This window comes from Toxotes jaculatrix, chromosome 20 (genome assembly GCF_017976425.1).
Source record: "Toxotes jaculatrix isolate fToxJac2 chromosome 20, fToxJac2.pri, whole genome shotgun sequence".
Classification (NCBI taxonomy): Eukaryota; Metazoa; Chordata; class Actinopteri; family Toxotidae; genus Toxotes; species Toxotes jaculatrix.
Window position 1 is genome coordinate 15,931,634 of NC_054413.1, and position 72,089 is coordinate 16,003,722.

General features: G+C 39.8%; 1 protein-coding gene across 3 annotated transcripts; it reads right to left on the reverse strand.

Annotated features, from left to right (window-relative positions):
• Positions 1 to 13,434: 13,434 nt before the first annotated feature.
• Positions 13,435 to 30,440, reverse strand: LOC121200258 (polypyrimidine tract-binding protein 2-like). 3 transcript variants are annotated; one of them, XM_041065426.1, is made up of 14 exons: positions 30,359 to 30,440; positions 29,031 to 29,058; positions 26,678 to 26,738; positions 23,339 to 23,511; positions 22,428 to 22,568; positions 21,750 to 21,905; positions 21,539 to 21,649; positions 21,204 to 21,414; positions 20,848 to 20,963; positions 18,687 to 18,720; positions 17,990 to 18,082; positions 17,383 to 17,599; positions 16,648 to 16,725; positions 13,435 to 16,541 (listed from the first exon to the last, which is right to left on the reverse strand). In XM_041065426.1, exons 1-14 carry the CDS (start codon positions 30,364 to 30,366, stop codon positions 16,412 to 16,414), a joined length of 1,557 nt encoding a protein of 518 aa, XP_040921360.1. In that variant the 5' UTR covers positions 30,367 to 30,440; the 3' UTR covers positions 13,435 to 16,411. The 3 variants fall into 3 exon arrangements, with proteins under 3 accessions (XP_040921360.1, XP_040921362.1, XP_040921361.1); XM_041065428.1 differs by having other exon boundaries at positions 26,720 to 26,738; positions 30,359 to 30,424; XM_041065427.1 differs by having other exon boundaries at positions 21,216 to 21,414; positions 30,359 to 30,414.
• Positions 30,441 to 72,089: the final 41,649 nt, after the last annotated feature.

Consider the following 72,089-nt stretch of genomic DNA (forward strand, 5'->3'; position numbering starts at 1 on the left):
TTTTCTGCCTACCTGGTGAGTGTGAGTGGGTGAGGAGGAGTAGAGGTGGGGGTGTGGGAGGAAGCGAGGGATGGGTAGGGGGGATGGAGATATCACACAGGAAAAGGTTCCCCATTCGTTTTGCTGCCTCGCCTTTAATTAATAGATTATGTACACATGCACACTCCTGTCAGTCTCTCTCTGAGCTTCCCATTACCACTGCGACCTCTCTTCCCGCTGCCCGGCAACCTCTAACACACACACACACACACACACACACACACACACACACACACACATATATCAGACACAAGCATGTGGGGGTTGATGAATGGGTGGGTGAACAGGGGATTGGAAAGTAAATGTGGTGGACAGGAAAAACCAATGAGCCTTGATGAGAAAACGTGAGTGCTGAGTCTAAAACACTTAATTCAAAATATCATAAGTTCTCAAATAAAAGATGGTATTCAAATAATGGCCCAGCCTCAAACCAGCACTAACGAAATACAGTCCAGCCTCTAAAGCTGTGGAATTACTTGGAGTATAAAAGCCCACATGATAAATTCAGTGTAATGTTCAATTCCACAGCATTAATCCCGTCAGTACAACAGAGTCACGTCATACTCACAACACTTTACTGCTATTAGGTTCCCTTTTAAACAGAAATACAATTTTCATTAACTAATTACTCTCACATGACTCTACTTTGCCATTTTTTTGGTTGCTATTGACCTCCCATCTGTGAAATTCCACACTTCCTGCAAATGTTGGGGAAAACATTTTACTGGCTCTTAAAACACAATCCCTCTCTTTCCTTGAAGCCCTTTAATGAAACATCTGTGAAGGAAGTGTTGATTATCCTTAACAGTAGAGCAGCAATCATGAATTTGGCAAAATAGAATTACTTTGTGAATGAAAACTTTTTTTGTTCTTTTCTTTAAGTGAAGAGAAAATGTCTCTAGCAGAGAGGATGGAATGGATGAAATTAGTACTGTGAAAAAGTAGATTATACTGAATTTATCAAAACAACAGATATATACAAAGGAAATGTTGGATTTGTACAAACAGCAGCATCAACAGTAAATTCTAATAAGAGAGGATTAGTAAACAAATATTCTTTAAAGAAGGGGAAATTAGAAATAAAGGCCTGGTTCTAACATAAAGGCACCAGGAACTATTTGAGAATTGCCAGCGCAAGAATGCAGTCAGAATTCAGATTGGGGTTTTTCTGGTTGCTAGGGGGTCGGATTGTGCTCAATCAGAGCTACTGCATTAGAAACCAAAAGTGTTTATACAGCCACACTCGAAGGTGGAGTGAAAAGCCAGTCATCCTAAAGAGGGTGGAGACGGCGGTTTCAAAGTTGTTCAACAGTCCAACAAGCAGTTCTGACAGAGCATACTGGCAGTTTAAGGGTCCCAACACACCAAGCCGACCAGCGATGGGCAGGGTCGGGCCTTGAACAACACTGTAATAAAATTTCATTTTGTTTAGAATGTTTTTCCAGGGAGCCACTTAGTACGTGGCTAACATTAGAGTTTTATATATTGCTTTATACATTAGAGTTTTATTATAGTGTTTCTGCAAGACAGATTATGCAGAAAATACAGAGTCAGTATATCTGCTAATCTGTTTGCATTTTACACATGAATGAAATCCCACAGAACCCATCAGGCATCAAGGGTAAAATTTTGGATAATGTGTGTGCACAAATGACTTAACCACAGAATAACAGGTGCACATGAATTAGTATGTAGTTCTGTGGAATTAATAATTTCTGCCCAATAATAACTGAATCAATAACTTGGAGTTCCCACGTGCCTCCTGAACACTCACACAGTTTGTGTCCAGCAGTTAAACTTTTGAAATAAAAAAATAAGGAAAGGCATTGATGTAATTTTAAGATATTTTAACTAAATTTTAAAGCTAAAGGAACTTAAATTACAAACAGAAATTGTTATTCAAAGCAGAGTAATAATATATCTTACAAAGTGTTTTTCTTTGAAACACATTTTTTAAAAATGTTTAATAGTTAAAAGTTTAATAATTATAACCTCTACAAGGAAATCCCTCACCACTGACATGAGATCTGTTATCAGCTTTAATAACACATTATCAGACTGGGTCAAAACCTAGTATATGTCCAGACCATGTATGGTAAATGTATGAAATTGAGGACATAGTTGAAAACCACTATAAACAACTGCTTTCAATGGAATGTAGCTAAAGCCTACTGAAAACGTCACTGAATGTCTTTACACTTATTAGCATATTATGATGTCAGTGCGTTGTATTTTCATTCTGCCTGGTGTCAGCTGGTTTCAGCCCTTTATATGTTTGCTTCTCTCTTCCTCTCTGTGTTCACATATAAAGTATTTTAATACAGCCAATAATTTTTTTGTCATTTACATGTTTTTACTGTTTCTGTTAGTCAGACAATGGAACAAGTATGAAATAATGACTGAAATGCAGTCCATTAAGACAACTGCTCTGCTCTGCTAAAACCCTGATTTTGTAACCAACCTCTGACAACATCACCACACACGTTAAAGTTAGATAAAGACGACAGCCGACTTATGTGAAGTGATTTTGGCTATATGTAAAATTATCACTCAGAGAGAAAGTTAGGAGTTTATGCATGAGCCTTACCTATTTATTATATAATCAAGAGCTAACTGCCAAAAGATCAGCAGCAAGGAGCCTCCTACACAGAACACAAAATCTTATCAGTGACGAGGAGGACAGAGAAAGGAAGGTGCAGCAGCTCCTTAGGGCACTCACACTGCTAACCACCAAAGGCATCCCAGTGGGACTCGCTCACATGGCTGAGCTGTCAGAACATCTTCACCTCACAAGGAATCAGCAGTTATCACAAAGCATTAAGCACATTAAGATTTCTGCTGGTGCACCCTGAAGACAGGACCTCCGCTGAGAGGTAGAACAAGACGGGAGTGGTGTGTAACATTAACATGACATCACATGTGACAGCTGTGACATCAGTGACACAGTGAGGACCCTGGACAAGAGACTGACACCGTCTGCTGTCGGTGCACAATGGACTAAAACCACTCATAACATCCAGTGGGACGAGGTCGTCGACCAGGAGTAAGTGGATGACCACAGAAATATGAAGGAGGACATACACATCTGATGCCAGTGACCATCTTAGAGCATTTGCAGCTTCTGCATAAAAAAACCCTTAGTTGAAACTCCAGGAAGGCAAAAGTTACATTAAATTACATTACATCTGGTGGTCATGTGAGATAGCTTCAGTCTTTTCAGGAAATGGCCAAAATTACATTTACCCTCAGATGACAAAAAAAACCTCTACTGGCCCTAACTGTGATGATCCTGCCACCCTAGAGGAAAAGCTCATACCAGATGTTGTGTACGAACGGCTTATATGGTCGTTTAGCATGGAGAACTTGTTGAACAAAAATGTCATATTTTGGTATTTTTCTTTCCACATTGTTTTCCATCATTTGAGCTCTGACTGGGACTCGTTCTGTCCTCTTCCTCTGAAATGGTTTCACGGCAGCGACTGGCTAATTAGCTCCCCCAGCTGTTTATCTCCGTTGAATCCATGAGAGCATGGAAACATCTTTCATCAATTTTCTGTCAATTCTGTTAAAATTAGCATTAAATCCAGATGAAAACTTGTATTATGATGAAAAATTAAATAGGTTTGCAACAATCCTTAAGAAAATACAAGTTCTGGGGGTTGAAGAATGATATTTCCTTTCTCTGCATGACTTCTGACTGCTGTCCTTCTTTATCAGAGTTTTTCAGTGTGGAGCAGTTGGAATCAGACAGAGGAAGAGATGTGAATCAGATGTCTTTCTATCCATGTCCTGTGGCAGTAGGGGGAGGTGAAAATGTCCGGGCGATAATGTACTCCGCGCGATAATGGTGGTACACCTTGATGATCAATGTAAGTCATAAAAGGCACTGTGACATAAAGAAGTGATAAATCTCCCAGGTCCTCAGTGAAGCAAGACACATAAAAGCAGGCGGCTGTGGGTTTCCATGGCTATTGCCGGATTTCTCTCCTCACCTCGGGGGCGAAAAATGCAAATAAAATACAGATTATAATAAAGGATAATGTGTGGGCTTTGGAAGATGAGGAATGAAAATATCAGCGGGCCTCTTTTTGATTTGTATGTCCAGAGGCGACACTTGAGATGAACGAACCATGTCTTAAATTACCATGTAATAAAATTTTTACCTCAGAAGGTGAGGCCTCTCACACAAAAAATAGCATTGGCAGTTTAATGGTGCCAGAATGTGTGAAAAAAGACCATTATATTTTCCCATCTGTGACAAATCCTATTAGTAATGTGGCATGTAAAGATGGAAGTGCGCTGATGTTATGTCTAGTGGACATCTTATTCTGTTGATTTGATAATGTAGATCGATGGGAACATAAAAGAGAGCAATCAGCATTAGGTTTGGCTCGTTCCTTTGCTGCGAGTGTGGTGGGCTGACTTAATCACTGCGCTGGCCTCTGTGCTGGCAGATATTCTATTTGTCAAGCGACAGAAACACAACCGCCTCTAATAAATGCAAATTCTCTTTCATTTTATGCTCGTTGATCTCTTGATGTGATAAAATCATGTGTTTATATGCAGTTTACAGGTCATCTAAATCTATAAAGTCTCTGCTTTTTATCTGTATTGGTGTAAAAATGATGTTTTGGACATTGAGTAATTTCCAGTCAGCAGAGCCCAGAGCAGAAAATCCATGTAGTATTTGAGGTGCGTGGCAGCATGTCAGTGTAATGTCAGTGATAGGACCAGGATTAATAAACTAATTATAAAAAGGTGGTTCTGTAAATGGCAAAAAATCTGATTCATTCATATTTGAGGAAAAACCCAGATGGACGGTTCACATCCTTCAGGGTGATGAGCACCCATCCAGGGTGTACTTAGGAGGCTTAAAGGTCCTTAGAATTTTCTGTTAAAATGTCATGTTGATCCACAGAACAGCTTCTGTGTGCCCATGCAGAATGGCATGAAGTGCCTATTTTAGTTCATTCTGGAGTTGTGATTTTATAGTCTTAGGTCGAGGAATCTTTGGGTTTGATTAGTTGTTTGAGCAAAGACTTTGGATGTGTGAGCCCAGTTAGAAAATCATGAAAGACTGGATCACAGTTGGGTCCTTTCATAAGCATCCACATTCCACTTTTTCTTGCTTCAAATCAGCGAGTGAGGCCAGTTTTTAAGATAACATTACATTTAACAGAGAAAGTCTCCAAATGCTTTCACTGGGTTTTCATGCCAGAGGTTAACCCTAGTTTGTGCTTCTCCTATATTAGCAAACATTCAGGTCACACAGTCAACCATCAGCTTCTCTAAAATACTGACAGACATATAAACACCTGATAAAAACTATCTCTGTGGAACTACCACAGAGGTGGTTTTGTAGGTACAGAAGGTGTCTACAGGACCACATGCAGTTGCACTATTGTGATGTATTTAGGGGAACATGTCACCCCTGGTAACAAAACCAGTGACACAAGGTTCTTAACATTATACCATTCAATATAAAAATTACCAACTTCCTAGGAGTCATGTAAGAAATTTATGGAATATGATTTTGTTTATTTATTTCAATCTCTTTTAGCTCAAGGCTAATCTCCCAAGATGCCATATAAAAAGCACAATAAAGATATTTTCAAGATGCACATCCATACAGATCATATTTAAGCACGGTTATAATATGACAGACCTAAGCTTAATATAATTTAATATAGCGTTGCCTCAATTAGCTTAGCTGTAACGATCATAATGAACATCATACCTGGTGGCTTTGCTACAGTTCTCATAATGGTGGACAGCAACCAGCCATTATGATCAGTTAAGGCTGAGTGCACCTAATAAGGGACTGTTGTATAAAGTCTTACACAACAGGTTGCGTAAGATATGACCGCTTTGCAATAAATTTTCCCTTCATAAATCTTCAGTTTTTGTTGAAACTGTTGGAGTTGATTCAGTAGTTAGAGGTGTTTCTAATATTTTGTCTTCCAATATTTTGTATTTTGTACCAGATCCTTTAATCTAGAAAAAAAAATGTTGCTCAGTTGTTGCAGTCTGATACACATACTGTGTCCTTTCCCCCTTCTACAGACCACATGTGGTGACAGCCACCAGTGAAAGTGGTGGCCGACTGGCGCCAGTCCTACGAGGAGAGGGTTCAAACACAGACAGAAAGACAGAAAAAGAGAAGAGAACACAGTCATAATGACACTGAATCAGATGTTATACAGCCTCCAGGTTATAGATGGGATTTGCCATATCTGAACATTAACAGCTGTGGAAGTAAACTCATATGAGTCGTTAGTTTTATCATTTTGCCTCTGATCATTTTGCTTATATGCCTGTTGGGATTCATGTAGGTGAAGAATGTGAAGGTGTCATATTAAGTGTAACCAGATGTTCTGTGTTTTTATATCAAGAAGGCCTCTATCCTGGATTTCCTGTGCATGCACTTGGTATATGATAGCATGTGAACAGCTCGTAACTTTTTGCCATTTGGTTGTACTGGTATCGAGAAACGATTCTTGCAGGGCAGAGAGCTACACATTTCTCTTCTTTGTTCTTGGAAACACTATAAAAGTAAATTTATTTTTCTTTGGGAGAAACTTTTCCTTCTGGTTTTTAGCAGTAAAGTTTGTCTCGTATGTTGTATATAATATACTCTCACTTTCAAGCTGTCAGTGTTTTGTGTGATTATTTTTTGTGTGCTGAGTGTTCCACCACAGAGCGCTGTGTGATGGATACAGTATTATGTCTCTGTGCGTAGAGGAAGCAGTGGAACTGTTAATGTCAACACTAGCGACTAACTACCACATTGTAACTAGTTAGTTTTACACTGAACTCACCACTTGTTCAGTCACACCATTTCAAGACTTGTAACTAAGATATATCTAGGTTGATTACAGTCAACTAGGTTACAAATAAAGTGACAGTAATCAAAGGTCAAAGAAAGTGACGCTTCATTGTGTGCAGCATTCAGGTAAAATGGGAAAGAAAGCCATTTCTAACTAGTGATGAAAACTTAGCCATCTAGTGCTGTGGTGGTGAAACCTGATGTTTTTAAATTTAAACCTTCAAACCCCCTTGACCAAAACGTACAGATACTGTAAGTATCTACAGTGAGATGGTTGTAAACCCCTTGAGTAAATCCAGCTTAACAAAGTGGTGTTTGGTGTTCTCCTCCTCCTTCAAGTGAATGCAGCATAAAATTAAATGTGCTCTTGTGTATGTTAGGTAACAGCACCATGGCATCATCCATCGGATGATGGTGCACAGATGCTACTTTTTCACTCATGCTCTTTTCCAATCACTTCAGTACGCTCACTTTTTAATAATACAGTTACTACTAATACATAACACCAAACCTTCAGCCACTTGTCTCTTTGGGTCTCCCCTTTTTTCTTATTAAATATCTCATGTTTAAATTAACTAGTGCAATTATTTTTAACAAATGACGGCAAGCTATTTGATCAAAGTAAAAGAATTAAATTGGTATGAGCTTACATTTCTACCCTTATATATACCCATATATTTAATATGAGTAGAAAAAAAAAGAAAACATCAGCTGCCTTCACCACCTAGTTCTGCCTCAAGGAGCTTCTTGCTTGCTGTATGACTGGGGAGCAGAGAGAAAGGTACACAAACCCTGAAAATGAAATCTCTACATGTTTAACACAGAGCACTTTCAAAAGAGGAAAAATTTGCTGCATTTTCAGTGTTGCTTTTCATATTTCAGGATGTCAGACACTGACAGCAAACTGTTGGCTGATTTGATTCCTTCTCTGAGGGAAGCACAGCAGACGTTTTCCTTTTATGTGAACAGAAATAAAGAGACAGTGAAAGCAAAGTAACATCGCTTCAACATACCGTAGCATGAAGCCCATGAGGCCAAATGTACTGACTGCATTTAGACGTGTTAACATTTGGAGGAATGTGAGAGAATTTTGCATCTACTTTGAGAAATGCCTTGAGGGAGCACAGACACATCCTGAAGAACACAGTTGAGATGACAGTGTTCGTTTGTTTATCATCCACTCCCATCATTTTCGTTCCTGTTTGCTTTGACTGCTCACAATTCACTTTGCTGTCCCTTTACTTAAGTTTTTAAAATGGATCCAATGCACCAGCCTTGTTGTCTGCTACCTATGCAGGATGAAGATTTTAAGGAATGCATCCTATAATTTCACACCTGCCTGCCTTGCTGTGGAGCTGACAGTAGGCCTGCACATCATCTGCCTTTGGAAATTCTAATTTAGTCTTGCAGCAACTTCACTGTCTGTCAGCTGCTGCAGTTGTTGTCAATTACTTCAGAAATTATTATTATTATTATTATTATTATTGTTGTTGTTGTTGTTGTTGCTGTTGTTGTTGTTGTTGTTGTTATTATTATTATTATTGTTGTTATTATTATTATTTTTTTTATGTGACTTTGTAGTTGGGTACAGGATTGTCCTGTACTATGAGCTATACATTACTCTATATATGAAATTACCAGCAACTGGTTAACCTAGCTTACCATAAATACTGGAAAAAGGGAAACAGCTAGCTTGGCTCTGTCCAAAGCTAACAAAATTTACATAAAACCACTTTTAAAGCTCACTAAGTTTTTTTAATTACATAAAGGATCTGAATACTTCTTCCTCCATTGGATAAAGAAGTATTCAGATTCAGGTTTTAGTAAAAGTACCAATACAACAATATAAAAGTGGAGGGTGTAAGTGACTACATATACGATCTGCACAGCTGATGCATTCTGAGCAGATATGAAAAGCATCCATATTTTTTTCAGTATTACTCAGAGCCCACCACCACCCGCGCCACCCTCTCCAAATCTGTCTCCTGATTTACCATGAACGTGACACATATCAAAACACACCAACATCACACAAACCTTGCTATAATCGTCAGAATCCAATCTTGTGTCATCTCTCATGTCCATCAAGGACAGATGTCCATAAATCTGTTTATAATTAACATAAAAAATGATTTAACTGATTTAAGTTCACATCTTGGCTCATAATCATCACATTCATACTATTTCAGAGTAGTATCAGAGTAATTCAGGTGGTTGTTCCAGTGTGAACTGGAACTGCAAGGCTATAGAAACACAGAGATTTATTCAGGTTCAAGTTCAACATTCAGACATTCAGTGATGCTCATCCTCAATAGTTTTTACCAGATCAGTTGTGCAGTGCGGAGGAGTAGAAAGGACACTGAGGAGTTTAAGTTAGGGGCCGTCTCAAAAGTGCATGGCACTGATTAATAATACTGATCAAGGTAGAGCTAGGTTTTCCACTTCATATTATGTTGGGTAGTGATGTCCAGTGGTATCCATCCTGTGAGCCATGAGATGATAAATGGGGACGGGGGAAAAAAACAATGTTGTGTTGTACAGGCTTTTATCTTTTTCTGTTTGCTTTGTAAAATATCTCTTTGGGCCTTGGACAGTTATTCAAATGAAAGCATGTGACAGGGTTTAAAATAAGTTGTTACTTCACCCCTCTGGATGCCAGTAACACCAGTATCAAGGTGGCTGATCTGCCCACGTGGAATGACAACTGACAGCACTTGACCAGCTGAGTGGGAGGAGAATGGGACAATCCACACTGGTGACTCATAGCACCAACACAAAGGGGGACACACTGTCCTGGGTCATCTGGCAGAGCAGGTTGGAAAGGTTTGGGATTCTTTAAAAAGTGAGCTTTTAGTTGAAGTATAGAAATGAACTATACATACAGTAGATAGACACCAACTGACACAGGCAGACCACTCACTAGAATACCACATTCATGTGCCACGTGATTGGATATAAGGAGATGAATGGCTTATTTGTGCTGTCATGCAGAAAATAAACATGGTACTTAATAAGAAACTGGAGACGTCCACCAGATCCAAATGCAAAGACAAGTGATTCATCACTTAGAAAGCTAGTAAGAGCCAAACGTTTTAATAGTGAGGACGCCAGTGAGAACCCATAAGGGAGTTAGACATTGGAGAGAGACGCTTTTATCCCATCGTCTATAAGCAGAGTGATGGAGAGCAGGACCACAGTGTCCAGCCTTGGTGATGCATTGGCCAGACTAGCTATTGATTGGCTCTGCCCTTCTGCCTTGATACATCATCTCATCTTTGTTTAGAAAGCGGTATCCAGGACGCAGGCACTTCCATTGAAAGCTTACAAAAATAAAAGCCCCTTGCGTTGGTAGTAAGGAACAGTGTGTCTCTGTGATGATGGATCAGGTCATCTGCCTGGTCCCAGGGCCTCACTGTGGAGCGTCATCTTCATCAGACAATGCCTGACAGGACGTCCATCATCACAAAGTCATGCCGATGGGCCCGGTCCCTGATGGAGCAATGCCTGCTTACATCAACACATCAGCAGCAACTTTATCATTTTCAGTCAGAGCGCGACACAAATTGAACCTCAGTGGTTGACTCTAATCATCAGTGGTTCAGGCCTACGGGGTCTAACTGTTGTTTAGATATGAGTTTATAGTTGTCCTTTTCTAACTCTCAGACACCGCATGCTGAGAATCATACATTATGCAATTAAATTTCGTATAGACTGGAAATGAAGACAACTGACTGCTCGCAAATGACGCAAACCTTTGTTGTTCGTGTACAGTGACACAAACAGTAAAAGTCTAAATCTGTTCTGTTTCAAACAAAACAACTCTTGACACTAGAGGAAAGGCAACAAGGTCATTGAAACCTGTAGGTTTCATCCTCTGAAGAGCAGGAATGTGTTCAGCAAATCACATGACAATCAGATTAGATACATTAGATCTAAGAACAAATATCTTGGAGGTTTTTGTCTACTGCAGCAAGGGCCAGAGTCAAGGTGTCATCTAAAGCACTAGGATTCATCTTCTGGGGATCATTATGCTTGTATTCAGAGTAGTCACTACCCCAGTATACTGTAAAAACAATGACACTGACTGTAGGCTATAGCTTTGAGGTCACGTTTTGAGAATTTCTCACTTATTTCTCTGACATTTTTGGTTGGTACAACATAAGATTAAAAATCTACTATTTCACAAGAAATAAATGTATCTGGCATATTAATGTACAAGCCAGTTTATTTATTTATACTTTTTTTTTTTAACTTACTATGTGAAAGAGCTATAGCTATTAAGGTGAAAAGGTCATTTTTCATTACACTGTGATTCAATTTGTATTAATTATTTATTGATTAATTTACATTAGTGCTGCAAGGCCTGCCACAATAACTAAAAGTGTCAACATCACACGGTTGAATGATTAGCTTAATTTCACGGAAACACTTTCACTGGCTACAGTCCTGTGCAATTAATGATTGACATTATATTCACTCATCTGACTGATGTATAATTTATCATTATTATCTTTAACAGAGATTGAAACCACTCTGGACTACCATTGTTGTGCTCAGTGTTCAAGATCCAGCTGCCATACTTACTTTCATATTTACTGATTAGAATCCAGATTACTGACATTTGCATTGTATCCTATAGTGGGGGTTTTCTTTAGCTTTTAAAAATGTGGTGGGGAATCCTCCCCTACTCTAGGTGGAGCTGCTGAGTGCAGCCTTGAGCCAGTCCCTCCTAACTCCTCCTAATCAGGAACAAGTTATATAAGACACCTGTGATTTTTTATGTTTCTCTTTGCCTCATGCTCTGTTCCTGTTGGGGCTGTCCAGGTGCTGCATTGCTTGTGAAGGGTTTGATAATAGTTTTTAACATCCTGTGGTTCACCTGCACTATTGCTGTTTTGCCCCCTTCGTTTGCCCCTTAGTCATCTTTAGTTGACCTTTAGTTTGCCCCTCAGTCGCTTCTTAGTTTGCTCTTGTTCTGTTCTGCTTTGTCCCTAGTTTGCCCCTTAGTTCACCCCTTAGTTTGCCCTTAGTTTGCCTTTGTTGGACCTTAGTTTAACCTTTGTCTACTTGTTTAGATTTATCTTTTACATTTAGTTTTGGCTGGTAGATTTAGTTTGACCTTTTGTTTTTGACTTTTGCCTTGAGTTTAAGCTTCTGTTCTTTTAGTTATTTTCTTAGTGATTTCTTTTGTTTGAATTTGCTCCTGGCCAACTGGGTTACTTTGTATTTTTGCTTGGCTGATTATTGTTTATCGGGTTATATTTGCTTTACCATTATTGTTCACTTGCTTGCGATTAAATTTTGTTTTGAGATTCTTTTCCTTCTAGGTGGAGTGCTACTGTGGGGAGGCTAGGCACCTGTGGTGAGGGCCCTTCACTGAATTGCATGTGCGTTAATACACAGGGGCACTGTAGACTGCATCATTTGCTGTGAGGTTGCCGTGAGTTTGATTTGCTGCACTAAGGGTGAGTAGTGGTAACACTCCTGGCACTCCTTTTTGTGTAGTCTGCCTCTCTGCATGTGGCTTCTGCCTAGTGTTTTAACTTGAATTTTAAAATCTTAAATATTTTGTTCTTTTAACTCGATTGTTGAGGCCTTCCTCCTTTTTAGTATATAAAATATAATAAAATACATTTAAACTATTTCATTCAGTTGCCGGTATTCTTTTCACCTTTCCTTCTTTCTTTTTCAGCAGTTCTCATCAGTTCCAGTCTTTCTTTGTTTTTTTTGTGATTATTAAATACATTTATAAATCTTTTAACTCACATCTCTGCCTCAGTAACGTGCCTGTGTCTTGTACATTTACTAAGAAGTTTATGCTAGGAATTTCCTGGGGTGCGAGTCCCCAGGTGGCGTTGTCGGTGATTTCAATCCTCCCCTTAGTGCCCCTCGCCACAAAAAGTCTTACAAATACAGTGAGTTTTCATTTGTTACGCTTGCATCATCTAAAGTAAACAGTGCTGTAGCTTATAGTGATCATTCCTTCTTGCAGAAGTCTGCATTAGCTGAAAGTTGATGATTCACTTCATGGTCACATATGACTGAGATAAACACAGATTTTCTGTATTTTGCAGCAACGATCTCCCAACTCAAAATGACCATCGTGAAGTAGAGGTGGATCCGTTGATGGATCCGCTGCCCTGTGTTCAGTCCGTGCACCACGCTTTCACACCTTTAAAAAATATTTCAGTGGGCTGAGTACTGGCAGAAAGTGTAGGATGTGCATAATTTAAATCCTAGAGGAAGCCAAGATCTGGCTGGAGACATGCAATGATTTTATTTATATTTGTTCCTGCTCTACTTTTATGGCTACTGTTGATGCAAGTCTTGTTATAAAATCAAAAAATTAGTGACGACAGGGCCATAGCCAGGATTTAAGAACGAGTCTAAATACACTTCAAGAAGTTTTAAACATAAATTATCTAAAATAGTTTACTGTTAATTTGTAAATTATTTAATTTTTAATACCATCATTTGATTAACTCTTCATTTATATTGTCTTTATTTCATTTTTTCTAACATGAGGATCTAATGCAGTTTTAAAACCTCCACATGCCAGGAAAAAATCTTGATGAGAAAGCATGTGACTGATTGCTGCTCCACCTGGAGACGCAAACGGTTTTATATAACTTTCTTCCAATGTGCAGTAGTACTCCCCAATACAGGGGAACACACTTTATGTTAAATCTTTGAAGTTCCCCTTTAATTGATTTTTTTTTGGCCATTTTGGACCACTGCAACCAGCTGTAAACAAAGTATTGACATATTATCACAAAGCTGACATGGCTAACATATCAGCAAATAGGTCTATTTACACATGACACAGACCAACATTTGCATTTGCATTTTGCATTTGTGGTTATGTTTGTCCTCCTGATGAATGTAAATCCAATATTCATTCTTTTATTTCTAGTTTAGTCTCTGCCATCTTCTGAGAAAACATATCTGTAAAGCTGAGGTGAACTGCCACATTTTTGATAACTTTCCGTGGGTTACAACAACTGGACTTACAATAATTCACAACTATGGAAAATTTTGAGTCTTCAGACTGTGGGAGGAAACTGGAGCTCCCAGGGGAAATCCACACAGGGAAAAACTTGCAAACCCCACCCAGAAAGGCCCTAGCTGCCCTGCAGGTTCAAAGCTGTGACGTGACAGTGCCACCACCACACCACCCAAAACTCAAACATATTGAACCTGGAGTCATAATATATAACGCATCCACCAAGTGTTGGTTTTTAATTGTCCTCCTTTTAATAGTCCTCAATTGTAACTAAGAGCCCAGGGTGGGAGGGGGCATATTTAAATGACACCTAGCAATACATCTCTGTCCTTTAAAAGGATTTTTGGAAACCAATGGGAGTGTATGTACTTGGAGTTCTGTCAAACTGCAACTACAACATAGCATAAGCTTCGGGCTGTAGCAAGTGCATTAATTACAGTACCGATTCATCATAAAAAAAATAAGGTTGTAAATGGGAGCAAAGATAAGTTGGTATTATCCTTTGAGTCAAATAAAGACATCTGTTCTTCCTCCACAGCAGCTGCTGTGTGTTAAGAAGTGTTAAGATTTTTTAAGGACTGGCTAACGGTTAAGGTCAGTCATTTACTTTCTTACAGACCAAAGCTGTGACCAGAACAACTGAGATCCAGAAAAGCATCCCATCCTGGTGCTCTGTTGCATTCTCCAGAATTTCATTGGCTTAACACATCACATTATCTATGCCTGTGCCTGTAGCAGTGTTACTCAAAGATGCTCCAAAACTGGCATTAGCATAACATGCAGAAAGCTTGGAAAAATGACAACTGAGGCCATTTATGTAATTGATAAAGGTGTGAGAGCAAGTAGATAGATCAGACAGATTGTCAGGAGAGCAGAAACCCTTAGAGACTGATTAGAAAATAGGCACCTACCAGAGGAGAGAAAAGCAAGACATCAGAGGGATAGACTGTGTCAGTTGGCAGGGTGGGAAACGCATCAAGAAAATGTACTTCTTGTCCTGTGAATTAGCACCATCAGAGGGCTCAATCTGGCTTATTAGAGCTTGTGTTCAAGTGGCTCCAAAATGGATTTTGGCTTTCTTCCCACCCTGGGACTGAGATGGTTTCAGAAGCGAGTGGAACGGACAGATCAGAGAAGAAGAGAGACAGAGGAGGTGAATGCAGAGCTACAGAAGAGTTTTATTAGGCATGCTACAGAGGTAATGCAGAATACACGAGAGACCATGAGAGGGAAAACTCAAAAAGCAGGAAACCAAGTCGCACCTCCCCTTGTTAGAAAATAATTCATCCTTTAATTGTGCCTCTTCAGAACTATACCAAATCGTTACATTTTGAGCTGTATAAAACCAGACTTAGAGGAAAAAATATACATAACTATTATTTCTGAGCAAACACCTCACAAGAGGTCTTATTGTATCAAAAAAAAAAAAAAAACGAGGGAATTTACTCGACACTTGGGCATTGGGCATTTTCGTGTTTTCTAATGCTTTTTTCTTTGTGTTAAAAGGAATTAAAGGAACACTAAAGGCACAGAAACTTTGGTCCAACTGAGTAGCCCTCTCAAGTAAAACTGTCACATGACAATGAAATCACAGTGGGAACTCATCTTCTATCTGCTTCCACAGCATGCAACACTTTCTGATGTGAGATCCTATTGTCACTATACATGCTCAGAAAACCATTGTCACTGACAATTACACCTCACTGATATGGAAAAAGCATGGAAGGCTTCAAAAACACAGATAAAGAAATACTTTGCCATGAGCCACGTTATGATAGTTTATCTTAGCATGAATTGTGATGCCCAAACTGGGGGGAGAACAATCATACACTGAACATACTTGTGGAATAATGGAATTCAAGTTAAACTGCCTGTCACAGTCTGCTGTAAAAACTCTAAAAATGTTGCCTCAGGAATATTCCTCTCTCCTGCTGCTAAACTAAAAAGGAAAATGTTATGAATCTAAAACTCTGGAACAAAACAAAAAAAGCTACGCCTGGTTGGTGGCAGAGCTTCAAAAACTGTGATGTCTAGAGGATGACAAAACAGCTTGCATTCTCTCCAACCCCCCAAAAATTATCCAATACCAATGTGCCTCAAAAGCATAGAAGGGTATTAATGAAAATGTCCGTCTGTATAAACAGCTGATAATGTCAAGTAAGGCACATAAGTACTGTATCTTTTCTGCTAAATCAAGAAATAAACACTGATCTACATCAAACTATCATAGAGGGACAATCAATCATGTCAATATTTTGACATAAAAATACAGAGGTACAGTTAAGAATAGCTGGGAGGATCCAGTATCTGCAACATACTCAAGTGTTGTCTTTCAAAAAAAAAAAAAAGAAAAGAAAAAAAAGAAGGATACAAGTCAAAGATTTCAGTGTCTCTCACGGAATGACAGGATCAACAAAACCCCAACGACAAAAACTGATTGAATCACTGTGGTCCCCCCCAGTGTCCAGACACAGTCTGAAAGGTTGCGGACTGGCTCCAAAACAGTAAACGCTGGTACTGTTAGGAGTTTGTGGGTCACATTCTCAAATTGTGGACTTGGAGAAGGAGACTCTCAGGTGCTGGTTGCCTCCCATGTTGTAGTTGTGAAGGTCAATCAAGGCCTGTATAGCTTCCTCCACTGTTGACATCTGGATCAAAGCCATTTTGCGATCCCTGGAAAACGTGACACAGTGGTTGAGTACCACAGGAAACAAACTCTGCTGGGGTACGACACCAAAAAATGTGAGGTATTTTATGCAACTTTATAAGGTCTACGTACTGGAAAAACTTGAATGCTTTCACAGTGCCTCCAGCGTTGGAGAAGAGAAGCCGCAGGTCATCCTCCGTCACATCTTGTCTGTAGAAAGAATTTCAGGTATATCATGACACACTCACAGATTTCACTGTCAACAGTTTTCATAGGACTCCTTAGGATCCCTTAGCATTTAGCAGTTTTAATGAAAACTGTGGACAGTAAGATCTTTGGATCTTTGGATTTGCACTGGGAGAAATCCCAGAGGGTAGCCACATTGGTGGGCAGGGTATGCTGGTTTTGTGGTGCACGTGACAGAGCGCAGCTCCTGCACAAAAAAAAAAAAACAACTTTCTATTACCTGACTTCCTAAAGCCTCTCTGGTGGAAAGATTTCGCCAATTAAAAATACAGTCCTTGTCAAAAGAAAGACATGACAGGAATGTTATATAATTTGCTAACACACAATATAAGTACCTTGTGTTTAGAGTGCATAGAGAAATCAACAGGAAGAAAACATGAATGCATTCAGTCCTATTCAGACTGGACTAGTGGTGCACTCCAGCATCTTTTCTACTGTGAAAAAGGTCTATTCAGTGTGGTACTCAAACTGCGATGAGGCTGATGTTATACTTTGAAATTAAAAACTACTGTGCTTCTGTAGTGGACCTGCATTAACAGCCTTAGGTGTTAAAAGGGATATTTGGAACACAGCCTACTCCAGCATCTGACAACAGAACTGACTGAATAGACAAGTACTTACGGGATATTGGAGAGGTGGAGGGTGGCAGAGGGCGGAAAGATGTTCTGGAAGTTTTTGGATCCAGGTTTCTTGAAGCGATGCAGCGGGGAATTGGCATAGTCCTTGGTCAGGCCCTGGTCATCCAGGCCGTCACGAGGCAGTGCCACCGTCTGGTGCTTAGACAGCGTCACCCGGATGATCTTGCCGTACATCTTTTGGCCATTCAGGTGGCTCATTGCTTTGGTCGTGGCAAAGAAAAGGACGGTTAGTGATGCAGCCCCTATACAGCTGAAAGCTCTTTATAAAGTAATGCTTCGTGTTTATGATCTGTTTATGACTCCAGACAGTAGCTATCAAGTCGCCACGTGGTGACTGTGACTGTTTAGGATGGACAAAAGAGAAGTAGATTATGCTACAGGAGTTGGCTAGTGTAGTTTCTCACTGTATATTCTGTATATGCAGTAACGTGTTATGGCCCAACCCTAGCTTAATTATGAGTTACAAATTTTGGTAGTGGAACACCTGTTTAGAACAAGGCCCATATATGTGTCCTGAATACCAAGCTACTTGCAACAAAGACTATATAGACCTAAATGACTAGAATTGGTTGGGTAAGATGTCTCCTTACCTAGCTGGGCCTGGTTGGCATCTGACATCTGAATGAGAGCGCTGTCCTTCTTATTGTAAAGAATTTTCACCCTCTGGACATCCCCATATACTCCTGCATTAAAGTTGCAGGTGGGAGGAGAAGAGGTGAGGTAGAGAGAAACCAGACAGTTAGACAATTAAAAAGTTAGCATTGGAGACAAGGATATTTTAAGACAAGAAGCTAAGAAGAGAAGAATAGAGTACACACAAGAAATTTACGGTAGACTTCAGAGTGAGAGGTGTGTAGAAAGAACAGGTAAAGAGAGAAGAGACACCCTCTAAACAGATAAGTCATCAAGGTGTGTCAGACGGCTATAAATAAAAACAGCATGCAAAAATAATTTTTAAACTTAACCGTGCATTAACAGATTATTACCTAGTGAATTTTTGGGCAAAGTAATAAACATTAACCCAAACCAATAAACAGGGGGCAAAAATGTAGTATAATTTAAAAAACAAGCAACTGTGCGCAAATAAATCTACATAAGATTGTAATCATAGTAATAATAATAATAATAATAATAACAATGACAAATGTGTCAAAGATAGAATGGAAATAGAACAAAATAAGGTGGTAGAAGAGAGAGAGAGAGAGAGAAAGAGAGGAGAGGAGAGGAGAGAGAGAGAGAGAGAGAGAGAGAGAGAGAGAGAGAGAGAGAGAGCTAACGATAACATACCGAAGAGGGTAAACAGACTTTGGGGCGTAACCATCTTTAGAGGGAGAGAAGAGCAACAAGCAGCGTGAGACAGGTAGAGAGGTAGAAGAGTCGGAGCGGAGCGGAGGTAGAGATGGACAGATCGATCCAGAACGGAGGTAGGTAGGAGGAATGGTGGTTTTTGTTTTCCCCCCGGAGAGTGATGGAGGTGGTGGGTCATGGAGGAGGGGAGCAGGCGGCAGAAGAGGAGTCATGGTGGGGGTTTTGTTGGGGGACGGGTGTGGTTAATATAGGAAGAGGAGGAGGAGGTGGAAGAGGAAGGGGTGATTTGAGGGGTTAAAAATTACCCACCAGCACATGGGGGGACAGGGAGGCAGGATGAATGGAGGGGAGAAGGAGGGGTGGGAGTAGAGAGAGAGAGAGGGGGCAGATGAATAGGGAGGCAAATGCAAATTGGGGGAAAAATAAAAAAAATAAAAGTGAGGAGGGGGGAGGGACAAAAAATAAAATATAGGTCAGTACACTGGAATAATGCAGGTAGTTTGGTCAGAGATAATGGCTTGGATCAATGTTTTCTTTAGTCAAAATACAGCAAATAACTTGCGCCAAAATGTATTTCACCCTGGACAAGCATGGGGTAAAGGTACATTCTAGTCAAAATCATAATAAAATCAGCAATATAAAGTCATAACCATGGGATAAAAACAACATGCAGAAGGTCAGAAATCTGAAGATCTACAATCTTTCAGCAGGGGAGAATGGTACTAGAACAATATGAGAAGCTGAGGGGGGAAAATTAGTTAAGAGACCATGCAGTTAAAATGTTGTTTAGCAGTACAATTTGGCATGCAAGAGTTGATGTGAAGGCCACTTTACAGTAAAAGGTGGCGTTCACACAAGTCCAAGAAGCTAAAAAATAAAAAAAGTAAAGGAAAAGCTTAAGCACAGTATCTTCACATCACATGTTCAGTTTGAATGATACTGTCAAAGGTTCCGGGATGACACATTCATTCACAGCCAGAGAGAACAGACTGATGAGGAAAGAGACAGAGACATTAGGTGGGACAAATTAGATGCTATTTAAGTCACAGTTTAAAAAAAAAGGCAGAGGAACAGGGAGAAAAGACAGCAAGTGAGCATTTCAGAGAGGCAGGTATTTGTTCCCAGAACTGAGACACAGGTTAGGAGACCACAGAATGATTTCATATGAGCTTTCATATGAGCTGAGGAGAGGTGAGGAGAACTTAGAGAGAAAAAACAGAAGAAAGACAGTTAGCCGAGTTAGATACAGTTTGATAAGAGAAGGGAAGGGCAGAACATCGGAGGAGGAAAGAGGGGAGGGCTTTGGCGTGGTGACAGAAACAACAAATCCCCCTCTCTCTTACGGGGACATAATGAGTCCTGACCAAAAAGGACAAAAAAGCAACAGCAAGGCCCTGGGCATGTAAAGGACACTAGAAAATACAGCAAAGAAAAGGTTAGACAAAAATTCTTGCTTCATATTAAAACTAATTGGAATAATAAAAGGTCCAGTCAATCTCTTTTAAAAAGGTTTGGATTCCAAAAGTGGAACATTAGTGGTGCCCTAGGACAGTTCAGTGATCATGATTATGACTCTCAGAGCAGACACCATAAATAAAACTGCACACAAACTCACAGATCCTCAGAGGTTCAAAATGTTACCTCGTAAATGACAGAACACAGGAGGATTTTCTCGGGACATGGACTAGATATTATCAGCCTCACTATAAAGAGAAATTTTGTAGAATAAAAGGCTGAAATAATTCTAATTCCAGCACAAAACCACCCTCTCAGTCTCACAGAATCTCACAGAAGAGTTGTCACTCTCTGCTTTCTAATTCTGTAAATTTCTAATATTTAACTTACTACTTAAAACTGAACTTTAAAATGGAACTGTCCAAGGTCACATGTAAATGTGCAAAATTAAGTGGTTTAGTTTAGCTGATTCCCACCATGGACCTTCTTAATGTATCCTGAATGGAAGACACAAGACAATGAAAATGGAAATGGTAGCACGAGGAGGACAACTGGCCATAACCAGAAAAAAAAACAAAAAAACAAAGAAAAAAGGAACAGAGGGATGAAGGTGGTGGGTAAGAGTGGTGGAGTTCAAGCCTTAGATGGTCCATCTGACTGGTGTGTTTGGATGTGTGTTACTGACCTCCTCGTTGAGGTTGCTGACCAGCAGGACCCCACTGGACCCTGTCTGTCCAGCGAGGGCCACCCTCCCTGCTGCAGCGGCAGCCGCTGCTGCCGCGCTTAGAGGGTTCAGGGCTCCTGACAGGAAGCAGACAAAGCAATCATGGAATGGAGTGCAGCAGTTCTACTAAACCACTGTATTACAACACTGTCTAGAATCTGATCAAAATGTCCAAACAGAATGGACTCATATGAAATCTAATCACATGGACATGTAATCCAGAACAATTTGGTCATGACCACTTGTTAAAGCATTTAGCTGGTGGGTAACAATAACAAATACAAAATAAAAAAGGAGGAAATAGAAAAGTGATCTACCTGGGATCTTACCGAGGAGGGAGTTGGAGTCTTTGCTAAAGGCAGCGGCCACCGTGGGGTCGAGGCTGGGCTGGCCGTCACCAGCAGGAAGCTCGGGTCGCGTGTAGTCACGACTCTTATCGTTGTTGTACTTGACATTTAGGTTAACCAGCTTGGAAAAGTCAATACGCAGCGTGCAACAGGAGTTGTAGATGTTCTGGCCATCAAGTGCCTGGCAAAGGAAAAAACATCATCATCATCCCCCATGTTCAATTATTACATTAGTGCAAAGCACTAATAAACAGTTAACTGAAAGAAAAGTGACTAGCAGGGGCTGCAGGTAAATGACTTCTCACCAGTTTGGCCTGCTGTGCATTGACAGGATCACTGAACTGCAGAAGGGCCTGGAACTGATTGTTCTTGGTAAATGTGATTATCTTCATGACCGTGCCAAACTTGGAGAAAATCTGCCAACAAAACAAAAAAAAAACTTTTACACTGAATATTCTGTAAAATGCCAACTGAACCATTTCTTCTTGTGTGCAGTGAAAAAAAAAAGTTTCTTACCTGTTGCAGTACATCCAGCGTTACAGGGTAGAACATGTTGTCGATGATGATCCGCAGCACAGGACTGGAGGCTGCAGCGAGAGCTTCCTGAACATCTGAGCTTGGTGACCCACCAGACTGGACTGCTGACACGGCCTGAAGAACTGCCTGGGTCCGCTATGACCAAACACAAGCTGTCAACCACTGCTTTCAAACCATGGAGCACACCAGACAAGAGGATAACCTATTTTGATAACTATTAATGCATAGAAAACATAGCAAGTGTTATCATCTATGTCCAACCTTGCAGCCTCTAAGGTTGTTGGTTATCAGACATAGAGAAAAATCATCATCATTTGAGTTACAACAACACTGCAATGTATTAAGACAGCCTTTTGGTGACTTAAAGTTTTAATTTACAAACAGCTGTAGTGTTTGGTTGACATGAAAACTTGCAAACCTGTAGTCAAACTTTACTAATTTGACCGTGGAGCTGCAACAAAAAGCCAGAAAAGTATAACATTATAGTAAACTGAATTATTGAGTATCCTTTATTGTGTTTTGACTGCTATTTTGCTGTTTGAAAACACCACCATGTTCATTTTCCACTGTCTAAGACTAAGACAAACTAATTGATTTTTTGGGAAAATAAACAGCATAGGAATAAATAACGAAAATAATCAAGAGTTGCAGCCCTACCTGATTGCCAGCATCAGTTTTGAGTTCTTTGTGATTGGAGTACTGAATAAAGACAGGAATATTGCGGATGTGAGGAGTTACTGTAGTGTAGTAGTTAACCATAGTGATGGCTGCCTCCTCTGTCCCCATCTCTAAGAATGCCTGGAAGTAGAGAAAAAAAACAAAACTCTGATAAAGTCACTCACACTGTTACCACTCAAGAGGTAATAATCTCATATCTGATTTATAAAACCCTCCACCCTTTTTATTGAAATTTGTTAAGTAACATGAGATATCCTGATAAGTAACAGAGAAGTAAAGAGGCTTAACCTCTATTACGTCTGTGCCAGAGGTCAATACTTAAAGTGTTCACTGAGTGAATTGTAATTCATCACTGTGGTGGCAACAGAAATGTTATCAGACCAACACAAACAAAGTTGTCTGAACATTGAGATGAGGCAGCTGTCAATCGATCAAGACCAGCAGACACACCGACACTGGTACTGTGAGGAGAACAAAGCAGCCATACTTGACAGGAATCTGGGGGACAAATGCCAAGTATGTCCTACAGCCCTCCTCAGCAGACAGACAATAGGCTTTTGGCCAGCTTTTGTATGGAGCTGTGGGCATGTTTCAGATGCAGCTCAAGATAGCAAGACCAATTGTGTCCAAAGTACTCATGTGGTGCAGCAAGATGTCAGCTGACACTTGGTTCTTGACAGGTCAAGATGAGAAAAATATGACCACTGTCCTCCTGGCAAAAAGGATTACTCTCAATGACAATTTTTTTTAAACAATTTAAACATCTTACACCACCCCACCCTTTCATGGCTCAGCCGGTATAGATTTATCTGTGATGTCAAACTGATGCTCAACAACTGTTTAGAGGGAAAATCTTCAACTACACCTTGTTATCCACTTCTTCCACTCACCTGGTTCTTTCCCTTTAGCGTGAGGATATTGGTGACTTTGCCAAAAGGCAAGCCGAGGGCGATGACTTCAGTCTCTGAGGCCTCGTTGGGCAGCTTCCTGATGTGGAGAACACGAGATGGAGGGGCCTCCTCCACCCTGAGCTTTTTACTGTCACTGCCATTGGAAGCCCCATCTAAAATTTTAGCATACGCACTAATTAACTACACTAATCAACAGAACGATAGCCGGCCTCATTTAAAGGATGAGGCTGGCAATATTATAGATCCAGACTATCTCCAGAGTTATTCTATATTCTGCCCAAAGGACAAAACCAACAGACTGTTTTAGTCTGTCTCTCAATCCTCTGAGCTTCTTAGCCTGTTTGTGGCTCTCGGCTCCAAGTCTGTTGGTTCCTACTGAAGGCATAATCCTTTAATACTGAGTTACAGTTCTATACTTTATTTTTTTTTCAAAAAGGCTAAATAACTTCCTGAGACAGCTAGTTTTTAGCACAAATGACTCAAACAAGAGGAAACAGTGCACTTGTTGGGGACTCTTTTCAGTGGAGGACTAACAACATTTAGCCTTCCAGGTAATATTTATGGGAACAGGATGTACATTTGTGATCAAGTCTAAATAAACTACAATGTATGTGTTCCTGGTGATGAAGGAACATGTCATGGAGACCAACAGTGTGGCTCCCTGGTGTGTTTTAATAGCTTTTGGGCAACAATGGAGCTCTATGGCATAAAGGAACAAGATATATCAGACACCAGATGCACACACAACACTTGTTAGTAGGACAAATTCATTGTCGGTTTGGCTCTCCACACATGGCATTTGCTGACAAAATGAAAAATATATAATCTCACCAGACTTATTCTTTACCCAACAGCTCCTGCAAACCTCAGAATTTCCTCCCAGGCCATAGTAATGTTAATCAAACTCAACTCTGAATGTGTTGTTGGATGCTGTAACAATATTATCAGGGGACATATATTTACATATTCAGCATTTTTATGTTTGCATGTTAACTACTATAAAAGGAATACAAGTTTTGCGAGACTGTTCTCTGGATTAACATATGGTGGTTGTATTACATCTTTCAACCTTTATCTGGATTACTGGCAATGGTATTATACCATTGATAGATTCTCTTTATACAGTGTAGATTTTTGTTTACTCTTTAAGCAGGACCAAATTTACTCTGTTCACATTTGTAAAGATAAAGCTTTTATTCTGAAGGATTCTGCCCTGAAATCTTGTTGTGACTAGTAGATCGCAGAGGCAACCCTCCAGACTGTGACCATTTTGAACGCACACGTGGCAAAACAATTGCAGCTACAGTAAAAACATCGGGTTGGTCGCACACCTTGAAGTAATTCAAGGGATGCACAACATAACGGTGGACAATATATCATTGGTGGATTAGTATGAAAATTAAATTATTGTTCTTGTTCCGTTAACAGAATTTCAGCCGACGATTATTGCCAATAACACAGCACATGCTGTGGAGAAGGAATGCCACAAAACTTTCACTCTCAGTGGTGATTTCTGCCTCTCTCTCTCTCTCTCTTATCAAAGGCTCTGTGACGGTTTCTGTTTGCACTATTTGCCAGGCTGAGCTCCTCACACACAATACAGCCAACAGCAGAGCAGAGGCCACAGCGAAACAATGACACAGATCTAAGGTTGTATTTTACCCAAGTTGATGACAACAATGCTTGTTTACCTTAAGTGCAAAAAACCAGATCAGTAGGGAAGACCAATTTATCAAACACCTCTAGAACAAGCAGAACACAAACCTTCAAAAATTGTGGACATCTGCCCACTGTCAACTTGCTGTATTCCTTGATCCACAACACTGATTTGTTTTAAACAGACATACAGCGCTTGTGGTACTAAGAGCGTATGAATGAGCTGAAAACAAATGCTGACTGTATGTCACAGTTAAGTTAAATTAGCCAGGCAGCTTTAGTTTATTAGGGGATTAGGGGGAGTCTTCATATGTCTATATCTTTAAGTTTTCAAAACTGACAATCTGACTATCACACGCACTCTGTGTTGTGATTGGTCACCTGTGTGGAGGCGAGAGAGGAGCCAGGCATTGTACGAGCTCTTTTTTTTTTTTTTTTTATTTGTTACACAACTATTTTGTGGCACTTTCCAGGATAACAACTAAGTGCTACACCATGAAAATCTCCCAGGAGGGACAGTCTGACAATGTGCGCTGTTATTCCCATTTTTAAACTATATCACCTCTCCCCTCTCTAAATGACGACTGGCTTTTCATTCTGCCTTTAGGTGCGGCCTTTCAAATCAACCATAAACACATTTCTGATGTGGCTGGTTATGAGAGACTGTATCCAGCCCTTAGCCAGTTCATTCTAAATTATGATTGTTCCAAAAAAATGTATGGCCACTGTGCGGCAGTGACAGTGTCCCAGTCTTACATTTTGTAAAGCTCAAAATAAATTCATCTGAAGCTTTGTTTTCTTGAGAACAGAAATAATAAAGGCGCACAGGTGATTCTGCTAATAAAATAATCGCAGAATGCTGACAATGCATTCAGTTGTCTTTGCTGGTCCAACTGCCCAAAGGTGATTAATAATTTGGTTTTGTAACACAACACCTGACCCGCCCATGTTTAATGTCAGAGGCCATCTGTCGGACAAATTGTCCGTTTTCTTTTTTTTTAAGCTTTCATATCAGGACTGGAAAGTCCTGCATTTAATGAACCATCTGCCATCCATCACTGCAAGACTGGTTATTCAAGATCACCAATGGTAGATGCTACCACACACACACACAAGGCGGCCTGGGATTCTTTATCTCACTTTATTAGACAGTTCCCTGGGGCGACATTAGCTTGGACGTGGGCAGTGTGTAGCAATGGTAGACTGGGACTTTGATTAAAGACAGAATCTCCCAGAACCCTTGTGTATTACTTTACCATTGTTCTTATTTTGTACGCTGTGTTTAATAGTCTAACTTTGTACTTCTTCTCTTTGTAGCGGTGTGAGCAGCTCCCTCAGTCATCCTTAATTCTGCAGTTTTCTTTGAGATGCGTCTGATATCATCTAAACAGTGAGGAGGCATTAAAATGCAGTGGTATCCACTATGTCTGTTCTAGTCGCATGCTGTGGTGTGTGGGTGCCCACCTACTGAGGAGCGTGATGTTATTCAGACACTAAAAAGCTCCCATGAGAGAACAGTTCAACTCACGCAGCCTGTTTCACTTTTCAAACACCTATTAATCCTCTGATTCCTCTTAATGCCGTCTGTCACTACCGATCAAATGGTTTCATGCAAATTCTGTCAATCCCCTCCCTATTCAGGGGTGGTCGGAACAAACTCACCACTGATACTGCTCATGCCAGAGTTGGGACTGTTGTACATACTCAGCTCGTCTGATCCTCTCTGTGGGAAAAAAATAAAATCACAAAGGCAGACAGAGTTATGAAGTGATGGGGAAAACTATTAACATTTTCCAGGCAGGTCCTTAAAGACAACAATAAAACAGAGCTTTCTGAAGACAGTTTAAAGGAACAAAAGGAGGGTAGAAGAGTAGGTGGAAAGGGACATTAAACAGCAGAAGAGTGGTCTGGCTCCTCCTCTGCTGGTGTGGGTTTAATCTTGCTGAATTTAAGATGTCAAGATGTGTCATTTCATCCTGAGCTATACTAGGTCCCAGAAGGCTTGCTAGAGCTGACGGGCTCCCTGTGCTCTTAAACCTGACTGATGGGATGACGAGGAACCTGGCTAGGGACCCATTACACACACAACTTTATAATAGCTTCATACACCCTCTACTTGTTTCTGTCTGACTGAATTTGAACCAATTGTTCTTCTGTCACTAACATTCTTTATGGTTACGATAAACTAGATGTTGTAGGCCCTGCTACAGCGGCATGACACAAATAAATTGAAAGGGTAATAAAGTTGTCCGACTTGGGTCAAAATGTGAGCGCGCAGTGCACAAGCTACAAGAATCCAAGACATGATTTCTCGCCCAACAGCTGGCAACCCTCTCCGTTTTGTTTTTGACATTGAAATACTGATGAAATAAAAAGGGTGGCAAAGACCACCATATCAGAGGAATTAGTATTTTATCACTGTTCCTTTTCCCTTCGAGGGAGAACTTTAACTTTGTTTTGTGTTGACGAAAATGCAGCTGACACTCAACAAATCTGGTTAAGTATCCCGAACAACAATGCACTTACACAAGGAAACAGGTTTGTTCGATGATCAGCAGGGACACAAGCCCTACCCATTTCATTAAACCCAGTGTAATGCTATGAAAGCTCAAAACAAATATTTAAAAGAAATCAAATTGTTCAGGCGTTAACATCAGGGTGCAATGTTGGAAAGGAATTTAAAATGAAATGTGGTCTAATCTTTATGGGATGTCTCTTTAGATTTATTTCAAGGATGTTTGTTGTGTTACAACAGGTTTAAAATACAGCAATATCTTTAGGCTTTGCCACACCTCCATGTTAGATTTTTCTTTCTTCTGTTCTGTAGAATCTACTGTATATCTCTTATAACCATCAGTCCAACAAATTAACAAGCCAAAAATTATATTATGTCAGAAGTAGGAATGAGGGACCACACAATTAAGTCAACAATGGTGTCTAAATGTGCTAGAAATGTTAACATGAGAGCTGAAATGATAAGTCTGAAAATAAATTGGAAACATTTATGACATTTGATTGATCCCTGCAGTTGATAAAAATGCCAAAAATGTGCTGTTTCACTGACTCAATCATGAACATTTGCAGGTTTTCAAAAAATCATATAAGACAGAAAAATAATTAGAGCTGCAAATAAAGCTCTATTATTATTTTCATTATTGATTACTCTGAAATTTTTTCTTCATTATTTTGTCTACAAAACACCAGAAAACAATGAAAATGTCCCATCACATTTTATTAAAGCCCAAGGAGATATGATTGAAAGACTTGTTTTGTCTGACCAGCAGTCCAAGCCCAAAAATATTTAATTAAATATAATGAAAGACCAAGAAAAGCAGAAACTTTTCATATTTGAGTATGTAGAGTCATTAAGTAAATAATCAAATCTGCTTGAAAAAAAAATGAGACAAAGAAAGGAAAAAAATCCCAGTCTCTAGAACTCCCCCTAAAAGTCAATGACTGGAGTCATCAGTTAAAAAGAGCCCAAGTCAACTTGCATTTTGTCAGTCAAATCACTGAATTTCTTTTTCCAGCATCATTATACACAGAAAGCAAAGCAAAAGCAACAGTATGGCAGGATGTAAACCATACAAACTGAGTCTTATCTCAATGTAATGGAAGCAGAGAAGGGTGAAGGAAACGGAGGGCAGTACAAAGCATTAAAGTAGTTCTTATAGAAAAATTAAAATAAATTTAAAGAGTTTAGTCATGTCTACAAGAATAATGTCCATTCAACAGTTATGTCTTTTAATCAAACAGAAATATAGCTATTTGACCAGCTACTCTTGCCCTCTCTTGAGGTCTCTTGAGACCTTCATTAATATTGCCCAAATGCAAAAAATTATATTTTTCAATATCTGTTGTCTAATCTCAAGCTGTTTTTGTTCAGCCTCAGCAGTATGCAAGTAAAAACAATGTGGATGTTGTTTCATAATGCAACAAAAAACACCTACAGTGTCAAAGGCACGCTTAAGTGATTTGTGTGTTGAACACTAAGAAAAAACCAGAGCAAACTCACCTTCACTCCAACTACAACATCGCTGATGCTGAAAGAGAAATGGTTTTTATATGGTCAAAATGAAGGGATTTAAAATGGGAAAACAAAATGAAAAAATATGGAGACAAGGCATTGTCAGATACACAAGCAACTGATGTCAATCACCCTTTTTTGAAATAGAAGACAGTAACTTGTTACTTAATTTTAAGAAGCCTCTCACAAAGTCTAAATTGTTTGGTGAAAATTTCAAATTCTGATGCATCATATACTTAAAAAACTGCCAAATATTACGCAGCATTTAAACAGATTATGGTTAGAGTAAGTCAGAGAAGGCACAAATGTTAAAAACTGACAACTGTTACTGAACTAAACCTACAGTGGCAAAATTATTTTTAGTCATATATTTTTAGAACCCAAGGTGTTTCTTAACTGTACATTGTCGACTGAATACCAACTAATACATGTCCAGTCTGCCATTCTTAACAGGATGCCTCACCTCTTATCTAATGTTACTATTTTGTTCAATGTATAAATTAATAGAACATTCTAGCTGTGTCTGTGTAACCTCTGCTCTTAACCACACCAACACCATCTGGCCTCATGCTGTTATGGGGTTCACAAGGGGCTCATACTGATATAACATTGAGGTCATGCTCCATTCAACTCCAGTGCATGGTCAACTAACATTCTTTGAATGACACACCCTAGTACACTTAATGTAACATAATGCTATGGCCAACTAAGTATATCGCTGCTAGAGCAACAGCAATGGTAGTCACCTTTTAACATATTGTATCATTTTACCCCCACAGCTTCGCTAACGCTGGGTTGGACAAGTGTTTGTTCGCATTTGATTTAAAACCAGCCACGTCTAATGCTATCTAAAATATAGTAGGTCTAGCTATTGGACCGCCTGTTCAGCTAAAGCTAAGTTAGTTAGCTACAACACAAAGGACCAACAGTACTGTACATTCGTTAGCATAACGGTCTGCTAAACTTAAGTAGCGGCTTCGTTAGCTCACAGCAGTAAAATGTTATTGTAGAGAATGAATAGATCATGGAATTGTATGAGCACGTCTCCGTGGGACGTCGCCATAAATCCTAAGCACTTTTATCAAATATGGGTTACAGCGCAGCTAATGTAATAAGCAGAGGGCGTTAGCTAAGTTATGCTAACATGCTAACATCAGGCACTTCCTTAATGGAAGGGAGCGCGTGGCTATGGAAACACGTTAACACAAGCATACGACTCCTCCTCGTTCCCATTTAATGACGCATTCACATAGTGAGTGCTCTGTGCTACCTCAGAATGTAATGAGATGTAGAAAGCATCGCCGATAAAACATTACCCGTCCATTTCTGTGGAGATTTCGCAGTACGTCCCCGTACGGTCCTGTTTTCTCTCCAGTTTACACCTACACTGCGCACGCACACACATACACACACACACACACAAACACACGGAAGCAAAATGGAGGCAAGGCGATGCAATGGCGAAAATGACCGGAAAGTTACGAAGCTATTGAGCGCGCTGGTGAGTTAAAGCGACCAAAAGACACATCTGTATTTGTAGTTTAGTGAGGAAATACTAAGCGGTCTAACCGCAGACGTCTGCGTTGTGTTGGTTAGCAATACATATTCTGTGCCATCTCCGTTTGTTTTCACAGGGACACAAAGTAAGCCAGAACGCCCATGCTATCACCAGCAAAAATGAATAAGTAAGCTTAGTTTACCATAGCTTTAAGCTAGCAGTGTTTAGCTGTCAAAAGAGCTGCATGCAAGGGGTAACATGGTAAAGACAACCGTTGAGATATTGTGGAAAAACTTAAAAATTATAAAATAAAGAATATATAATATAATATAAAACAGATAAAATAAAATGATGAATTTTGGAGACAAAAATTACACACCTTTCCAACAGGAAAATATGATTAACTGAATAACCAAGACTTAGTCAATAAAATATTTCGTGGTGAATTTTTATAAACTTGAATAAGCTGTAAAGCATTGTCAAAAAAATAAAATAAACTGGTTGAACTAATAGTCCTTTTCAGCATCAAACATTTTTACATTCCATAGTACTAAAAGCAAAAGTGTTACAGCGTCAGGGTATTGTCATTAACACTGCTTTTCCTACTATAAGGCAAAATGTCTGCCTATAACGTGTTGAGAATGTACTGAAAATATAATTTAACTTCATGTACTGGTCCTAATCGTGTTACTGTGTGGTTCTGAATGTATCGGGAATACAGATACATGTCATGATGGATAATGTGTCATGCATGTTCAATTCATGTTAACATGTTTTTAAAGACATTTAAATTTGTGGGAAAAAATGGGGGGGGAAAAAAAAGATAAAAAAATTGTGTAATCAACCAAAAATTTCACGATCCCCCTGCAGTACCTCCATGGACCCCCTAGGGGTCATGGACCCCCTGTTAAAGACCTCTGGTATATGTTTTACTGATAACCTCATGACAAATAAATATCTGGTTCTTTAGCTGCTAAATTCTTCACATGGGCGAAGTGGGAATAAAAATCATCAACAATACATGAAAGGGAAATACATCCACATGAATTATATTTTTATAATTTTGTATTCTAATTGTTATTTATGTAATTCAGTGACAAATTCTATTAGTTTATTACTGTAGTTTGTGAAGAAAATCCTGCTGTTGTCTTCTGCCTGCTACTTAAGTTTTGAAACTTGACTGGACTTTGTACTGGACTCACTAGGATCTGTGGTCCTGAATCCACTCAGCTGCTCTTCTCCTCCTCTCTGTTTTCTGCAGGGTATTTCGATTTTTCGGGATTTTAACTGGATTTCAGCTTGTCTCTTGGAGGGAAGCAGACGTGAGGGAGATGACAGCCACACAGAACTACGGTGGGCCGCTCAGCCTCCTCGACTGGGCTGATCACCATGACACAGCTCTATCCGTCCCTCTCCTTCTTGCTCTCTCTCTCTCCTTCCCTCTCTCTGACATTTCCTGTCTTTCAGATTGAGCCATCAGCCCTATTTATGTAGCGGTCCACCGGGAAAAGAATTTTAAAGGCACTGTAGAGCTTTAGGGGAACTGCGGATTTGGTGATAATTTTCACCATACAAGTCACCCCTTTCACATTACACACAGTCATTTCATACAATATAAAAGTATTGATTAGTGCAGCTTTAAAGTGTCTGATTGGCATTAGGACATAGGTGTTCTCAAGAAAGCAATGGAATGCTACACTACCGCATCACTACCACTACCACTACCGCATCACTACCACATAACATTGTATTCAAATCACAGAATGTCTCCTGGACATTTAGAACTTCCTGAAAATGTCTGATTAACATTATGAAAAGCATTCCCAGAATGTCACAGGAACCATACACAATAAGACCCAGGGACTATGAATTTGGTCCATTCAGAGGAATTTATTTATTTTTTCTTTTTAGTTTTTGCTGGGCAGTTAGGGACTCCTTCTTCATGCAAGGAGAAAGGAAAAGAGAGAAAAACAGGGCAGTTTTTTCAGAATGATTAATCTTGACAGACATACGTCATGCTCATGGGCTCCTGACAACGTCACACCCTGGGTGAAATTAACGCCTAACTGCTTATCTTAAAGGACCTGGGATTTAATTAAAAATGACATTTCCCCAAAGACTTGCGCTTCTGAAGCTGCCATGTTGAAATTAGCTGATGAGGGGCCCTCTGAGCTAAAGGGAAATAAGCAAACTGTCAAACGCTCAGCAAATCACTGCCGTTTATCAGTCCTGCTCGCTGCCCAGGAAATAACAGTGGACTGACATCCTGCACGGTGCCCACTGCACCACCGATACAAGTCATATTGTTATTAACAAGAAGGAGGGGGACAAAAAAAACAAGCCTGTCAAATGTGATATGGAGACAAACAATGTGGTTGGGCTAAATACGGGAATAAGTTGCTGAAATGAGCTCCTTAAGTCAGCACAGACATATTTTGCCACTGACAAAGGCATACTTTATGACTTGAAATTTTTGTATTTTGTAATGAGTGCCACTCAAACTGAGTCCTCAACAGAATTAAACAAAATAGAGAAGGGAAAAACAAAATGCAGCTGAAATGAACTGACATGGGACACTGCATGAACTCCTAAGAATCGCACTTACGGTGAAACTACCACCTCAGAATAGGTCTGAGACTCATCGATGGAGCTTCAGCACTGACTTTAAATAAAGAGAAAGAAGACTGCGAAAGAATGAGGCCTTGCTATTTTACACTTGTAGCTGCAAAGTAGAAATTATGTTGACATTTTGTAGTTTTGCTAACAACTGTGGTATGGAATTTTAGACAGTGGTCAAGTTTAAATAACAGAAAATCACATTTCCAGCAGGCTTTATGTAAAGGAGACTGAGCTGTCAAAGTTATATATGCAAAAATGTGATGGCAAATAAGTAAATAGTGAATATCTCATTATGAGATACACCAGTTAGTCATTTAGAAGGGAACACATGGGAACACACAGTGGAGCACTGTGATGCCAGGGAGTCCCACATGTGGTTAGGTGACAAGAGAACTTTAGTTAAGATTATGGAAGGTGGTATTGTTGGTTAAATGAAAAGTCATTTTTGAGTTTTTCAGTTTTAAATGAAGGTCGCTATTTTTCCCAAATCTCAAATAAGTGCTGTAAGTGCTTAAAAAAACAAACATGAACTTTTTGAGACTTGGCCAATGCGGATGTTTCCTCATGTTGTGTCAGGATTATCTGTTGCTAGGTTATATTTTATATATGGTAGTTGCAGAGACAGTTTGCTTCAAAAAACAATACCTCTCAATAAACTCATTGTCATCAAAAAATATATCTCGTCTCCCCGTGAACATGCTTGTATATCTTTGCCTGAATTCCATGCCCCAAAAACTAGTAGGTTTGGACTCCCGTGGACATCTGTGGGAAATCAGCATGGACAGGAATCATTACCAGGGTGAAGAAAGTTAATAAAATCGTTATACAAGTATACTACAAGTAGTAACAAAATGCAACAATCTCTGAATTTTAGCCATTAAGGGCTAATCTTCTACTCTTTAGATGCTTGGCAAATACAGGCCCAGAACTCATGGCAATATTTGGGCCTAAATGATTAAATTCTATTACTCACTAAAAATAGGCTTATTTGAAATCTTTGTCCACAGACTCTGGGTGTGTGTGTGTGTGTCTCTACCTCACACGCAAACACACAGCTTTCATCTCTCGTTGACAGAAGTGTCACTGCGAAGGCATCATCAGGAGGAGGATTGTGACAGGCTCAGTCAGAGGTGATGTCATCACAGCGCGACCTGTGAGGACGAGGGCACTGCGATCCCATCGGGCTGTCTCTGTGGGCGTAGGGTCGAGGGGCTGGATGTGTTGCTGGAGGTGTGAGGTATGTGTCAGTGGGTGTCGCCTCCAATATCTCCCTCACTTTTAATCAGCCACATTAGTTTTGAGTGTGAGTTGATACGTGCACTGCTGCTTCCACAGGACAGGGAACACACACAAAAACACACACGAACAGCTTCCTGAGTAAGCTATCATTGCTGATGCATAGTCGGTATTCAGGTTGGTAATTTAGCCCTGCATGTTTGAAATTGAAACATTTAAACAGAGAACAGTAATGTCATCAAATGTCATTTGTGTCATGGCAACCAGCGGGAAGATAAAATGTCATCTTGTCTGAGAATGAATATTTCTGCAGGGTCGGAGAACCCATTTATTAAAATCATGGCGCCGGCGCCCCTCTTTGCTAAAGAGACAGTATTCCCTGTCATGTTTCACAGTGACCCTCCAGCTTGACATTTTGATTTCTCTCATTTTGTCCTTTCTCTGAGCAACAGCACACATGCCTGCACGTGTGTGTGTGCCTATGTGTGTTTAAAAGTGCCATGGACTAAAAGCTGCACGTCCTAAAAGGCAAGACAAAGTGAATGTCAGAAATGTCAGAACGCCAGCATGGCCACTGGTGACATGTGGGATTGGCAGATGTGCCACGCATCCATGGAAGAACATGTCCCCGCTGCTATTGAAGACTTCACTCTCATGATGTTTGACCTCTTTTCTCACTTCTTCCCAGTGGAGATTTTGAAGCTGAGACTTCTTGGAGATGGCACAAGGGAGACGGGGGGAAAATATCGACTCCAAAATGCTCTTTTCAAAGCGCATTTCTTCATGTCTACATGCATTTGAACGATCCATCATTTGCTGACAACAGCTGTAGGAAGAATGTCAATTTGATATTATGCAAATGCATTCAGTAGAATGTCACAAACATTCATGGATTGCGGTGCATTGCGGAATGTGAATTTTATGTGCTTTGACACTGTGCTGAATAACTAATGATGTGGGACTGACCTGCTTGCTTGAATGCCTGTCACAAAAAAAAACTGCACTCTAAGCTGAGAGAGAGAATGGCTGCAGACTTCCCTACTTTATTTGATCAAACCCATAAGTTACTGTCAAAGCAAACTCATTCATTTTGACAGGGAAATAGGCTTTCAGACCACTTCTGAGTGATATGAGCTTCGTGGCCAACACAAACACCTATTTTTTAAGGCTGAAGCTGCTGATGTTGGATAATTTGTGCTGATATGGACTATCTCAAAATTAGATTCGTTACACTCTTGAAAAAAAAAAATAAAGCAAGACTTAAAGACTAAAAGAAGTAACAAATTTCCTTTTACAATTGAAAAGTTGGAATAAATTTCACCTCTTCCTATTAGTACACTCATCCAGTCTTTTCATCAAAACAGTTCTTAAAAAAATCTGGTATCTGGCTTCAGATCACCTAATAGTGATGATCCAACATGATGTTACTAACATATAACTACCAATTCATAAAGTGCAGATGGAAAATAACTAGTAGCTACATTAAATCAGGTAATAAAACTAATAATAATTTAAACTTGTTCTGTCAACTCTTTATACAAGTTAAACCAGCTAGCCTATGTATTGTGAGCGCTGCAACGAGTGATGAACATGATTTTAACAAACTATGTTAATGATGATGAGAGTGACTTAACAGCTAAGTTATGTGCCATAAAACCAAAAACAATAAGCTAAAAGATGCTAAAATGTTTTATAGAGTTGAGTGGTGATAATTATCTGTCGGGCTATGTCTATAAATAACCCTTTTCACATTATATAACGTTATGATCTGTTGAAACTGAAACCAATTATTGTCATAGCCATTATGTGGAACTGAATCAGTGATGTCTTCCAATCATTTCAGGTTCATAAAATATATTAATCTCATTCAGAAAAACATTGTGACAATGAGGTACCACGTGATCATGTCACACCATCATTACAGTTATGAAAGCACAACCATGTAGTGTATAAACAATATAGACACAATACACACTTACACACTTATGCCTCCAGTCTCGCATCCCGGCTTCAATATTAAAACAACCTCACATTCCACGTGATTATAAACACATATTGATTTCCAATGTGACCGAATAGACGTTCCCATGTTTCTCTATGGGGACAGAGGCTCAGAGAGAGCTGTCTCTTTTGCCACCACACTGTACTGAATCAATGTGTCGCTATCCAGGCAATAGCTTCAGTATTCTCCCCTGCTCTGTTTCCAATTTGGTGCTCAATTGGAGACATCATTCTTCAGTTGTCTTCACAGAGAGTGGCTGTCAGTGGGGACGTTAGTCTATCCACTGGCCAGTGGGCTGTGGAGGCAGCAGTGCATTTGTATTGTAGTGCATGCAGGGCCTCTGGGTACTGAAGAGTGCTGCATGCTCTTACGTTGTTGTCCCCTCTGTTTCTTCTGTCTTCACTGTAGTCACACAGCCATTGATTTCTACCTTTAAAAAATAAAAGTAGGTAGAAATCAATTAAAATATATACCTGTGCAAAATGACATCAGAATATAGAGATTTTATTTTGTTCAAATTTGTAAAGAGATGTATGGAGCATGGAGCTCACGGTCCAAGTGAGATGCTACAGTGAAAAAGCTCTGATAAGCCAACCTCCTCAATACTATACAATAGGGGGATACAGTTAGAGACAAGCTGGTGCAAGTAGTGGAGCATTTGGCAGCTGCAGTACCAGATATTGGCGGAGACCAAACCAGAGCTAAAAAGAGAGTGAATATTGGACTTACATTCATCAGGTGGACACAAACTCCAAATAAATGTTTTCATTTGAGTCTGTCTTCATCACACAATAGAACTGGTCATACTTTGACCTGAAATGCGGAACATCGCTTCTTCACTGATGAAGACCATGAGATGCAGTTGAAAGTTCTGTAAAAAGAAAGGATTCCCATAAATGCTTTTGTCACTCTGTGTCTACTGCCCCCGGCAGCTGAACAGAAACAAATGAGCTTCAATAATGACTCTGTGTAAATTATACAACTGTGCCTGATCCGCTTTTTCCAGAAGAAATCTCCAGAAACAGTGCCAGCATTTGGATTTTGTTACAGACATTTTTGCAGGTTGAGGGGCCGCTGGGTTGGAGACCAGCCATCCAACAGAAATGTTGGTAACATTGTACTTAAAGTGGTGCTCAAAAGGCATTACATGGGATAATAACCACATAATGATAATTAGTACAATAAGATATGATAAACACAATGTGCAAAACTGTAAGAATCTGAACAGTTTATGGGGGAAACTGTTTAGTTAATGACACTATATTAAACTGAATGTGATTCTGTGATGTTGCTGATGATGTTCTCCCTGATGCGTGATGAAAGTTGATCTTTGCTTTTAATGCTTTTATAATCTGCCGATAAGACATCAAAGTACATTTAAAATAAAATGTTGCGCACAGTTTCACATGTCGGTTTACAGTAAAAAAAAACAAAAAACAAAAACAACCTAAATGACTGTTGCTGTGAAAGCAGAGGTAGCATTAAAACATAAATGTGTTTACCTGAGAGTCAGGTAGTATGCATCATATCACCATTTTCACTATTCCCTCTATATTACTGCTTTGCTGGCTATCCAGCATTGACTCCTAACTAAAGTAACATTATGGCCACATAACCCCAAGAAGGACATGGGAGATGATATTCTTTGTTTGCCTTACTGACATCTAATTGTATCCTACTAACAAGCATTGTATGTGTATCCAAAGCATGATATACTGTATCTTATTCCTCTTTGCCACAGAGGTCCATTGTTGTCCAAAAACATACAAAAATACACATTTTCTGATAAGAAGATTTTTGTGACGACACTGAAAAACACTCAAAAAAACCTTTTTAACTCATTTTCCTTTTTTTGATAAAAATAAGTTATTTTAATTCTTAATTTAATTTTGGCCTGTTTACATGCTTGCAGGTGCATTGTTCTCTTGTGAAAGAATGAAAAATATGGTACATCTGAAGGACAAATATATATCTGGTTTTCTCCCTCAGTATTGTGATGTGACTTCCTGCCTTCACCTCAGTTTGGAGGAGCGGCTGAACATGAATGGCTATTTAACAAATTAATGTTATTAAAACCAACGGCTTAGATATTGAGTTTAAATATTTCAAGGATCTATTGAAAAAGGAAACCCAGTGTCAACAAGTGAGGGTGAGGCTCTATGTTTTCTGTACGTCCACAGTTATCTGTACAATTCAGTGTAAATTATGCATCTATGCATAATTTGTGTCTGGTGGATTTTGCAAATTCAGTGTGTTCTTATTTTGTTGAAACAGAACACCAGGGGTCCGTTGGTGTCGGTGCACGGCGAGGAACGAACCACGCTCCGGTGAATCTTTGATTAGGTAAAGCACCATGCACAGACATGCGGTGGAGGATGTGGCAATGCCAGTCCAGTGGAATACCATGATCTTGGTGCCAAGGGTGACTGTGTGGTCGCCTGCCTGCCTGCTCAGAGAATGTGGACAGCTCAGCATGGTATTTTCATGGTATTTTGGTCACTCTATTTGGTTACATCACACTCAGGTAAGCCTCTCTGAAATCACACAAAGCTCTCTATTCATCTTTTGTTCATCTTTCCACTTTCATTTTACAATCCTTGACCAGCCGACTTGAGCAGATCCACTGGTTAAATATTGCACAACAGTCGTGGACTGTTGTGCAAAAGAAACTTCTCTTTCCACTGATAACTTCTACAGGTCCATCGGTTCACACCAAGTCTCCACCAGAACTTGGGGTAACTGGGGCAAGGGCATCATTCTCTTTTCCAAAGTGTTGCCTGGAGCTCCACATTTTTTAATCACTATACAGGTAGAAGCGTGATGAGAAACATGATGTAATAGAGGTGATGTGTTGTTTCTGTTCCCAGAAGTTCCCACAAGTCTCCAAATTTATTTGTGTATCATTATCAGGATCATGTTAATGTCGCAACATGAAGAACACATTTGTTCCCAGATTCTAAGCATTTTTAATTTTTAATTTTTTGGCCCATAAAAAAAAAAAAGTCTAACTGAATGAGAATTCTAAAATAAAACATTTGGAAATGCATGCAAATATGCAAACAATAGACTAAATTTTCATTTTATATATTTTCATTGTGTAATAGTAATAATAGTTTTCGCATGCCAACTGAAAATTCATTTACACATGCATGATTCCAACTATCTTATCTCATCAAGAAAACTGGAGAAATACATCTGAAAACACTGAATATCCGTCTCCAGTCACTTGTTTTCAGAGCGTACAGTATTTGGTGATGTATGTGCGTCAGTGTGTGAACATGTGCTTAGGAGTGTCTGTGCTGAGGGCTGCTGCATTTCATATTCCTCTCATCTCTTTTTTTATTAGGTTGTTTACCAGCGGAGCTGAATACCGAGCAGTCGGGGACAGTGAATGAAAAGCGAGGGTGGGTGAGTTGGGGGTACGGGGGGGTTCGAATTGGGGGCCATTTTTCAAAATTTGATCCAATTTCCGTAATTCTCAAGCCTCCTGTTTTCAAAGGTCCCTCCACTCTCCTTTCCAGTCTGTGACAGGCAGAGAAGCCCAAACGCTGAGGCTTATCAAGTAATATAATCACCCACCAGCTCACCTACCGCCCACCCCACCCGACCACTACCCACACACACACTGATGTGGGGCCCATTCGCACAATATTGGCACAGCTGCTGCACTCAGGGTGTCTTATGATTATGAAGATGAGGGGAAACAGAGAGCTGCAAGCTGTCTGTTGTCTTCTGGGGCCCATCATCACTTCTCTCTCTCTCTCTCTCTTTCTCTCTCTCTCTGAGCTGCAGGTGAATCTCCACTATTTCACCTGATGCTTTTCTGCCAATTGTTGTATATTTAGCTTGTTTTTGTGTTGTTTTCATCGCTGCTTCAGTTTTTTGTTTTGTCACCACGATGTGTTACCACTGTTATAGGCCAAAATTGCCACAGCCACACCGGAACTGGAGAACCGAGATCCAACTGGTCAATAACACTAAAAAACTTGATGCATGAGGCGTGAAGTGAGGGAAGCAAGAAAAGATAAAGCAGTCTCATGACAATGAATCCATGGTCATTGTGATCGTGGTCTAAGTCCCTGGTTTTCACATACATTTTTTTTTTTGAATGTGCATTTTAAATTTCACATGCATCGAATGCTTCGTACAAGCCCAGGGCACAGTCATATTAATATGGAATGGTATTTCCTTGGCAGTGGAAGGTCAGAGAATGCGTAGAAATGATTACATTTCTAATGACCGCAACCTTCACACTCACAGTAATGTTAGCTTGTAGCAGTAGCTTGCACAAGCCCCATTTTAGACTTCAACAACAACAAAACTGAAATTGTCCTTAGTTAAAAGGTCAATTTGCAGACTTGTATTGGCACAAGGCTTCCTATTTTATATTTATACCTAAAGTGGACCCTATCTTACACATAAAATACATGTTTTCACTCTTAAAACATATTTAGAGGAACAACGCAGGAGACACTGCTTCAAAAGCCATCTCATCACAATACCATGTATATAGTTCTATAGATATGATTTTAAAAATCTAAATATTACTGAAGAAGATTGAAGACAAATTTTCAACAATATAAAAAGGCAATAACAGTCAAATTTTTCTAAATTTGTCAAGTTCCTAAAGCCCTTTTTTTTTAACAAAATAATCTGTGTGCTTTAGCTTACATGAAGCACTCACCTCCAGCTCATGCTGAAATGCATAAGCCTTGTTGATTCCATCTTCTCAGCAATGACTTCATCCACTGGTTTTTTTCATACTTTGGTTTTTGGTGCAAAGCATAGCACACAGGTGCAACCACCTTATGACAGCAGTCCACCTCCATGTTTGTTTTGCTCATAAGTCACATCTGCTTACGCAAGTCCCAAGTCCTTGGAATTGCCACTCTGAAATTGCAATCACAAATCTAAAAGACTGGAAAGGGCTCAACAGTGCACCCATTTTGTAACTTGGTACACTATTAGTACTGCTAGTCTTTCTCCTAAAATTATGTTTATATACAACTAATTTGCAATAGGAAATATTATTTCGTAGCATAGGTAATTCTACCCAGATTTTGTTTTTATCAACATTTATCACTGTTCACTGTCAGCCCAACCGTTCATCTTGAATATATCTCAGGATACACTGAATGCTGACAATATAAGATAAATAAAACACATTTTATTTGTATTACCAAGCAAAACCCTGATTCTTAAAAACTAATCTTTAAAGTCTGTAAAATCTTGTCACACAGACAGACTCACAGAGCCATGTGACAGGTGAACTCCAGGTGTGGTGATCACTGAGCCTAAGGATCCTGCTGAGGCTCCCTGGGTCTCCTGTGATAGCAGAGCCTCAGGGGCAGAGCTGGCCACAGCAGTCATTATAAGCCAGTGGAGCCTGTTGACAGTGTGCAGACAGGCTTTTGCAGGAGCAGCCATAGTAAATTGAATGTGCCTAACCACAGCGCAGGATATAATGTAACTGTTCCTGTCATCCTGCGGTTTGACACATTTTGACAACAAATGATGATAGACAATTATGACAAAAGCTGAGGACAGTGTCTGATTACCATTCTGTACTGTAGCTGTGTTTTATGGAAGTTTCAGTGTGGACTCGAACTTCCACCAGTGTTGTTTGTCCTCTGGTTTGATATTGCACATATTAGATTGTGGTTTGTAATGTAGATGGTTTAGTCTCTGTTATTTTAATGGTGGAAAAAAAAAGGGGTTATACTTAGTCTCTTAATTAATCATGGGCGTGTTTTGGGTGTGACATGCAATAAAAAGTTAGGCACACTTGCACCTTGGCAGATTGCTTTGACAATGGGAGATTTTCCAGGTAGTAAGAGTCTTTTTCATGTTAATGCATTTCTCCATGTCCCTGTGTATATAACAAGCAGAGTGTGTGTGCGTTGTGCACCCAGCTCTGTGGTCACATATTGCCATCTTGATAATCCACCCTTAAAATAACAGTGAAATACTGCACCACTGACTTAAGACCAGCTTTTTGTTGGTCAACCTCACAACTGCTTTCTAATACCTCAAGATAGCAATGCGCCAGCAATGCAACTCATCAAACCTCATTTTGGGATCACCACGCCCATGGGACGTGCAAGTGCATTTTCTGTTTTAACAATATGGGCGCTTGACAGGAAAATGACAACTGTGTCAGTCTGAAACTAGCCAAGACCTTTGCTTTTTGGATTTGCTGGATTTTGAGAAAGAGTCCTTAGAGTTTGCCTTAGTTTTTTCTTCCAAATAAATTTGGCTACCCATGTTGCAAAAGGAGCATTTTTCTGCTTGGAGCAGAATGTGAACTTCAAATGTTAACCATCCTGTATAAAGGATTCTGATGAGTCAGCAGCTGTAATCCTGTCACACTACTAATGGGGATCCAGACTGATAATAAAATTGTCTTTCAAACAGCACATGTGGGGTCGTTAGAGGGATGCTGAAGATACCGTGACACAATGATATGCAATCCAGGAAGTCCAGTTAGAGTAACAGATTAATATGTATAAAGACTTCTCAGATGAAAAAAACCCACTGTACAACACATTGTAATGCTCACGGCTCTGGGAGGTTATTTTATCTTTTGTTGCAAGGTAGACATATGACATTAAACATATGGTTACAAAGTAGTCCACCAGGAATGTGTGCTGGCAAGCATTTGATTTGCCAGTGCAGCACCTTGCCGGATGTTTTCCTGTTGCACTTTGGCAAACATTGAACCATGTTCAATATTTTTGCGACCCTATACTGTTTTTTTTGCTGGACGCCACCCCCCCCCCCCAACCCATGCATTGTTACCCCTACAAGGGGAGGCTCCATTCAAACGAATGAGAGAGCTGCATTTTTTTTTCACACAGAGCACAAGTCAGTCTGAACCATGCTTGAACCATGAGATGTAACCACATTCTGCTCATTGAAAGCAGAGTGCTATAGTGTGAATCTGGTGTACGAGCCAGAGGCAGTGGAGTACCAGGGCCTGCAGTAGAGCTATTAGGCTAGATGGGGCCACTGACCTTCATATGCTTCACTCAACGCTGCAATCACAGCAAGTCCTGCACTAAAATAGCCAATCCTTTGTGTGAGCTCAGGTTTATTCCACACCACCAAAACTGTCTTTTTTACATGGAAATGATAAGTATTCGTATCTGAAAGCAAGTATAATGCAACATAAATCCCTCAGTGCAACTTCATGTGCAACCCATATTTTAGCAAATAACCTGTCTGAATAAATTATCATTGATGGTGAGGACATTTGCTGCAATGGCACCTCCATGTGTCCAAAAGTAATGTAATTCAGATCAAGGAATGCCTGTAAAAAAAAAGGATGACGTAATCCTTTAACATAATCAGCCCAAATGATATTTTAAAAAGCAGATTAGCCTCTGGACCAGTGTGACCATTGACTGGAGCTCTACATTTCGCCTAAAACATCCCTACTTTAAACTTTCTGCACACCAACATGAGCTGGAGGTGAATTATATCTAATGAATTATTTATTTTTGCCCTCTGGATAGATTCAGTGCTTGTGTTTTGATGGTCTTCCGGCGGGAAATGGCTGGGTGGTTTACTATTATCTTTGCTTTTTTGTACAAGGGGTTTTTAGTTGTTGTTTTTTTTTTTTTTTGTCTTATACAGCCGAGCAGTTCCCACTTGCTCATTTTAGTGTTTTTTTAAAGGCCAGAAGAGGTAGAACTCATGAAGCTCGTGCTGTAAAAAAATATTTTTCCCTATCTTTCAATTCTAATTTGAGTTCTGAATTCAGAGAAAGATATTCAGAAATGTATGCATGCCAGGGTGGGGAATCTCTGATCTAGATTTTGAACATATCACATGATCTTCTTCAGTACTTCAAACCTGCAATTAAACAGCACTAACCCCATAAGAAGCTCCATTAAAATGAGGGAAGCTGCAGATTCAGCTGATAATTGTCTGTAGGTACTTCACTACAAGCGACCCCCTTCAAATAAAGTGAGATTCAGAGTTTGCTCTTCCTCATTTGGCATCTAACAAAACAAAGTCTAGTATTTTCTACATATCACAGTCTTCATCTAATCTTTTATCTAATTCTCCATCTCCTAATGAAGCTTATGTGATATGATCAAAAGCTTAAAAACTATTTTTCATATAACAGAAAAGGTTGCTACAATTGTACATAAGAACATAAATATAGTATAGTTTCCAATTGGAAAAAGTATTGTTAATACTTCTAAATCTAATATAAATATACCATATTATTAAACAAAGGTTCTCATATCCACCATATATCATATCTTGCTGATAATAAAAGTCATACTTTTATTATCAGCCAGGCTTATTGACAATCCAGTATTTAATCTACTTCTCACTGACTTACCTTCACACACTCATAGAACACGTTTGTTTGTATTTGAGTTCCTGGGTTGACAGTCTGTTGTAGGAAAGACCTTATAATGACATTTTCTGTGTGTTTTAACCTATGATCAACTTTGATTGGTTTTACTTCTCGAGCAGTTGTCCTGTGTGTCACCGCACCTTGGCCTTCACGTTCTTCACTATTTGATTTCTTGTAACAGTGATAAAATGGAGGCCTTGGCTGTACAGTAACATAGCCAATATACCTCCATAATTCAATTTGATAACTTTAAACTCACATGCACCAAATCCTCTGATATTCTTAGCTTCTGCATCTGCTAATCCATCAATCCAACACTTAACCATGTCATTCTAGGGAAGACTATAACACACAGATACACTATACAAATTAATAATCATTAGGCTTATATTCATATGTTTTCTACACAGATGCATCCATCCAAATGTCAACTGAGAAATCATCAGCGCAACTACAAATCTGAGGTTTGAATTCCTCAATGTACAGAGAGCCGAACGTTAATGAAAGGTGAAGGGTAAAATTGAATAATGCCAAAAAGAATTCCCGTGGCATCCGACAGAGAGCATGGAAGGAGGAGAGGGAAATGTTCATGCATAAACATTTTTCTCTCAGTGCTGGAAATCATCCTGAGCACCCTCAGTACAATTGGCTTCTCTTTAAATGTAATATATTCTAATAGAGAACACACTGTAAGGACGATGGCTCCACATGCAGCTAAAGTGATATTTGTGTAGTGCTCTGTGCTATTGTTTTTCCATAAAAGAAAATTGAGGATATAAGGGCGATCTGTTAAGAAGCAAGTGAGCCTGCACAATATAAACTTTCTAAAGTGCAATTTGCATCTCTACCCAAGGGTGATCCTTTTTTCTCTTCTTCTTCTTCTTCAGTTTTTTTTTTTTTTTTTGGGTTATTCTCCCCAGTGCTGTTAGGGATGCTTCATCTGAATTTGAAGGAAGCACATCTAAATCCCAGCACAGCAATATGAAGCACACTCATGGCAAGATGCCACCAGAACTGTTTGTGTTCCTCTCGCTAGTGCCATTAAACGCTCTTAGCAAAACAAATCTTTTCTTGTACTGTGAACGCTCTTACTTCCATTTACAGCCAAAGGCTAACACTCAACACCTGCAGCCCATTATATCAGTCAGGGTGTAAATTCTACACTAAACACTGCCTTGAAAGTAGTTGATTTGACACTAAAAGCTGTGTGTCCAATTGGTCCGTGACCCTGTGCTTTTAGTAAGCAGTGTATCATGCTAATAGTATGATCTGTATGACTATGATGCAATGGATTTTTTGCTTAGAAGGTTCAACAGATCAAGACCTCTTTTGCAATTAAAACCTAAGAAGGACAGACAAAACAAGCAGAGAGCACAAGCACTGACTTAAGACATAGTGTAGGCATTGGAACAATCACACACAAAAACTCTAAAGGAAAGTCCAAAAATAAAAGTTTAAAATCACCTACAAGGATGACACATGCTGGTTTTAAAATCTTTTGTACTTCTTTCCATTTATATGATACACAGATGGGAAGTCAGTCTTCGGTTCAATACTTCAAACTCACCCTCTTTGGAGTTTATACTTGACAGTTTGAAGTTGAACTGAACTGAATGCTAGGCTGAATAGTTTAGCTTGCTTTTAAAACAACATAGTGTTTGAGCAGGCCTAACAGTAGCAGGCAAACTGATGTATTCTTTAGGCACAAAAATGATAAACATGGGCACATGGAGGAGACAGGTGACTTGTGACCTGAGAGATCTGGTGGGTTTGGACACTGTTGAACTCTGGAGTCCAAACGCACAAGAACAAGGATGATGCTGTGTTCTCAGTTTTCTTACGGAAACAGTGTCGATGTTGATGCCTCCAACTCAAACTTATTATTATTAAATAATTAAATTATTTAATTAAATAATTAAATAATTTTATTAAATAAAAAAATTTCTTTGAAGAAAATGAAGAAAGTTCATACTTGCAATTATTGCATTAAACAGAAGTGAGGCTTAAATGACAGTAAGGCTTTAGTTTTGGTTTCTCCATAAACAAGCCTTTGTTCAGTCTTGGAATGCAGTAGTTAGATCTCTAAGGACAGATGCTCTGTCAAAAAACAATTTACTCTTTGAAACTGTAAATGTGATTTTGAATTTTGAGATTTTTGATGCATACACTTACTATTGCTATTTCATTATCAGTGATATTCTGTTGGCCTTCTTGATTTAGTTTGTCGTCTTTGAATTTCCTTGTCTATTGTCCGGTGAGATTGTACACAAGTTTTTTTTTTTTTTCAAATATTGTTACTTAAAACAAGTTTCCAAAAGCATCAAGATGGAGCTGATGCAGGACACAGTCTGACGCGGTTGTGATGTTTAATAAATCTTCTCAGCCAGCCGTGGTGCATGGATTATTTACAACTCAGGGAGTGTTTATCCAATAGGCCACAGAGATGGGTTAACCAGACACCATTTCTCTCATTGTCCTGTGACATTTCACTTATTGATAATTAATGTGCAATAAGCATTGTGCTCAGGTTAGCAGTGCAAAGAGTAATCAATTAATGGCCTTGAAAAGGCAAGCCATCAGACAGTAAAGGATAAAGAAAAATGCCCAGCAGCCATGTGATTGGGAACACAGAGCGTTCCATGTCAGACACAAAACACAGATTTATGAGGGACTAAAGGTGAATTAATGTTAATGCTGTTTTCTAAGACCACAGGTGGGTTATATTTACCTGGTTCCATGTCCCTAAGTAACTTTTATGCACTTATTGGAGCAGCTTTCATGCAGCATACTTTTTACATCTTAAGTATATTTTTAGAGAACCATCAAAACTCCATACTAACACCCTTCTTTAATTTAACTCAATTTTTTCCATGCATCGCGTGTTTTGCAAAAACTCTGGTAGTCCACTGATCCCAGGTCTGCTGTTTTCTCCCCATTATCACACAGCCACAATCCTGTTTTGGTAGAATTACAGCTGAAGTTGCAGTGGGGAATTCAGCAGCACTTGCAACTCATTCCACAGCTCAGACTACATTTATGTGTAGTTATCAACACTGATTTGATGTCAGTACATCTGCCTCGTATTGTTATTTGGTATAAGGAATGTTTGCTATGGGGATTCACATGGGATTTTTTTTGATCACACATAAAGGAATTGTTTGATATTTTGCGAAACACATATATTTGATTTTGATTATTAACTGCTGTTTCAATAATAGTTATTACAAAGTAAAAGTACTTTTACTTCATGACAGATTTTTTTCCTCTCCACCTCTGGACAGACTTAAGAGTAGAAGGATGGCATGAATGGTATTAAAATCCTAACTGTGTTCATAAACAGTCAGCACCTATTTTTATAACTGTCCACCTAATGTATGTTTTCAGTGAAACACTCAAGGAAGCCATGAGGCAGTGCTCTGAGTATTCAGTCTTTTTTACATTTCGGTCTGCTGCTGTGTAGGGGGTAATAAATCATGTCTCCATCTCTTCTTAGAAGGCCGCAGACACTTTAATCATGCTGTATTCTTGTGTGTTTAGCCATAATAATTTGGCTCTATCATGCAAGGACAGTCCTGCCCGTGATTTATGTGTGCGAGTGTGAGAGAGAGCGGAAGGAAGGAATCTGAGCCGGAACACAGCCACGCTTGCTGCTACTGTTTGGCTTATGTTTTTCACTTCCTCCAATCTTTCATCCTTGTGTCTATGTTATAACTGTTCATTTTCTCATTCCGTTTCACCCTCTGTCTCTGCCAAGCAGGCGTCCATATGTTGCTCTTTATTAAGGCTGGAAGCAAGCTGAAGAAGACAGAGGCTGATCTGGTCAGTCTGCACTTTCATAGACAATGAAATTTCATCAGTCAGTCTATGAAAGTACAATCTTCTGGTCCCATGAATTAATGCAAATTCACGATATGGGGTTTACAATGTGATTCAATCATGATTCAATTAAAAGTTCAATGACAACAATGTTTGACTACTGAGTTGTGCTTTCTTCTTTTGTTTTCCTTTTCTGGCACTGGTTTGGTTTTATATGTAAAAAAAAAAACAAAAAACATCCATATGTTGAATGCAGCAAAGTGCAGCAAATAATATTTCTCAAAAATGTGACACCTGCAAATAATTAAAAATAAAATAAAATAAAATAAACTCTCAAAAAAAAAAAAGAAAAAGTTTAAAGAAGAATCCTGTCTTCCACAAACATTGGTTTGTGACTGGAAAATGGTTTCAGCAGGGTTGTTTGGTACTATGGCAAATTTTTTCGGTGTGTCTTTCTCCTTTGTTTTGGCAGCAATGAAGATGAGTGCTGATGTTGGTTGTGCTAGCTGTTAGTTACAAAATTTTAAATTTCCGACAAACTCCACTACATTTGTGTAAACATACATACATTTGTATCAGCTTTACCTAGGTTTTCGCAAGTATATGTTTGTAGCTTTGGCATTTTTCTGAGGTGGACTCTGTGAAGATATGCATTTTTTCAGTATATCCACCTTATTTCTAGCCCCAAGACTCCTTGCATGAATTATGGGTATGTCTTGCGGTTTTCCCTTTTACTTAACCGGTTACTGCAAGATGTATGCAATGCTATAGGTGTCTTGGTGTGGGAACACAGTCTGTAATACCTTAAAGGAAGAGTTCAACACTTTGGGAAACACAGTTATTTTTTCATCTTTTTATCTTTCTTTCTCAAGACAAACAAAACTGCAAAATTAATCTTTCAGTTTTCAGTCATCTGTAATAACAGAACTGCTCACTGTGGATGCAGAATCATGCTGTAATCTTATCAAATGCATGACAAAGCTCTGCAGAAAGTAGATATTCAGTGAAAAATCCTTTGTGTATGTGTGGTTTAGCATGTACTGTATCTATGTCTGTAATTACATTGGACAATTGTTTTGCCTGATTTACTTTACCTGTCACTGTCACTTCCTTCTGAAGAGTTGGCTATAGATAAAAATCCTCATGGGTCAATGACTATCACTATTTTCCCAGCAGCCGTAAATATGAGAGCCGGGTTGAGACATTGTTTGTATCTGGAATCAGTTAACACCGTCTTGGCACAGTCCAATGAGTTTTAGTTTAGTCAAGTAATAAACAGTCAGGTGAGACAGGGAGGACAGCCAATCAGGCCCCTTCTTCTGCCAGCTGACTGGGTGTTGCTGCCTCATTAATCACAAACAACAGCTTTGGTGCACAGTAATTAATTAATCTATTTTAATCAAATCAAAACAAGGTCCTATTGTTTGGAGAGGAGTGTGGCTGCTGGTGATGGGAGAAATTACAGGGCTTCAGTGTGAGACCTGTCTTGGAAAGCTCTAATTGAGATATTGGCATCGTCTGACTGAACCAGATGGGTTGAAAGAAATAAGAGATGACTGGTGCCAAACAGAGCGGGCTGAATGACTTCTTCATTAACACACTTCCACTAACAGGGGAAGTTAGGCCTGAGTGGCAGCGCTAACCAGAGGCTACTAATGTACACTAATCCAACTCTGCTGGTTCTGCTGGCAACACAGGAAGTTTTTAAGTCCAGCATATTTTGTATTTTAGGTTCATCCAGTGAAAATGACTTGGCAGCTCCTGAAATATACCAAGGTTTTCAGTCTGTCTGGAGTCCAACACCAGACAACATCACTCCTGACAAACAGCAGAAAGGCCTCATCAGGCACTGTGTGTGTGTGTGTGTGTGTGTGTGTGTGTGGCTGTCACGTAGTGTGTTTTATGAAAAAAATAGTGTTCTCTTGGATTCCAGCTTTTAGTTTTCACAAGTGGGAGTGATATGTTTCCCTCGCTTCCAATATAACCTTTATCTTCCTCTTAAAATTGCACATAAACAGTGCTCTCTGAAAAGCAGAGGAAATTTCTCTCAATATGCAAACCTGTGTTCACAGGCCCCTTTATGGCTGTCCTGTGATGTATTTTTGAGATATGCAAATATGACATTTCTCTTCTGTGATTGCTCTTCAATCCCTGCTCTCCCTCCCTTTCTCTGTTTCTCTCTCCCTCCCTCCCTCCCTCTCTCTCTCTCCCTCTCCCTCTCTCTGGCAGCGAGAGGTGAGACATCACCTGTTCGGCTGTTCAAAACATTACAGCAGATTGCAGCATCTGTTTGGTAAAACTAAAAAGAAATTTACTGTCACTGTCCCTTTTTCATTTTGCGGCGTCTCTCGTTTCTGTTTCCATCAATCTACTCTTTCAACTAAAATATCACAATTTTTTTATAAACTGATTCTCAAACTAAATCTGAAGTCCCCGCTCATCACATCAAAAACTTTTAACTTCCACCGAAATCTGAGACTGTGATTTATCTCATGTTTGGTCTCCACCAACTCCTGACAGAAATATCTGGCTCTTTAGCTGCTGAGCTATGTTCCACTATGTTCACCAGCTGGCCTCTAACAGTGCCTGATGCCGTTTGGTGGTAAGAAGGTAGTGGACAGTGGATTTAACAGAGATTTCTCACATCTGCCTGCTACTGCTGCTGGAAACAATGCTCATGACAGGAAAGTTTTTCAATTCAATTCAGTTCAATTTTATTTATATAGCGCCTTCCACAATCAAAATTGTCTCAAAGAGCTTTACAGAGACCCAGAGCCTGACCCCAGAGCAAGCACTTAAGGCGACAGTGGCAAGGAAAAACTCCCTTTTAACAGGAAGAAACCTTGAGCAGAACCCGGCTCAAATGGGGGACCCTCCTGCCGATTGCCGGGCTGGGTAAAAAGAGGAAAAGGAGGAAGGTAGGACAGCTGGGAATGGAGGAGAGAAGGAGAAGAACATGTAGCATAATACAAACAAGGTTGGCAATGGACAATGTTAGAGGGCCAGCATTTAGATTACAGTTAGTGAACAGCTGTGCGCTGCAAAATCAAAACAAGGTACATTTATACTTCACATAGTCATCTGACCCATTTTCACCTAGCTACAAAAAGTAACCATGGGGTTGCAATAATCTCCTTGTACAGATCACCTATGGGGTCACTTTTTCAGAAAGGGCATTGGAGGTTCATGTAGTCATTTTACAAATTAAGAGTGGGGGCATTATCATTGTTTCATCAATGAGAACCTGCTTTAAACTGCTCTAAAGCACCATGAGATTTCATTTAGCAAAGAGGCTTAATATTTAAAAGGTGAACATTGCCTGTTGTCTTGGTATTTCAAAAATATCTTACATACACTGTACAGAGCGTTTGCCTCGACAGAACATTTTGGGCAGCTTTATATGGAGTCAAGAGAGCTTCTCCTTTCTGGAAATCTACCAGAAGTGTATGTGCTTTGAAGATGTTAATACCCTGCCAGAGTTTTAAACAGTACATGTTGACATGGTACATGCTGACCTCCATCCGCTTTCACTCTTACGGGAAAACAAATAGGGTTTCACACAGGCGAATAAACAAATGCTTAGTTTAACTGAGTGGCCTTTTACAGGGGGCTCAGTGCCTTTCTTTTTTTTACAATTTTTTTTTCCGTTTTCCGAAATGTCAGCTCTCTTCTGCGCGCTGTTTATCTAACCATCTAATTCCTGTCACAAAGAGAGAGGCAGCGAAAGACAGACGGGTTACCAGCCTCACTGTTTTTTTTTTTATAGAGCAGTTATGGAGGGGTTGGCCTTTTTGGGGGTTTGAACAATGTTCTGGGAGCACTCTGTCATTTCTCACTCTGTGACTTTTAGGAGCTTATGACGGATGGTTCACCGCCTCCCGCCTCTTCCACATTAAACTGAGAATGGTATCACTCAAAGTGGGCCTGTAATGCACAAATAACCGGCAGCCATTTTAGAATAAATGCATGGCTGTGGCAGCGGGGATGCGGCAGACCTTTGGGTGAACCCCAAATGGAGCCTTCTGTTTCCTATTTAGCCAATGCCTGTGATCTGTCATATATACATATAATGTATACAGACTGCTCTCTACCCACTCTGCCACTGAAAGCTGTTTCTGATGCTGGTGGAGGCGAGCCAGTCTCCTCTAATGTTACACCGATAGAGTAGTTTGTAGATATATGAGGCCAATATTGTTGTTTTTTGTTTTTTTGGTTTTTTTTTTAAATTAAAACTGTCATCCAGTTCAGTCAGTTTTATCTCCCACTGAAACAATGACTTTCATGCAGTTTTACAGAAAACAGATTTATTCAATTCACCGCTGAAGTTGGAAGGAGGTTGTGTTTTCACTCGTCTGTTGGTCCGTCTGTCTGTGTTTCTGTGTGCTTTTTAGCAAGATATCTCAAAAAGTTACAAAGAGATTTGGCTGATATGTGGTGGACAGAGCTCTCAGTACAAAGATCAGTTTCTTCACATTTGGTCAGGAGCCAGATCTGGGATGTCTGCCATCGTATCAACAGTTTTTTTTTTAGCAATATTCAATAAGCACTGTGCTCTGTTTGTGAGAAAGTTTCGAGGTTTTTCCCTCTCTGAATAAAATATGGAATCATTCTTGGCACAACACAAACCAGTCAGCTTTTTCAATGCACATTGTTCATCCAGTGAACCTCTATGATCTACAGTTACTGATAACATCCTCTGTGAGGATCAATGAAATGCTTGTGTTTATAATTCCAGCCTTACATAATAGTAGGCAGTAGGCATACTGACATGCATCATACACCACCTGTGTGTTTTACTATCACCAGTGAGTTAAGGTGCAACATCATGTAAAATTCAGAAGTAGCTCACTTTCACAGAAAAGAGGCAAACAGGCACAGTTTAGCTCTAGGCAAAGGCAAAGACAAGTCAAGTTAGAAGGCTGTGGTCAGTCTATGGTGCTCCAGTGGCCTCAGGGTTTAAGGTGCCAGCCATGAACTGCAAAGTCCCTGGTCTGAGTCTAGCAAGGGACTTTTCTTATATGTCAAATGACAATTAGCAGCTGGAGTTCCTGGTAAGTTATGAAATCTGTCTGTCTGATCTGTCATGCACACACATATGCTTCACACACACTGGCTAAAAAGTATAAACCCTCCATCAGTCAAATATGTGACTACTGTATGAAAATAAAACTTCACATTGTGTTCTATCCAAACACACCTTTGGTTCACACTCTAGAAACTCATAGCACCAACAGTGAGCTGCAAGGCCATTTGGGGATTAAGGGGCATCTTAAATAAAATCAGGGAGTAAGTCTTTAACATAACATTTGCTAGAGCTGAATAAGAATGTATTTTCCATTGCACACACAGCTCCACTGTCTTCTCCTTTGCTGCTACTTGCTATGCATTCATCCTGGCAACTGTTAACATCCCCTGCAGGCACTGAGAGGAAGGTTCAGATGTGACTTTAACAAAGCTACAGGACTCTATCTGGGGGAAAGTATTGCTTGGAGTCATTACAGCCTTCTCTGGTCTTGTCTAGTATGATAACTGCTAAAATGTTTTCTAGGACTAGAAAATGTCTCTGTAGACTTGCTGTACTAAATCCTTTATGAATGAAAAATTGTAAGACAAAAAGAGATGAAAAAAAGTAGATAATGGAGACTGGTCTTATAGAGAAAAAGACACAGCAGCCTTTTTGTTCACAGTTTGCTGACAAGTGACCTCATGTGGCCATTTTAACCATGACCAGAATTTTTCCTGAGCACAAATCAAGTAGCCTTGGTTGCCACAGTTGCCTAAACCTATCCAAATCATAGCCATAGTGAGGTCAGAACACTCTAATGAATAATTTTTCTTTAACATTTTTTTCTTAGAAGGCAGTAACAAACAATGTGTTGAGATAATATCAGTGTAAGCAGCCTTTACAAAAGTGGCTGGTCAAAAAAATAAATCTCTTAATAAAGGTCAGGTTGCATTTATTCATTTGGCAGAACTTTTTTTAGCCAAAGCAGCTTACAAACGAGGGACAATACTAAAGCTTCAGTATAGCAGGAGACCTTGAAGTACATATTGGTACTCAATCTATTCAATAAGACAAAGTGCAAGGAGATCAGGTAAAGTAGTGCTGGCTCGACAAGTTTCAGTGTTAAAAGTGTTAGGTACTCTCAAAAGAGATGGGACTTCAAGAGATTCTTATCAGATTCTTAACATTATCAGAGCAGAGGCTCTGATAATGTTTGGAAACTCATTTCACCATTGGAGAGCCACAAACAAGAACTGGACTGTGGCCTTCTGCGCAGGGATGGTAATACCAGACGATGTTCCTTTGGGGTATGCAGTTTCCAAGAAGGAGCATGAGCCTGTATGACTGAATTGAAGTAGATAGGTGCAGACCCAGAAGCAAGCATTAGTGACTTGAGTTTGATTCAGGTGGCCGTGGCGTAGCCAGTGGAGGTCAGTGAGCAGCAGAGTAATGTGCCCTTTTAGGATGATTGAAAATGAGACATGCTGCCTCATTCTTGGCCATCTGTAAGGGTTTCACTGTGTGTGAAGGGAAGCCTGCCAGAAGGGCATTTCAGTAGTAAAGGCGAGAGAAAGCAAACGCTTCAATATAAAACACTGTAAGACACAGCACTGTAAAAACTAGCAACAGTTAGTTGTTTAGATTGTTTTCACAAAACTACAGTGACAGAAGAGAGGACCATAGGTTTGTAGATAAGCTTACAAAGAGGGAACGTTGCTAAGGTTACTTAGGTTGAGGATTAGCAAAGTGTCTCTACAGCTGCTGCAAAGCTAACACGCAGAGATGATTGCTCCAGACAGTGATACTCACTACTGGCCCGCTACTGTAGTTAATGTTGCCAAGCAGAAACAAAGCAAACACCGCACCCATCTTCATACCTTTCAAGCCTCTAAGATCGCCTCATCATAGTTGGACTGGCCATCAGGACTACTGGGACAAATTCTGGTGACAAGAACATCGGTAGCTCAGTGGACCATCAAAAAAGCTATCCATTTTTAAAGGTTTTACTGGCCCTGCCAGTCTTTTTTCCGGTCCTAGCTGTATGGCTGTCACTCAGGGTGCACATGAGAGCAGATCACAGCTTAGCTGTGATTGACAGCATGGTATCTCCCCTCTTCTTTTTTTCCTTGTCCTTTGCACAAGTTCAAATACCCACTGTTGCTGACTGGTTGGAATAGTGTTGTGAGGCTCATTCCAAGCCACTTTGTTTGTTTCCCATTTGCAGAACCAAAGCTGTGTTGGAACAGCAGATTTTTTTTTTTTTTGTTTTTTCAGTATGCACAATGAACAAACAGCTAGTGGACTGTGGGGAAATAATTGCTGAATTTGTCAAAAAATGTATTGGATTAGAATCACTGACTATACCTTTAAATGAAAACAGATGTTGTTTGGGGGTACTTGGTAAAATGACTGATTTTGACATGACATTTTGACTTTATAACAAGCTATCAAGACTGCAAAACAAGTACAAATGCCAGCCAAGTTATTATTAAAGGTTTTTTTTTTATTTCATTACAGTAATCCCACAAGTCTGCAAATGCAAATGTTTAATATGTTGTTAAAATTTATTTTGTATTAGATACACTGCAGCCCATTTCCAGAGCCAGCCATCCACGGGAGCTGGGTGGTGGTGAACTAAATAACTATTTAAAAAGACAAAGCAAGTGTCGGGATGGAGGTGGAGGTGTGCAACTATTAATAAAGCCATTAGTTACAATTCATGAACCATTCATAAAGAATGCCTTGCTAGAAAGTAATACCTTGAACTGCATTGAAATGGAATATATTGCAGAATTATTTGTGTTCACTGAAATGCCAAAATGATTTCAGTACAGCGCTACTGTAAAACATAATAATTATCAGTTGTATGTATTTCATTTTATAGCTTATGAAACCGCAACAATCTGAAAAAAAAAATACAAATAATAAAACTGACCAGTATAGTCTCACCTGACAGAGCCATGCTTTTCTTTTAATAATAATAATAATAATATTCCTTGCCACAGTGAGGAAATAATGTCTTGCTATGTTTTGTCCTGTTCTTATTTTGTCTTGTGATTTCCGCTTTTATTTTGTAATCTGTTCTCCCTTGGTGTTAAAGGTAGCTTGCCCTGCCTCTTGTGTTCCTGCTAGTCTGATTGTCTTCTCCGCCCTGATTGGTTCCACCTGTTCCCTATTACCTAGTGTGCATATATTGTCTGTGTCTCCCTTTGTCCTGTGCCACTTTGTCCTGTCTCATGTCAGTAGAACCAGTGCAATCCTTGTCTTGCTATGTTTTTCACATTGTTTACTCTTTGAATCCTTTTTCTGGATTTGTTGCTATGTCATAGTCTCTTATTTTCTAGTTGCCTTTTCCTCACTAAGAGTGATTTTGTGTTTTTGTCGTCTTTTATTTTTAGTTGCCTTTTTACCTCGCTGTGAGTGATATTTGTTTTTGAAATAAAGACTGTTCTTTTGGAACTCTGTTTTGGAGTCGTGCATTTGATCCTTGTTCAGTCGTGACATTCCTGTTTCAAATAATGACAGGGATTTTGAGCTATCGTGGCTCTAAAGGAGAATGCTTTTTTTGACCAAAGAACTTTGAGACTTTTCTGGCTTCAGCCACATGCCTAATTTAAGGCTTTATGTTTAGAGGAAAATCCAGTTGATGAATATTTTACAGCACTGAACATAGATCTGCTGCATATTCCCCAACAGTCTCCTTTAGTGGGTGGATACTGGCTCTGATCACTGCGGCTTATTGGGCGTCAGTGGGCTGCATTTTGGATGCAACGTGACAAGCTATGAAGTGAGCTGCCTGCTGGGTGATTGATACATGTTATCCAGGCTAGATAGAAGGAAATTGCTCTTGTCCATCTCATTTGCACTCATTGATCCATCTGAGGGCTGGAGGGAAGGAGAGAGGGAGTGACTGAGATAGAGAAAGGAAGACTTGATGTTGCCACGCTGGGTGCAGGTGGAAGCCAGCAGCAGTCCTGAGCGTTTTATTACCCACACCCATCTCCATCTCACCACAGAGTGGAAGGATCCTCTATGTAAGGTACAACACAGGGATTTGGCTGCACTTGATTCATATGCAGAAAAACATTATAAGCAGGGCTAGATAATAATTCAATTTTATTGTTTATTGTCTCTCCATATAGTCAAGGAGAAATTCACATTTGAAATTCACAGATTTGAGAAGAGCTGCTTAAAGACCAACCAACCTGTGGCCCAACTCCATACTTCATTTGAAATCTGAGCATATAGTATTTTTTGAGATAAGTGTCAAAATTAAGCAGGCTTAAACACATCTGTAGTGCCTGTTCATATTGCCATTATCAAGAAAACAGATTATTATAGATTACTATAGATTCAGCCAACATGTACGCAGTGATGTGTGTTGATTTTTCTTTTTCAACTGGGTATGTGGTGGCATTTAACTTCCTCACAACCACCCCACTGCAAACACACACACTAGAATGAAGGAAGGCAGAGCCTACTCACAGATGAATTTCACATCTGTCTGAGAAGGACAATGCATCTGTTGTTGTGATTCTTGGCAAAAAAGCATTTATGATTTCCTGATCATCAAGGGCTCTTGCATGTTCTGCACTGATGGACAGCAAAGCCAAATTGTTATTCCTTGAGTCCCTTCTGTTGTTCCTCGTGTAGTTTTTGACATGTTGTAAACAGGAAAAGCTGCGTTTGCAGGTTGCAGACATGACAGGCAGCGTGAGCGATATACACAAAAGTTCACAGTTTGTCCCTGCTGCTTTTTTTCAGTCAAGGAGCCATTGAATTTGGTGCAGTTCTGCAGACCAGTTGACAGTTGTTACCCCATAATGCTGAGTCATGGGCAATAGGAGTTTCATCTCAAGAAATGACATGTTTTGGGTTTAAGGCTGGAATGTCCTGTAGAACACCACAAGATTCAGGTGAAAACTGCATTTTCAGTTCATTGACAAGTCTATCAAAGGGTAGTCAGTGTTTAGGACCTGCTCAAAATTCATGAAAACAATTTATGGATGGTGGTCAGACAGCTCCAAGAAGAGTCCAAAAAAAAAAAAAACAACCAAAAAAAAATTAATTCAATTTTTGGAAAAATATTATGCTCTCCTTTTTTTAAGTTTGACTGGCAGTCATTCCAACACTGAAATCTGTGAGATGCCCATCAGTACACATCTGAATCATTTCCTGTTGGTACAAAACAGGAAAATACATTCATTTCTTTTCTATACTACCGGCAAAAACAGTATGGCCTTTTATGCAAGATGGAAAATGCATTTCCATCCACCTGTTTTTGTGAGCATTTTATGCATTTAAAAGAAAAAAATATAAAAGATCCGGGGGGGGGGGCGATGAGGAGACGTTCACGTTCCTCAAATTACTACATGCAACCAACAGAAATGTCATATTTCCATCAAGATTTCCCACAATACTTGTACATGGAATTTACCATATAAGCCTACCATCAGTAGGAAATTGAGACCTTGACCTGAAACAAAAGTGCAGCACAGAAACCCTGCTGAAATTGTAGCTTAGCACCAGATGAAGACAAAACCTCTCAGAATCTGGGGAATTTTATTAAGTTTTCCACAGAAAAACTTTGGCACCTGCATCTTGTGTAATTGATAAAGAATGTTTTTTGTTTTTTTTTAAAGTTTATAGCCTATTATGATAAGTGAGATAATTGTTATCCTAATAGCAGTAGAAAGTCAAAAACAGGGGAAGCGGGTTTGTGTACAAAGACCCAAAGTGTCCTTAAGAAAAGCATGGTGTGCCAGCAGGAAGCCAGTCTCATTACAGCCTTGCCCAATCTCATCCCTCTCTACTTGCGCAATGTCCCTAAAGCTCCCCTGTAGAACAGTGGACGCAATATTTTGTGTCAGAATCTCTCAGACTATTAGGCACCCAGAGGCACCTCTGGGAGTCCTCTCTTTCTCTTTCTCTTTCTTTTCTCTCTCTCTCTCTCTCTCTCTCTCTGTGGTTTACATCTCTCTCTCTCTCTCTCTCTCTCTCTCTCTCTCTCTCTCTCTCTCTCTTTAACTGTCCTCCTCTCTCTCAATCTCTCTCCAGGCAAAACAGCTGTTATCTCTCAGAGACGAACACACATGCTCACACACATGTACGCACAAACATTCCCTCATGCACATTCACTATGCAGTAGCGCGCACACACATACACACACACACACAGAATCTTTCACCCATGCATTTTTACCCCTATCTAAACACACTAAGACACACTAGGAGACACAATGCCTTCGGCAACAGTAAACATGTCCTTGCCTTAATCTGCCATTCTTCTCTACAGCAGCTAGAGCAGAAGAATCAGAGTGATGCATATGTTAAGAAGCACACAGACACATGCAGAAGGGAAAAGAAAGAAAGAAAAATATGAAACAATATCAGGTGAGGATGCAGAGCAATTTATTGCTACAGAATGTGCATGTTCACATAAGAATTTGTGAGCTAAAACTAATGAGAACATGAACAAAGGATCAGTTAACCTGAATTGCAAAACATGCACACAAACAATCAAACAAACACAAACAGCATATCTTCTCATTTATCTGGTATTTAGACATTGATGGTTGATGGTCAGTGATGGTTTTTCTGTCATTCAAACAGAGGCGGCTTTTACATTAATGTTCCTGTTCATTCAAGTTATAATGCTATAAAAACCCTGTGATAGCAAGAAAGGAGACTGTTTTCTGTTCTTTCTCAGGCTGCATCACCGATGCATTTTAAAACTTATTTTGCTATTGAATTGTTAATTAATGAACCTCATGAGTACGAGTGATGCTCTTCTCAGTTTCATCATTTAAATGTTAATAGAGAGCAAATTTTTCTGCCTGTATTTGCTGGATATTCACGTATACATCTGCACAGTTGGCATGATGGATATTGAAAGAAGATGAAGTGACTGTTAGTCTAATTATTGCCGTGGATGTACGAGGGTCTTTTAATCTTTTCTGTCCCAGTCACGCTGCAAGGGGAAAATTGTTTTTACAGAGTGATCGGATGGGAAAAGGATCTCCTCAGCAACTTAGAAAATCGACTTTTTCACAGTTACTTAAACACATTTTCTTTTCTTGTTCACAAGCAATGAAAAATTTAATAATAAATTCAAAACAGTCATCTTGATGGAACAGACATTTCTCCCCTTCTCTGTACATTTCACCTTGTGCTGCTGCAGTCCTTGCATTAATCTGACAGCATTCAGTTCAGACTTGTGCCGTGTTTAAAGTGGTACAAAAACTCTACAGGTCTGACAACAAGATTGCTGTTGTGACTTTCATGTGAAAGTGACCAGGGTACAAGTTAAATTGCCATCAGATTAATGTAGTGGGGTGCATGTTGTTCACTATGAGGATGCTAAGCAACGAGCAGAGACTCCAGAAAGACACTGTGCTCGCCCACTGGTCACCAAAAAATAGTTTGATCAAACTCCTCATAAAACCACAACGTCTGGTTTTTACATTTCTGCTTTTGCCCCCCCCCCCCCCCCCCCCGCCCCCCAAAAAAAAACCTCTACTCTACTCCTATAAGTATACTCTAACCTGAATTTCAAAGTTTGTTCTGGTCCGGTAACACTGAAATCTTTGCATTTCTCCCACTGAACTGATGTAGTACTGAGTAGTACTTGTTATGAGCAAAGTAACAAACAACACAGTGAAAATAGCTCCAAGCTACAAACAACACAGACACACACACACACACACACACACACACACAAATCAATGTCAGTGACCTCCAATCATGTCCTCCCACCTTCAGGGACAGGATCTTCATAAACTAATGGATGAATTGCCTCGCTTATTTTTTCCCCCTCCTCGCCTCCTTTTCTGGCTCGCCTCTTCACAATTAAGTTGCCTGGAGCTGAGCGCGGTTTGCATTTATCAGAAAGCTTTTTCTCTTCTTCATAGTTCTGTACATAAGACTGTTGATTTATTCGTGTGAATATGTGCTGCATGTCGCAGGCAGAAAGTTAATATATGGCTTATTAATCTCCGGTCGTTATGCAATGATGGCTGGTTAGCTGAGGTAATTGTCAGAGCAAGAAACAAAACATGATGGCAGTCAACCACTTTTATTATTTATAGGCCATTATTATTACATCTTTTTGTCTATTATTGACACATAAAAATCTTGTTTAGTGAAAGATTTTTTGGACTCACTAAGAGACTAAATGTTAAGCTGGAGCTTTGCAGTGTAATACTCACCGGGAGGTTGGTCAAAGCAAACCAAAGCTCCGTTCAGAGGGAATTACTGAAGATTAATTATTTGTAATTACTATTTCCTAATTTGAATCCAGTTGGCTGATCATGTCAGTGATTCTCCTCCTCAATCACGGTTTTAATTTCAGCCCCAAATGCCTCCTGTTATTCAGCTCACTCAGAGGTGGTCTGATAACTCTGCTGTCGCTCTGACGGAGGCTCCTCTGGGTTTCAACTCATTTTCACATGCTTTACTCACCAATTGTGCCACTTCCCCAGTGGCACTCGGTACACTGTTTAATTTATGTCTGTGAAAGTAAAGGCAGTTGACATAGAAGCATTTAAAAAATAATTATGGGTATTTTCAACCTTTCTTGTTTTTGTCACTGAAACAATTGATCATGCTGAAAACTGTAACACCTTATTATGCAGCTTTTTCTTTCTGCCTTTGAAGTGCTGCTCTCTATTATCCACTAAAGGGACAAAACATATTTCAGTTACACATATTGAGTCAATAGGGATGAGTGATTTGTCCTGAAACTTCTGCCAGCAGCAGACTGCACAATATCAGCACAATCACGGGCCAACCCAATAGACCAGGGCCACTGGGGAAAAACAATGGTGTGATGTCCAACGATTGTTTGTTTAATCGCATGTTAAATATCACAGCAGAAGACAAATGGCACAGCATTTGGGACGCGTCATGACAACCCATCAAAAAGAGTAGTGTGTCATGCAGAGTTTGAAAACTTTTTTGACGTACTCTACAACTCTTCCACTTCCATGAACATGGAACATGGCAAAATAAGAAAGGAAAGTACACTGTTGGGGCTTTCTAATCACCATGTGCTTTACACAAATTGTGTAAGACTTCAAGTAATGATTTGTAAGTATTCAGTGATGATTTGTCAGTATTCAGTGATGATTTGTCAGTATTCCACTAGCTTTATTTAATGGGTCTGACCGTTTCCAGGCTCGCTCTACTCGTGGTCAGCAGGTTAGTTGCTTGACCACAAAATCACTGTGACTGGCTGCTCCACATGCGTTGTTGTTTGCACTGCTGTTCCTTTGCTAAAAAAAAAAAAAAAATCCCAAATTTTACATAAGAGGAAACCAAGACAAATGTTAAGATTGTGTCTGTATGTACGGTTTTAGAAATACAGAGGTCAGGAACGGAACAGGTTTAAAAAAAAAAAAAACAATGATTTTCCTGATCTACATATTTTAAGACGTTTGGAGGGCAAAAAATAGGATAACAACATCTTGAAAACCATGTCAGTATGAATGAGAATCAGGAATATATAATCCTATCCTGGGCACTGTGGGCAGTACCTGCTCTTCCTCTCTCATCTCCACCACCTTCACTCTTTCTTTTTCTCTTAGTCTCCTCTTCTTGTCCTGTGTCTTTTCCCTTCTCAAAGCTCAGCTTTGATTGATGCAGTCTTTTCATTTTCATTTTCATCTGTGCCAGTGAGGAAAGTAAACACAGACTCAATTGATATTTATTGATATTGCAAATATTACAGGCCAATGCTAGTATAACCCTGCAGTGAAAATATAAATACACAGGAATACCTCATTTTAACATGCATTACACAAACTGAATTAAAAGAAAAGCACTTCAGCTTTCATTTTAAGTTTATCAGTCTGATGTTAGATTGATGGAATTAAACATAACCATGGTTCTGAATAAAAATTTTGTAGTAATGACAAGATCATTTACTTCATCCACCCACACAAGCGGTGACGTCAGTGATCAGATTAGAAAGTTGGTTATCTTGGCATCGTACAATATCTTTGCGGCACCAAAGCAGAGTATTACTCATCCCTCCAGCAGAGTTCCACACACTTGGAGAATCTATGACAAGTCAAGTCAATTTTATTTATATCACACCAAATGATAACAGAAGTTATCTCAGGGCACTTTTCCTATAAAACAGGTTTAGACCTTATTCTTGATAATATTATTTCAAGAGCAGGCACTCTCTCCCTGTCTCTTTCAAATGGCCACATACCACGAGCTGGGTTCTGTTCAAGGTTTCTACCTGTTAAGAGGCAGTTTTGCTCAGTTTCCCTTGCCTTGACAAGGAGCAAGCACTGCATCGCTTCTCGGAACTCATGATGCCATAACACCACTAACACCCACTGCAACTGTGGTTCTCAATTAGTACCAATGGCCACTACAACCATGGCAGTTGCAGTGAATGTTTTTCCCCTGTTGGCTACAGGGGAAAGTAAGCCTATTTAAGCTTGTGATTATGTAGACACCGCATATGAAAACATACACGTACAAGCCACACAAAGGTAGGATTTATTGTTCAGTGGAAGTATTTTCAAACACAATATGATGATTTTTATTTACATGCATGTATATATATATGTTGAGTAAGCTTCCAACACAGCTGTCACATCTTTTCTTCTAGAGATGAGACAGTCTTAAACAGGGCTAGCTAGTACCAAGCTACAAGGGGTGTCCATATTTTTGATTGTTCAAACCAAACAATAAAAAGGAGACAATAGATTGACTGTGCAAGCATTGTATTGCAACCCACAGTAGCATTAGGTGACTCCTAGTAGCCATAGTAACAGGAGCAAAGCAGTAAGTTAGGTGACGTAGTATAAAGAGTGAAAAAGTTTGCTTTAGAAGGAATCTGGGGTGGATGGACGTGTCAACAAAGTTCAGGACTTTCTCACAGGTTTCCGTTCATTTACATTTGAGACCAATAGTTTCTTTTAACCATGACTGTTTAACTCCATGCTTATTATTGTAACCATGACAATGAAGGTGCTCTCACCTTAAAGGTGGTATCAGAGGGCAGGCAAAAACAACCTATATGACTGTCCATGGTGGAGGACTTGTTGACAAAAAGAGTGTACAGCCGTCCCTGTTGTCACCACAAAACAACAACTTCAAGATGTTCAACTGGGGAGGAGAATGAAAACAACAGAAGGCTTTAGAATTGTCAGACTGTCTCTTCTTTTACCTCGTGTCCTATTGACAGACATTATTTAGTAACAGAACTGGACAATAACAGGATCACGACTTTAATGAAGCATTAATATGTTTCCACCATCTCTGGCTTCTGCTGCAATTCACTGAGAGAAAGAGAGAGAGAGAGAGAGAGAGAGAGAGAGAGAGAGAGAGGAAGGTATAAGGGATGGAGAGAGAGAGGGGGGAAAGAGGACAAGAAAAGCAGTGTAACGTATGAGGAGAGAGGGGAAATAGAGAGATACTTGCAATCTCCTCCAGTCAAGCAGGCTCTGGAGGTTTAAATGATTGTCGTGGGGCCGACGTCTGCCGCAGTCATATTAAACAACAGCTTGTCTGCAGAAATAAGCTGCAGGGCTATTGGTTTACTCTCCATCTCCTTCCCTCACTTCTTCTTCTACCCCCATTTGGTGTGTGTGTGTGTGTGTGTGTGTGTGTGTGCAGAAATAATGCACCACTTATTTGCATGCGTGTCTGTTTTGTGTGCACATATCTGCGGATGTGTGTGCGTTATATGCATGTGTATTTATTTCTGCACGTGTGTGGTTATTTTGGTGTTTCTTGTGCATTTCATGTGCATGTGTAGGCTTGGAAATACCTCTTTGTGTGTGTGTGTGTGTTTGCGTGTGTATGTGCATGAATGCTAAAGTGTACATGCTATGGGCTTTTTCCAAATACACACAGTGACTCCCATGTGCCCAGCTATTGATTTAGAAATGACTGGCCTGCTCACTCACACCATCTGCTCTGCTAACGAAGAACGACAGAGAGAGAGAGGAAGAGAGCGATCAAGAGACTGCAATGGAAAAAGAGAATGAATGAGATATTCTCCCAGTCCCTTTCTCTTGTCTATACAGTATTTTAAAATGAAGCAAACAGCTCAAATAAAGGGAACAAAAGGAGGAAAGACCGATTGTGTGTGTGAGCTGATTGTAATGTGACGCTGCTGTCCCGATGGAGTGGCTGCAGCTCGATCAGCAGGGTCACTTGCCTGCAGGGTCAAGATGGTCAGGTTAGAATGAAAAAAAAAATTAGGTGTGTTGCTCTGGAAAGACAAGTTGTATAAAAAAAACATGACTGATATGGTGTCTGAAACTACAAGTGAATGTGTTTTTTATGTTCATGCTAGTTAATAGTTGTTGAGATACTTTCGGTGTGAACCAAACTGGTGGACCGACTGACCAATGCCGACCGTTATCCCTTGAGCCACGCTGTTAGCAGGAAACACACCAAATGCAAAGTCTTTTACTTTGATATTCCATTCTTTCATTTCCACAGCTCGAGTTTTTTTTTTTTTTTTTTTATCGTGACAAAACTGCAGTAAATGTATTTGGCTCTTCTAGGACAAAGATGCATACTTGATCATGAATAACTCAGACTGCTGGAGCCTCAAATTAAATTCAACTGAATTTAAGAATGTATATAAACACAGAATGAGCTCTGTGTTTATTTTGGCCCCCATCACTTACACTGGTGCTCCTCTATAAAGGGATTGCTTCACAGCCAGTATGGAGAAAAGGAATTATTACAGGCTTTATGGCTTTATTGGAGAGCTGATGGTATAAAGGCGATGGGGAATGAAAGGAAAGAGATGGGACTGACATGCAAACTGGATGCTGTGGCGCATTGTCAGCACCTCGACCCCTAGGCCACCAGGTCACCCTGACATTAGTTTACATTAACAACAAACAAGAAATTAACATGGCAAATGGGAACAGATCAGCAAACTGACTCTTCTTATTAAAATATGATACAATAGCATAATAAAACAGAAAGAATTCAGATGAAAAGCATGTCTCTAATAATCTCTTCCAGCCTTAGAAAAACCCTCTGTTCTCTCTAGTTGTACTGTTGCTTTATGTTCCCCACAGAAAGCCAGTGCAGAGTCTTAAACTTTGTAGCCCAATACATCAGTGTAATCCTAGCTGTAAACTGTACTGCAGCAGTATTCATGTCAGGTGCTGCTGTGGCCCCCACTGGTCCATATTAGAGACACTTCCACATCTGGCAACACTATTATTTAGTAGCTAAAAGGAACTGAGGGTGGGTTTGTTGTATGGTTAGTACGTGAGCTCACATTCCCTCGTGTGTGTGCGTGTGTGTGTCAGAAGGTGGGGTGGGGTGGGGTTATCAATAGAGATATGAGATACAGGTTGGCAAAGTACATTTTATCCCCTTTGACAGACTGTGTTGAATATTACATGCATCCCATGGTGTTAGGTGTTAAAAACTGGAGGTATATACCATGTAATATTCATTCAGCAGAGCCCGTACAGGATCACTAGCACAGACCATAATAAGCTTCATATTCACCTTCATTCATACTCACAATGAGCTAATACACAAGCATGATGAAAGATGTATTAGATTTACAGAGCACAACGTTACATGCTAATGTTGCACACGTTCAGAGAAAAAGCACAAGAATGCTGCCTGCAAAATACAAAAATACACACTGGGAACATCAAGCAATGTGTCTGTTGTTTGTTTCTTCTTCCCCTCTTGCCCCCCCCCTTCTCTTTAGCTGCCACCCGTCTTCTCCCCCAGTGGACGTCTGTCTGCAGCTTGTTATCCATTGGTGTGAGAAGGAGTGTGACAGTGTGATAATCCATGCCGATGTGTGCTGCTGACCCTGTGATGTGCTGCAAGACCTGCCTGCCTTCGTGTGCGTGTGTGTGTCTTTGCTGCCTTTAACATCTTCCCCCATGCCTTGGTTGTTTGTTCATTGTGTGTGCATGTGTGTGTGTGCGCGTGTACAGGAGTGTGCATTCTGATGTGCAGCTGCATCCGGATGCCTCTTTTGCTTGTTGCTTATCAGGTGCACGGGGCAATGCATATGCTGCTTCAATCATCCAGGATGTGAGGGAGCTCGCTGTTTGATATCCAATATAAGCAGTGTGAGACTTTGCAGAGGCGGCTTTCACATTTAGCACTGTTCACACACATGGAGATCTTACTGTTATCTTTAACACATGGCTCAGTCCACCACAGGGGAAGAGGAGGGCGCCACTTCAGTCAGTTAAATATATCAGTTTGCTGACACAGCAGTCTTATCGCACATGTAACTTTTGCATTTGTGAAATGCTGTTTGGGGGAAACATAATGCCAGAGCGTTCACATTGATGTACCTGCCAAAAATAAACAAACAAACAAAAAGGAAAAAAAGCATGCACAACCGACATTTTTCAATTTCAATTTGTTAGTAGTGCCAGACAAGTGATTAACAGGATGATACATATGAGACATGACATGCAAAGAGAGAGAAACAACAAAAGCAAAAAAACAAACAAAAAAAAATGGACAGAGATACAGATAACCTTAAGTAATTAACAGGAGGCACCTGAGTAAAGTTCAATACGCATTTAGATTTTCATATTGTACTATGGACTCATGTAGGTGTGTGTGTCTGTGTGGGTGTTATGTGTGAAAGGATAAAAAGGCAAAAGATAGAGAAAGGAAAAATTAATAAAAGACTAACAAGTATAATAATAATGGTGGGAGGAAAAGAGAAAAAGAGAGAGAGTGAGAGAAAAAGGCTTATAGGGTGCATCACTGGTTAGGCCCTGAGAACAAAGAGACATCAAGGTCCTGAACCAGGTCAGGTCAGGTCAGTTAGATTGCTAGCATGAGACAGGTTCAGTAAGTTTGTTGTAATGTGCCTCCTAAGTTTTTTTTAGTAACAACCAGTTTCAGTGCAGGTGTTTACAAAATGAGGTTGAACTGCCAAAATGTCAAGACTATCTCAAGCCAAACAGGCAGTGTATGAATCAAGTCGCAACGCCTGAGCCATGAGCGATCTTTCAGGCTATCAGATGGATTTCTGGAAGGACAGAAAGTCTGGCCAGCTGTCAGCACTTTCAACAGTTCCACAGTCCACACAGAACACATGTCCTCATTTCCCTTATGGCTGCTGTCAAAAGATCTGCCGTAAAATGTAATGAGCCTCTTACCGGTTCTGGATGCACAGAAAGGGCAATTAAACCATGTAGTTTGAGTTTACACACTGTAAAAGTTTAATAAAAAAATTTACAGACCTTAGTCACATGTAAATCAGTTGCTAGGATACGTCTGCAGCGCCATCCAATCAAAAACATTAAACAGTGTAAACAGGAAGGAAGAATCATCGCATAGCTTCTTCAGAGTAACCAGTAATTCATCTCTGCTGCCATCAAAAGGAATGCTTCAAGGTTTTCTTGAGTAAGGAAGGTTCTTAGGTGGTTCTTCATGACCTTCAGGGTAGAGAAGGTCCTCTCACAGGCCACCTGATTGATGGACTGGGTGAGGAGGAGTTTGTAGCCCAACCCAAGGATGTGGTATGAATCCATTAGGAATGGGCTTGTCTTCTGGCTTTCACTTGGTTGAGTGGTCTGAGTTTCGGTATCATAGTCCTGCTGCTCCACCAGAATGCCATTGGCTTGCTCAACAAATTTGTCTGCTGCCCTCTTCACACCCTCAAAGTCTCAGGCATACTTTTCTCAGGTCATCATCCATCACCAAACGCTGTGTGGCCTTGCAAATCCAAGGTCGCATTGTTTATGCCAGGGACCAGCTGATCGCTCTGAAACCAGAAATCACCCCACAGAAATCAGGACGAAGACACATAGCAGAGGAGGAACAAAGAGACAAGGGAAGAGAGCTAGGACAAGCAACAGAGACTGATGGAGGAGATATAAGCCATGTCTCCATTCCATCACCATGAGCAACATGAGATTTCTGTTCAATAAGGTGGATTAGCTTGCGAACCATGAGAGTGTTTTGCGTGTATCCCAGCCTTTATCACTCTAACAGTAACTGTCTGCTGAATCAGCATTCTGATGATTTCAATTACATCATTTGATCTTGTTTTTTTTTTTTTTTTTTTTTTTAACATCGTAGTTACCAAGGGCCCTCTTCCTTTACTTCCCTTCTGCTTCTTGTTCTTCTCAGTGCAATCACAAACATGCTCATATAGGCAGACAACCTATTTGCATAGCAACAGCAACATGTAGCTTCATGTCACTGTCCTCTGTAGGTAAGTCCATGCCTCCTCTTTCTGAGCTGGTCTTACTGGACTGATACAGCATGTGCTTATCACACCGAATGGTATGGATATCTGCTTTTCGGGCTCTGGGGAAAAAGATGTCTGCACTTTCCGTTTGGGTCTTGCCTCTCTCGCGTTCCTGTACACTCTGATGGGCATGTTTCCAGACCTGAGCAGCTCCTTTGGCAAATGCACTGTCACTGGCTGAAGGTTTTGCAAATTTTTCTGTTTGTGCCGTTTGGAGTGAAAGACATTGGGAATGACCCTTTGAGGGGTTTGTTTTGGGTGGTATAGAAAAAAATAAGTCAAAATCCTTGGACTGAGAATGGGCAAAATAATAAAACAGATTTTCACTGCTTTTGCTGTCTCTTTCATTTTTCCTTGTCCTGGACTCTGAACCTCTCTATCTCTATCTCTCTGCATGACTGGTTTCTCTGCAGAATGAGATTCACATTGTAAATAACCTAAACTTAAACTTGTAGTACTTGTGAAGTCATCAGTTGTAAGACCCAGATTACCTTCTTGATAATATCATAAATGAACCACATTAATCTAAAAGCATTGCCTGCATGTTTAGCTCTGAGTCTGACTCTGAACTGTCCACCGTTTCCATTTCTGAAGGAGCACCTGTAGCATTAGTGCTGCTGCCACTTCCTTCTTCACCCTTCAAAGAAAAATCCAAGACCACAGGCAGTGGTTCCACAGGCAACACACAGGCAACTGAGTTACATTAATGGATGTATTTTGATTACAGCCTGTTTTGCTGTACAATGTGTGCACGTTCTTCAGCTTATGTATCATGACCGAGTGCTGGCAAGTCTGTAGACAAAGTTTACTATTTTTTACTAGTTGAAACATGTTGCCTTCAGTGTGAAATGAACTGTGTTGAAGTCATTGCTATGATAATTTCTCCACAAAGATGTAAGATGTGCAAACTGTGTAGCCTATGGATTGTAGTAGCTAATTAGCTGCCGATGTTCGGTATGTGTTTGCTTTATCTATTGTGTTTGACTGACATGGTCCTTTACTGCTGAACGTGTTGCTTATTTTGCAGCATTTACATGTGTATAAGACAAAGGCCTTTTTCCTTTTTTATTCTCTCCCTTTTTGCTCCACCTTTACTTTTCTTGTGACCATGACGACCATCAGCTTTGACAGGCAAGTGGACTAAAGTGTTATTAATGGAGAGGCAGGCGCATGCTACGGATCCTATGTGCCTCGCTGAGAGATGTGATGACGTCGTTTTTGACACTGGTTGAGAGTGAGAGTTGCACCTGATGTGTGGATTCGGAGAGGTCCGTCAAATCATTCCTGCTTGCTATATTATCACTGGTCAAGTTGACAGTTCACGGCAGGCCAAAATGACCCTCAGGCCTCCGTAAAAAAACAAAAAAACAAAAAAACAAAAAACGTCCTGGTGCTCCCAGTGGAGTCTGTGTGTGGAAATGATTCTAAAATGCCTTACTGACATTTTCCTCAGCATTTTGAACTATTGCTGTCTGGTTCACACACTGATTTCTGCCTTCAAAACCATATGTTGATCAAAAACAATGACAGCAGGAAAACAAGATATAATATAATAATATAGTCCAAGGTCTATTATGTTTGAAAATCACCATATTCATTTCTTTGTTAAATGTGCTGTTATACTACAAAAAGACACACAAACAAGAAGTTTGCATATTTTTCCTTGTTTAATATCATATCTTTATAACAATCAAAATGTATTTATCTAATTACTATACTTAATAATTTATGTACTTTAATTGCTTGTTTTAAATCATATAGTAATTTCTTGAAACAGCCATGGTGTCATTTGTGGCTGATATTATTACACATGTACACGGTGTGTATTTTGTGTGCCATCATATGGTGCCATGGTTTACATGCATACCGTATGTGATCTGGATGTCCATACATGTCAATACATTTAAAGCAGATGTATATTCTTTATTCTTATAATCTGTCCCATCTGCAGCTCTTTCCTTCTTATTTACCTTTTTAACTACACCACACCACAGCGATGGGGCTTTCTTTCTTTCTTTCTTTAAAAAAAAAAAAATCACTCATTACAAATTAATTTCCAACCTCACACACTCCAGTCTGATGATTTAATTAGATTTGAATGCCCAGTTTTACATTTCAGCTAATTAAGATAACCTGGACACACACACATGTACTCGCACAGAACACACATGGAGCAAAGTGAACAGGAATAGAAATCTAGTTATGGTTATTATCGTCATGGAAACCAGCTGACAGCAAGCATAAAGCAACCTCGCTCTCTCTCT

Coding starts and splice junctions, on each gene's coding strand:
- LOC121200258 (XM_041065426.1), bottom strand. Junction 23,512..26,677: donor TGGCATGAGCAGTATCAGTG/GTGAGTTTGTTC, acceptor CTAAAATTTTAG/ATGGGGCTTCCAATGGCAGT. Junction 16,726..17,382: donor CTCCACCTCTCCAATATCCC/GTAAGTACTTGT, acceptor TTCTTTCTACAG/ACAAGATGTGACGGAGGATG.